The sequence below is a fragment of the Lissotriton vulgaris genome, chromosome 1_2, assembly GCF_964263255.1.
Source record: "Lissotriton vulgaris chromosome 1_2, aLisVul1.2, whole genome shotgun sequence".
NCBI lineage: Eukaryota > Metazoa > Chordata > Amphibia > Caudata > Salamandridae > Lissotriton > Lissotriton vulgaris.
The window spans coordinates 57,780,875-57,852,963 of NC_141686.1; positions in this window are offsets into that span (position 1 = coordinate 57,780,875).

Consider the following 72,089-nt stretch of genomic DNA (forward strand, 5'->3'; position numbering starts at 1 on the left):
AATGCAGCAGGGCACTTTACATGGTCAAAGACAAACATTTAGTCAGCAAGAGGAAAGGAAGCTGGGTTGTAGATGGGCAATGCATTGTGGTGTAGTGTTCTTTATACAGTCTTCAACTCTTTCCTAAACTTGAGCAGCGTTGGGGTAATCCTGATTGAAACGGGAATGTTGTTCCACATCCTGGGTGCATAGATGGAAAAGACCAGCTGTGTTGTTTTTTATTTTTTATGCTTCTTAGTCTGCAGTCTTATGTTGTCCTGGCTGTGGGTGTGTCGAGATCCAACAGAGACGATGAACTTGTTTGCAAGATAAGCTGCTAATGGTAACTTTGTAAATGATGCAGCTGGTTTTGACAATGGTATGGGCTGCCAAGGGTAGCCAGTGGAGTACCATCACATTTCTTCAGGTGCGGGATGAGATGTACTGCAGAGTATAGGATGCCCTTAGTGGTAGCCAATGTGGAGTCTGGGAGGCCATGGAGCAGGACAATTCCACCAGCCTGAGGCAAGAGTACGAGAGCTTGAACAGCACCTCTGAAGTCACTTTCTAGAAGAAATAGCTTGGCTTTCTTAGAAGATTGTACCTGGCCATCTTGGGTTTTTGGCAGTGTGTTCCTTGAGGGTGAGGTTGGTATCCAGGGTGGATCCAGCTGACTTGGCATTCGCGGAAAGTTAGGGCTTGAAGCTATCAAGGTTTAGGTCATTGAGCTAGATTTATACTATACTTTGCTTATTGTTCTTGAAAAATAACAGAAATTGTGTCTTGGTTGGGTTGAGCTTCAGTTAGGCACTGGAGATCCTGGTCTGGATGATGTGCAGGCAGTGTCTGAGGTGTTGGATGTCTGAAGCAGAGGGGTCTTTAAAGTAGAGTTCTTCATCACTGCCATATTGGTGAATCTTGATACTGCTGTTGATGAGTAGAGCACCAAGCAGCTCCATGTGGAGGTTGAATATGACAGGAGACAGTAAGGAGACCTCTGGAACTCCACAAGTGATAGGGATCTGTGGTGATCTAGAGGGGCAAATGTGAATGAACTGGTGAGGTTCAAAAGGTAAGATGAGTCCCACTGAAGGACATTGCTGGTGATTCACATTAGTACATCAGGGTGAATATGAGGAGGGTGCATGACGGTACAATGCATGCTTTTACCCGGCATGCCGTTACAACACAATGTTTTACCCCAACTTGCTAATGGGGTGCGCTGGAGTTTGGAATAGTAAAATGTACTATTCCAACTCCAGTCTGTGCATTAGTAAGGAAGGTGTTGGAGTTAAATCCAACACCTTATAACCCCTACAGCAAGCCATTTTCATTGTAATGCCATGCAGGGTAAAAGTATGTGTTGTAATGCATACGTTGTAATGGTTGTTTACCATATGAGGATGGAATGGTCAACTATATTGAAGGCAGCTGAGGGGTCCAGTAATTTCAGGAGGCAGGGAGCATCTTCATCTCTGTTCAGGAGAATATCGTCCATGATGTGGAAGGTTGCAATCTCCATACTGTAGCATAATCTGAGGCCAGATTGGAAGATGTGTGGGTAATGGTTAGAATTGTAGTATTGGAATTGACTACATTTTCAATAATCTTGCCGATGAACGGTTGGTGAGTGATGGGCCGGTAGTCGGTAAGGTAATCAGGGTCTAGTGTAGATTTCTTTCGGAGTGGGAGGGTCTGGCCTCTCTTCTTAAGACCTTGTGGAAAGATGTATTGAGTAAAGAAAGAATTGACAATGGTAATTGGAGGTAATAGACCTTTCCTCGAGAGATATTTTATGAAGGATGATGGTAAGACATGACATGAAAATCATAAGAAGTGTCTATATGGCAGCAAGAACAGGGCAAGATAGGGCTTCGGACGCTGCCTATTGTGGGATTCTACAGGAAGGGGTGGGTGTCAGAAGTGAGGCAGGCTTGTCGTCATTGATGTGCTGTTGAATCTTCTGTATTTTTTCAATGAAGAAGTGGTTGATGACATTACAGTTTTCTGTGGCCGAAGGAGTTGGTGCTTCAGATCCCTCAGAGGATTGGCGCAGTGCTTGATTCTCTTGAACAACATTCTGCTGATGTTGGTGATTTCATTGAAGATGTTGGTGTGGTGCTTTGGCTGAAGGGATGAGCTATCTCCGTGTTGAGTAGGGACTTCAGTATCTAGAGGCACTCAGAAGTTCTGTTTTTCATCCATTTTCTTTCCTGTCTGAGAATGGATTGTTTATTGTGTGGTCTTTCGTGTACCAGGGTGCTGAGGGCTTTGTCTTGCACTCGTGTTTTTTAGTTGGGGCATCAATGATCACAAAGCTTTCCAAAAATTGTTGAAGTTGATTATGAAGAGTGTTGGCCCCAGACGTGGAGCGGATAGGGTTAAAGATTAGATGAATCATTCGTTTCTCAATGGAGAAGCTTTTGAATTGTCTGAAGATTTGGTCTTCCCATTTGTACTGACCTTAGTTTGCGGTAGGATGCTAAGCATAGAAATAGGGATGGCAAAGTTGTCTGTCCAGTCCAGGAGTATGGGCGGATTACACTAGATTGTTAGTGATGTTGAGAAGACAAGGTGGAGGTTGTAGCCTTTGAAGTGTGTTAATTATGTGATATGCTGTACCACATGGAGTGAATAGATAAGGTTGAATAGGGTGTATCTTCTTTTGTTTGTTTTAGCTTGTGTTGTCTGAGGGGGTGTAGTCATCCAAGAGAGTGGTGTGGGTATGTTGGATGAATGAGGTGGTGAGGAAATGTGCTCAGGTGGCCTGTGACAAGATAGAAAGTGGCAGTGTGAATTGAAGACATGGGGAAATGACATGTCAGCAGCTGCATGGAGTTGAATGTTACTTGCTTGACTAGGGTGAAGGACCCTAAGAACATATGGATGACAGCGAGTTCATCACCTTTCTTATGTGTGCAGTCCACATGATGGAAGTGGTAGCCTGTGAGAAGGAGGATGTCTAGGATGTTAGAAGATGTGGGCGTGAACCATGTTTCTGTGATGCCGAGGATGTCAAGCTTGTGATAGGTAATGAGGCCAGTGATGTTTAGTGCATGGAGTAGTGCAGCATGAGTGTTTCTGTACATGAGTTGAAATGACAGTTGTGTAGTCTGAGGGTGTGCAATAGTTAGTGGTATATATACAAGGTTAGGTCTATGTTTTGTGCAACTGCTATACGAGTGTCTGGATGTGAGTTTGGAGATTAGCAGTATGGGATTCTGATTGATGCACATGATTGGAGCTTACCTTGTAGGTTTTAGTGCAACAGAGGTTTTGGCCTTTATCTGTGTTTACCATTTGCTGGGAATGCACGGGCTGTGTGACACCCTGAAGATTTGATTGAAGATGGGAGAAGGCAGGAATGCATGTCACTTTCTTTGCAGATGGAGGATGGGAAATGAAGTCCTTTTGTTTGGCGGCTTCTTCAGATCTTCTTCAGTTTTGACAGGAAACCAGTGATCTCAATTCCTGTGTAGATGGGTGATGAGAAACCAAGTGATGTCACTTCCTGTTCACATTTATCTAATGTCTGGTACAATATTTGTGCTCTTTTCTACTTTAATGTTGTTGTAAATTCCAAAGCTGAACATGTCACCACTTAGATAGCACCTACAAAACACTGTGTGCAAATTCCCAGAATGTTTACCTTGCATTGCCTAGACTGATTCCAGAAAAAAAGCCTTGAACTACATGTGTGCAAACTCTCCATGATTCATAGAAGGGCAACACACACACAATTTACTGGCAGTGTATGTGCTATGTTCCCAGTGTATGCTAAATATACATATATTAAATCCAAGTGTATGCTGAATATGCATGAAAAGGTAGTGGAGAGCCAGAGAGTGGTCGTAGATTAGCTGTACAAATGTGGTTTATATACACAGATCACTAACATTAAAAGTATTCACAAAGATTTAGAGACTCATTACCTAGCCCACAATTGCAAAGATGGGCATACAACCCAATCAAAATGCCCATTTTCCCAGGTAAGATAACGAGGACAGACCAGTAGGGGAAAGGCAAAAAAATTAAAATTCAAACCATTTACTTAAATCTACGCAGGTCAAAGAATGAGATGTAAGAGATTTGGTTGTAAACTCGACTCCGGCAGTCTTGAAATATGTCTAGGAAGAAGCGTTGGCAGAGCTAATGAGTGGCGATTTTAATAGTCATTCACAGGGCCATTGATTTTGCCAATGCTTCTTTATGTTAGCTTTGAGCATGGTCGATCACTGGGATGGTAAATGATAAACCATACAAAAAAGTTCCAAGATGGTCATCAGTGCACCAGCAGCAATCCTGAAATTCTTCTTGTGGTACTTTTGGAGAAAGAACATTCGAAGAGGACAGAAATACATTTTCAATAAATGAATAAAAGTATATGCTGGGTGCCATGCAAAGCGAGTGGCTTGGTAGCAGTGTGTTGTTGCTGGGCCATTTAAAAAAATAACAAATAATAACAAAGCAGGGGGCAGGAGAGCAGGAGAGCAGGATAGGGGCGGTGAGAATGGGAAGTGGGTGGAGAAGAACAGTGGCGACTCGCAGTGGGAGGCTGCAGGGCGGTGCGGCAGGGCGAGGGAGGGGCAGGGTGGGGAGTAGTGGATTTGGACGTACGACGTCCACGAGTAAAGTAAGTAAATAAATAAATAAACTATTTACCTTGCTCTCGCTGCATTTCCAACTCAGCAATGCAGCGAGCGCAAGGTAAATAGTTGTATTTATTTATTTACTTACTTTAATCGTGGACGTCGTATGTGCGACTCCACTACACCTCCAGCCTGCCCCCCCCCGCCCCGCCTCACCGCCCCGAAGCACTCCCACTGGAAGCCGCCACAGGAGAAGAACCTATGCGAGGAGGGCCAATGGAGAGCAGTGATATGTTCTCCCAGAGGGAGACAGGAGACAAAATATTCCCTCAAGTAGTAGAATTCAAGTGCTCTATAAATGGTAGAAGGGCACAGAAACAGGCGATAGGAGATGAGAGAGAGATAACGAGTCAGGTGGGGGCTAGTCCAAGTTGTGACTGACGATGGCTCAAGCCTATTGCTGAAAGTGGAAGGAGACAGAAAGCCAACGGTGTGAATTGGGCTGACTCAAAGCCTGATTTAAGTTTACTTTGAAGTATTAGATGCAGCAATGCTGTTCATAGGCGAGACCTAAAAAGAGAATTAACATTATATATATATATACTTTTCTTTATATATATTAGTGATTTATAGAGCGCGAACTTGACTCGTTAGGGTATCAGAGCGCTTTACAGAGTCAAAGAGTCATACAATTGGCAGGATATCACAAGAGTACTGCAAATTAGGGGGGAGGGGGTGCTGGATACAAGAGAGATGGGAGAATACAAGGATAACATTACAATTACAATTGCTGAGGAGAGACCCCCGGTTTCTTGGTGGGGCGAGGTCGCAGGATGAAGTAGTCTCTGAGGTGGTTGTGGAGCGGGTTTAGCCAAGGAATTTACCCATGAGAAAGGATTTAGCCTCCTTTTTGAAGCGTGCCAGAGAGGGGATTCTTCTGATGGCGGGTGGGAAGGAGTTCCATATTCTTGGTGCAGCCCCAACGAACGCCCGATTATAGTTTTTTTTCCGAAAGCATGCAGGCTGGAGTAGGAGGGCACTGGCCGATCGTGAATTTCTGGTACCTCCGGATATCACAAGTTTATGTGGAAGATACGCAGGGGAGTTTGATTGTAGGGCCTTGTGCGTGATGCATGCCAGCTTGAGATGAATCCTAGTCTCGAGAGGAAGCCAGTTCAACGCTTTCAGATGAAGAGTGATGTGATCAAATTTCCTTGTGCGGGTAAGTAGTCTGGCGGCTGCATTGATGCAGGCTTTTAAGGGTGCTAGGGAGATCTTAGGTAAACCAGAGAGGGTTGAGCAGCCATATTCCAGCCTAGAAATACCTAATGGTTGGACTGCAAGTTTTAGGTCAGGAGCGTCAAGAAAGGGTTTCAATTTCCATAGGTAGCTCAGGTGGAATCTGGCAGATTTGGCCATTGAGTTGATGTGGTCTTGCATGTTTAGGTTTTAATCCAAGGTAATTCCCAGAGATTTGGCCGAGTCCACAATGGTTGGGGGACTGTTTAAGGCTGTGATAGCTTTAATCCATGTCTGGATCTTAGAGTTGCTTTTGGGCGGGGAAATTAGGAGGAACTCAGTTTTCTTAGCATTGAGTTTGAGTTGGTTGGAGGAGAGCCATTGGACAGTCAGCTTCAGGGCCTCATTCAGGGTGAGGATTTCCTCAAGAGATGAGATTTTTATGTAGATCTGAGTGTCATCTGCATACATATGGTAGGAGATATTTGCAGTGCAAAGGACTTCGGCAAGGGGTTCTAAATAGAGGTTGAAAAGGGTGGGGGACAATGTTGATCCTTGAAGGACTCCCACCGTGACCAAGGAGGGAGCAGACAGGTTGCCGTTGATTAGGAATCTCTGAGATCGGTTTTGGAGATAGAAACTGAACCAGTCGAGGATTGTGCCATCTAATCCCATCCTAAGTTTGAGGCGTTCAAGTAGCATCTCGTGGTTGACAGTGTCGAAGGCCGAGGATAGATCTAGGAGGATTAGGAGACAGGTTTTGTCTTGGTCAAGGGCATGTAGGGCATTATTGACGATGTGGAGTATGGTGGTTTGAGTGCTGTGTCCAGGTCGAAAACCAGATTGGCAGTCATCGAGTAGATGGAAGTTGTTGATGTGGTGACTTAGCTGTAGTTACACACACTTCTCCAGCACTTTAGCCAAGAGAGAAATGTTGGAAATCGGTATGAAATTGTCTGGGGAGGCTGGATCCAGCGACAGCTTTTTCAGAATGGGGAGAACTTGGCCCGCTTTCAGAGAGTCCGGGATTGATCCATGCCTGAGAGAGGCATTGAATATCGCAGTCCAGCTAGGAATAATGGATTGGGCAGCGGTCGTAAGACAGTTTGAAGGGAGCGGGTCGTTGAAATGGTTGTTCGGGTTTAAGGTTGAAAGGACATAACACACCATGGCAATTGTGTCAGGGAGACTGGAGAGAAAGGCTCCTATACGCAGATGAACTGGAATGGTCAGGAGGTACTCACAGTGTGAAACTAGCTGTTCCAGTTGGTGGAATGGATATTAAAATGTGTTTTCTGTGACACCAATATATAAGACACGGCTGAATGAAGTATAGAATAAATAGAAGACCTTTCTAATGGCAGAGGTTGAGTAACCCAGAGACATTTACATTTTACATTTACATTTATTTTATTTATTTACATTGAAAGGCACAAATGGGTAAATAGGTAGTGAGATCCTGGAGATACTAGTCCATCTCACACTCTTTGAGAGTGTGACAGGTTTTGCAATCACAACAATGCTCAGGGTGCTTTTATTCAATTTTAATGTTTGTGATTTAGCGTTATTTGCTTGCTTCTAATCTTTAGCTGGGTGACCTAGGTGGTGTTTATTTTCCTTCTGTCATAAGTATAACCATCTGGGTTCGAACAAAAAACTTGCTCACCGACTTAGGGAGTTGAGGTCTCCTCTATGGTAAGCAGAGAAGACTGTACCCTGAGAAAGGATTTTAAAATGACATCATATGAGTCCCATCACTGACACCTTAGTGCACACAAACACACGTGAAGCTGGGTCAGATCCCTTACTTTTGGTTGACCTGCTTTATAGTATTAGCAAGCCAGTGCAAAATAGTGTTTAATTAGTTCCAGTTAACTTTCTCCCTCTCCGTGCCATCAATTCACACAATGACAGATTATAGGTTGTATGACGTGCCTGAGGCGACGACCCTCCTCCTGGCCCATGGTATGTGTGACTAGAGAAGATGGCCAGAATTTTTAAGCCAAAAACCGGGACATTTTCCAAAAATAGGAGGACTACAATTTTACAGCAACCCAGCGCATAGAGTGAGAGTGCTCCTCAGCGGAAAATTACAGAAGAAGCGATAAAAACATACATAAAATGCAATTTTTTTTAAAGACAGTAGCAAGCCTATTAATTAAATTACTTTCTTATAACAGCTGCTAACTATCCCTGCTTTGCAAAACATAAAAATATACCTCCCACCGTTTTCAGCAGACCCTCTCTAAAAACCAGGACATGAGCTTCATATCTTGAAATCTGCCCGGACACCTGGCGAAAAACCAGGGCTGTCTGGGCAAATCAGGGACACCTGGTCACCCTAGACTAGAGCACCTCCTTCCCTTCGGTTTCTGGCCTGAGAGTGCTACGGTCTCCTGGTGCATGCCCTGGTGGTTGGCTACTTAGTTCCTTCCCTCATCTCGTCCCATCCCGTCTGCCTCTGGTTGCCTGTCCACTGCTCCTCTTCCTTCGCGGTTGTCCCCTGGTACGATGCCTGGTTCTCCTTCCTTCACCTCGGTTGCTCCTTTACTTCAGTGTACTTCGGATCCTCTCCTCTCTCCTTTTCGGCTCATCTCCTCCATTTCCTTCTTGAGTCCCTCCTCTTGTGCTCCTCCTCCTTGTGCTACTTGCATGTTTTCTTTCAAAGGTTAGTGTGCATACTCCCAGTTCTCCTGGTTCTTTGTGGTGGCCATCTTGAAAATCTCAGAGTTTTCCTCCTGCTCCGTCAAAAAGAGATAGCAGAGGAAAGGCATTTTTTATTTTTAGGGTCTGGCCTGACAGCACAGCTGTTGCCTGCCAATTGTGTGATAATCACCAGGAAAGGGGTGTTGACTCCACCCACATGTTGGGAGTCAGAAGTACATGTTTAGATTGGGCACAAGTTGTGTGATTCCACAAAAACGTGTTTGGCTTCTATTATCATTTTCCTTATTTATCCAGCTGCTTGAGTTGAACGTTTAGGGGCACACACATGATATTGTAATGCTATTAAAGTATCTTAGCTAACTAGTTAATTAATGTTTATTTTTGCATCAGTACAGATAGAAGGAGGTCAGTCATTTACACTTCGCAGATTTTTAGGTCTGGCCTAACAGTACAACTCCTCACCGATCTTTTATCCTACATACTATTATTCTACAGTTATTTGGATCCAAACATATACGCATCTGTTTCCATGACATCTACACATAATGCTTCACATTACTATACAACATTGCTTTAACCCCTTCTATGCTGATGACGGCCCCCGGCCGTCATGCAACGCGGTGGGCGTGTGCTGATGACGGCTGGGGGCCGTCATGAACCCGCCCACTTCGAAAAACGCCACACAGGTGCAGAATCGCGGCCGCGCCCAAGGGGTTAAAGCTAGATCAATTGGCATTGACGATGGTGGTGCAGAGAATGTGGAGACATTCGCTACAAACAGTAAAATCCCTTGTTCTGGTTAACTCCCCACCCCATTAAAAAGGATGCTAAAGATGAAGCAAAGAGTACTGCTTTTGAAATAAAAAACAATAAGGTAGTTTGAAGATATTTTTCCAACCCTTTACATGCAGTATGTGGAGTTATGTAAATAGGCATACTTTTAATTAAGGCAAAATATCATACTACCGTATACATTTCAAACATTTTACAAAGACACATCTTGTGTAGAAAATTCAATCACATGAAGGGACCTTCAATGTCATCACAGAGTTGCGTCTTTGCCTCAACTTTAGCCCAACAGCAGCCTTTCCTGGGGCTGATGGGCTTGTGTGAAAGTGATTTGCAAAGGGTGAAACTCCGCAATGTGAGCATGGCTATTGCGGCTTCCTTCACTTTCTGTTTCATCTGCTGCCTTCATGAACTCTGAACCCTGGGGCAGCAAGGGAGGTGCCAGAGGGGGTACCGTAGGATTGGTAAGGGAAAGCATGTGCTCCATATTGATTTCCCTATTCGACATCCATAGATGAGTATCACAGAGACACCCACATCAGCACGAGAAAGACGCGTACACAGGGAATCCGCCAGTACTGTGGTAAGGGGACACCTTGACTGTGAGGGTGAGAAACACAGGGATAGTTGGGATAGTGATACTCTTAACACTTCCACTGAAGCAAAAGTGGAATGAATTCCCTTTACGGGGTCTAGGCGAAGGTTTACATGCATAGGGGGCTACACTGCCATTGGATAAGTCTGCATGTCAAGGACTAGAAGCCATTCGAAGCACAGGAGACGCTATTCACTTCACACTGGTCGCAGCAGAAGGTCACAAGGCCCAAAGCTGCAGTGTGAACCCTACAATCATAAGGCTAAGCATGCAGTCCAATAACTCAGAGACACTGACTCGCACACAGCAGTTGAATCTCAATGGCCATTCATTCAGGATAGGTGGGAGGTCACAAGATTGGATGGGAAAAAGGGGGCCCCTACAATGTACTCAGTTAGCTACTCGTAGGGAAGGTAAACTATGTAGAGAAAAAGTGTAGCAAACTCCAAGAGCATAGATAATCCCTAGATCAAAATCTAAACAAAGTGATAGACCCTCCACAACATTCAAATAAATGTGTGCTGAAACAGCGAGTTATACAAAAATTCTTCAATCTTTTTATTTTGATTATAGTATATTTTTTTTGTGTTATTTTTATCCTTTGTTTAAATTTCATTTACTTATTTATTTCATTTTTCACACTTAAAAAACATTTATATATAATACATAATGTTCAAACACAAGCAAGAAATTGGTTATTTACAACTAAAGACGTACAAAGACAATAAGTGAAAACAGAAAAATTACATAACCACAATTTCAAAAACAAATTAACCCAGTGATATACGAGATATTCAGTCGTTGGAATAATTGGTGAAGGCAATGCGGTTGAATGGAACTACGCGCGTTTCGGCCCAAGGCCTTCGTCAGGTGACCGTCATTCGTATATTTTATATAAATAGAGAAAGTGATATAACATAATAATTGTCAAGTTGTCGAATCAACACAGAGACTTCGCTTCCTATGATGACAGTTTTTATTTCATTAGTATCGAGTCTGATATGCTGATTTATTTCTGCAAAATGACTTTCAGCGCACTTAGTCACGTGTTGATTTTAGTGAGTCAGGTCAATTGACGATAAAAACGTGTCCTTAGGATCTTTATTCCAGTAGCCTGACTCTCAGATATCCGACGATTATTATTTGCAATCTTTCAGGGCAACATCCTATTTTTCTGATCGTATTCCCGCAAAAAATGTCAAATGTCGTGATCAGTTTCTTTGTAGTAAATATGCACTTGATGCAGTGACGCCGGCACATGTGCTGGATGGGAATATTTTATTATATAAACACTTAGCGTATTGATATCAGTGCATCCGCCAGATATAGGTTCACGTGGGGCAGGCTTCCCATAACCTTCGTCTTTGGACTTTCGTGCGCTCGGACGGGGGTTCTGATCGGTCGGTGCTTCTAATGTCCGCGACATTAGAAGCACCGACCGATCAGAACCCCTGTGAACCTATATCTGGCGGATGCACTGATATCAATACGCTAAAATATTCCCATCCAGCACATGTGCCGGCGTCACTGCATCAAGTGCATATTTACTACAAAGAAACTGATCACGACATTTGACATTTTTTGCGGGAATACGATCAGAAAAATAGGATGTTGCCCTGAAAGATTGCAAATAATAATCGTCGGATATCTGAGAGTCAGGCTACTGGAATAAAGATCCTAAGGACACGTTTTTATCGTCAATTGACCTGACTCACTGACTCACTAAAATCAACACGTGACTAAGTGCGCTGAAAGTCATTTTGCAGAAATAAATCAGCATATCAGACTCGATACTAATGAAATAAAAACTGTCATCATAGGAAGCGAAGTCTCTGTGTTGATTCGACAACTTGACAATTATTATGTTATATCACTTTCTCTATTTATATAAAATGTACGAATGACGGTCACCTGACGAAGGGCTTGGGCCGAAACGCGCGTAGTTCCATTCAACCGCATTGCCTTCACCAATTATTCCAACGACTGAATATCTCGTATATCACTGGGTTAATTTGTTTTTGAAATTGTGGTTATGTAATTTTTCTGTTTTCACTTATTGTCTTTGTACGTCTTTAGTTGTAAATAACCAATTTCTTGCTTGTGTTTGAACATTATGTATTATATATAAATGTTTTTTAAGTGTGAAAAATGAAATAAATAAGTAAATGAAATTTAAACAAAGGATAAAAATAACACAAAAAAATATACTATAATCAAAATAAAAAGATTGAAGAATTTTTGTATAACTCGCTGTTTCAGCACACATTTATTTGAATGTTGTGGAGGGTCTATCACTTTGTTTAGATTTTGATCTAGGGATTATCTATGCCCTTGGAGTTTGCTACACTTTTTCTCTACATAGGTCACAAGATTGGGCCAACCTTCTTTCCCCATTAGATCCCATGACATTGGAAAAGCCACAACCTGCAGATGACAGTCTGCAAAGACACATTCTAAGTGCACAAGGAGGCCAAAGTACTGGACAAAGCTGTATTATAGAACACATGTATTGCAATATATTAGAACACAGAATGCGTGAGTAGTTGAATAAACTGAAACACTCCCAAGACACACTCAATCTTTGCTGCCTTGTTTGTGGTCATCTGCATCTTAAGCAACCAAAGACGAATCACCATCCCTCCCTCACATTCACAAAACTAAATACATTAATTCCCTATACAGGTTTGCAAATAGTTTTCCTGCTGTTGGTATAAACCTATTTACCTGGGAGCCTGCCTCTTCGACTGAACTGCAGATTCCCACCCCCACACCTTGAGACCCTACCGGGTGATTAGTCGCGCTCTACCGGAAACCTGATTGATTGATTGATTAATTGAAGCTGTAAGCCAGTTATTAGTTTACAACATTGTGGTATTATTTTGTTTGTTTCACAAATGCAATAAATATATTGAGGTGGGTAAAATCTTTTGAAGAAATTCACGGCATCCACACATTTCAGCATTCCACAGGCAGGGGCGAATTTAATTTGTTTCAGCTCTTGAATTATTCTCTGCAGGCATTAATCCCTACCCTCTCTGAGAGGGTGAGTCGGAATATCCTACTCATACTTGAAATATAAAGCTGGTCTAGGAAGTCTGTTCTAATTTCAAGGGACGGAGACCAGAGGGCGCAATTTGGTGAGGGGTGCCTCGCACGCCACTGCCATTGGATGGATATTTGAGAGGACTCCTGGACCACAAAGTTGGTCAAGGAAAGTCAAGTTAGGTGGGTCATCAAACGCGTATGTAGCTACAAAGACATAAAGCAAGCACCTGTAGCCCCTGTGGTGCAGGGGGTCCCCAACTCTCCAGGGGGTCCCCAACCATTCAAGCAGGCCCCATTCAGCCCAAGGAATCTGGGAGGGGGGCTATTTACAATCTCCAGGGGGACCCCTCATTTTGCGTTACCACACTGTATTGCTGGGACCAATTGTTATTGGTTACAGGGTATTTAATTAAATTGAGTGAAACCACAGTGTGTTTCAGCAGCTGCGGTCGGCAGTAGGAGTTCCTGGAGGGCGGTGAGTGACGTGGGAAGGGGCAGGGTGGGGCGTAGTAATGTATGGATTACGGAGTTTAACAGGTAAGTAAACATATAAATAAATAAAACAAATTTTGTTGCATGCACTGCATCACCAAATGCGATGCAGTGCGCGCAACGAAATTCGTTTTATTTATTAATATGTTTACTTACCTGTTAAACTCCGTAATCCATACATTACTACCCCCCACCCTATCCCTCCCCCTTCCCCCGTCACCGCCCTGCAGTAACTCCTACTGCCGACCGCGGCTGTGTTTCAGCCAATGTTATTGATGGCTCTGCGACCAATCAGATTGCCACCTTTGTTCATATGGATAACTTCGCTTTCTGAAGCAGTTGAACACTGGATAGCTCCCATTCGCACTATCTTTAACGAACTGGAAACTGTACTGTTCAAAAGTACTAACTTGCAAAGTCACTTTTAACTATTAATAGGGCTATCAACCTCAAATTTGTAAAACAATGTTGTTTTTAATTTTTGTATCTCTCACAACTCGGCACGTGTTACCGATACGGCCCACTGCCCTGAGCCATAGTCCACCTTTAACAGGGTGTGCCAGGACAAGACCAAGTCAGTGCAAACTATCACAATGAGTAGGATGCCCCAAGCCAACACATGCCTACCCTGGGGTATAACGTTAGTGAACGGTGGACTGGCTGTTTCAAGCCACTGGTCCACCTTTCACCTTGCAAGAACTTGCAGGCACTGCCTCCAGTATTAATAAAGATTTCCAGCCGCAAACCACAGCTTCTTTGAACCCAACACCTCAAGAGAACTAGTAAGAATACAGTCTTCTATGTCCTCTAGCAGATGGCTACAGGGACACTGGGGAACAAAACAAGAATAGATACAGAAAAGGGATATATTCGCCCACAGCTGGATGCACCAACCCTGTAGAAGCTGTCAGTTGGTTAAAATCGATTTGTATTCAATACTACAGATATTGCATTGAAGAACATATTGATAACACACTTATCTACACCAGAGTCTGGGACTGCTGGTCGAAGAGGAGGCAGGGAGATTGGTTCAGTGAGCGAGTTCGCCAATCCTGCAGTAGGACCAAAGTTAAGAGATCCAGCAAATGACATGTACAATACAGGGGTGCTGAAAGGACAAACAAGAAACCAAAGGTGCAGCGAGGGAAAAGACTGGGTGCGAACTAACTCAAGAGTTAGAAATATCAATACGACACAATGTTTCACGATAGTGAGTGTTCGCATCTTGCTTTTTCTTATATTAGCCTCGTCTAGAATGACCCAGAAGAAAAAATTATGTCATGACCTGTAGTGACGGGTACCATCCTGAGTTGGGTACTAGTGTGGTAACTGTCAGGGACTCTGTATGTAAGCCCACCTTCTTGGAATGAGAACCGAATTGACCATGTGGCCCCAATCTCCACCTATGTCATGGTTATTACACCCTAGAATTTCCATGGTGTTTTACTCCTACTGGTAACCATCAGTAGGAGTAAGACATGTGACATAAGTAAGAATGAGCACTGTGGCATGGTACGAGATAAATATATATGCTAAGAGGGAAAGTGACCTTTAGATTCCTCTTGATCAGTAAGTCTTTGATGTATAGAGTGAATGTAGAATGAACCTAAAGCAACCCTGGCAAATTTTGTCAAACTAACTCCCATAAAGTGCATAGCAAGTGCAGCGAACGAGCCTGACCACTACAAATGGAGGTTTGGGGGAGGGTTCTTCCCCCGAAAAAAATTGGAGGACAATAGTGCATCCTACAACACATTTGTCATTAAATATTCAATTGTATTAACTTGTAAAGAATAGTGAGTGATGATCTAACTGTGCACCAGGATACGACAATCTTTGATGGGGTTCTTCAATGATTCCCTCACTATCACCCTCCAAGAGGGCCTCTCATCTCTCCATAGCCCCTCTCTCATGTGTACTTTATTCGTTTTATAGCACCTCTCATACCAGGTGTCAGATCACTTTACATCGCGCACATACAGAGACAATGTATCCTGTACATGTGTAAATCAATGTATAGATAATGGTAAATATGGCAAAGGGGACTACAAGGTGCAGGATTTACACGCCATTCATAATGATTGGCCCTTTTTAAGAGTGCTTGTTCTGTAGAATCACAAACTCAGAATTCAGAACAAACATAACACAGTAGTTAGGGTTGACTTTAATAATAAGAATGTATTTCTACCTAAACAAACCTTTTTTGGCAACATCAGGAAAGGCTCACCGTGTTAGATTGTGACTGTAACCTATGCAACAGGCATGTGCTAATTTTCGATGAGTTAAACTTAGATGAGTCAAAATTACCACTAGACAAAACTCTCATCTATCTCCAGCCTGTACATTAATCACCAGAGTTAACTTGACACTTTTATTGTTGCCTAAAAACTGCTAAATATACTAGGAACTTTGCGGTGGTTTTTAAAACTGTTGCACTTCTACAAAAAAAGTTTTATTGGGGCCTGTAACTTATTTACTGAACAGTTGCACCAGTGTTGATTATTGTCTTCAGGTGATCTTGCAGCTTCAAGTAATTTCGATGCTCCGACAAAGTAAGTTTGCCATATGGACACTCCCCCTCTCCTAACTCTAACGTCATTGTTGAGGCCATGTGACCGGATCGGCTTTGGTGTATGTAGCCTGTCATTTTGGGACGTGCTGATCTATATGTTTTTTTCTGGTTCAGTCGAACGCTACCTAGAAATGATTAAAGAATTTGTTTTTCTCCACATAGTCATGTAGTCTCTATGGGGCATATTATCAAGGGGGGGGCGATAGGCAATTTTCACCACTTTAGTGGCCGTTTTTGGATGCTAAGCGGCGATAATACTATTGCCCTATTAGCAAGCTGTCGCTAACAGCAGTTAGTGACAGCTTGTTGGCGATAGCGAGCAGTTTGGGGCCCGCTTTGCATGTCAGCGATATTTATTGTTAATGACATGCAAAGTGGGCGTACCCAACCTGTTAGCGACTGAAAGCAGTTGCTAACATCGCCATCGCCTATTAGCAAAACAGGCGTAGCGATGGAAATATTCGCGCTAAGCGCGAATATCTCCAAAAACTAACACCTGCTCAGACCAGTTCTTAGCCATTATATCCAATGGGAGGTGGATATAATGGCTAAGACCCTGTTAGCGATAATGCATGAATATCGCTGTATTCTCAGCGATATTCATGCATTTTGCCGCTATCGCCTGGAATTTTATCGCTTTTGAGATAAACGTTGCTAATAGCACGTTATCTCAGCAATAAAATCCCGTGATGCGCGGCGATAAAAAATTTGCCGCTAACCCTACTTAGCGATAAATATGGCTATTTGTTGATAATATGCCCCCATATGCTGTCAGGTCCTTGGTGAGGTAAGGCTGGTCGGAGCGATAGACATCATTTTAAATCCGTTTTACTTCGCAGTTGTTTTCTTATTTCTTTCACTCCTATTTCCAGCCCACTACAATTGTAGCGCGGAACACAATTCTTTGTTTTCTGCCATATTTTGTTTTTGGGAATGAGCCGCCCCTGCGTGAGAGGAGAGGGGCGTGCATCATTTCACAGCAAACTCTGAGGGGGTTCTGATAAGAGTTTGTTCAGTGACGTCATTAAAATGACTTCTAGACAATGGGCCCGATTCACAGAATGAATTTAAGACTCAATCCTAAACTTACTACTATTTTGGCATTCACAGAATGCACTTACTACTTTTGGCATTCACAGAATGAACTTACTACTTTTAGTATTCACAGAAGTTAGGAGTTTGTCTTAAGTTTGCCTTAAAACAAAACTTAAGACAGATTTAAGTTAGGATTTTGTCTTAAATCTGTTTTAAATCTGTCTTAACTCTGTCTTAAGTCTGTCTTAAGTTTGTCTTAAATCTGTCTTAAGTCTGTCTTAAGTTTGTCTTAAGACAAACCTAAAACAAAATCCTAACTTCTGTGAATACCAAAAGTAGAAAATTCATTCTGTAAATACCAAAATAGTAGCAAGTTTAGGATTGAAATCAAGTTCATTCTGTGAATCGGGCTCTATGAATACATTAAATATTAAACACTGTTTCCTCAAAACATGCACACACCGGAAAAGAAAAAGAATGTGTTTGAAGGAAATATGTATCCTTTTTAAGACTGGCTTGAGAATAACCTTCGCACTGCATCAGGCTTAAAACATTTGAAATATTTTGTCAGTCTGTTACTCTCTGTCTCCTCTTAATGTGACTTGGCAGGAATCTAACATTGTTTGATGATGTTTTACTTCCATTGGGTGAAAGTCTCTGGAAAAAGTCAGTGGGACTGACGTGCTGTGTGTGAGTTACTACAGGAAATGTTATTAGTTCTACTGGCAAGTTTACATACCTATAGTAAGAACATGTTATTGCACTCGTAGACACCAGGGGGCAGTATTCCACCAGTAATCGCAAGAAGAAAAAAAAAGTCTTCGTCTGAAAGTGCTGAACTGTTTACTTCTCTACCCAAGTTTAACTACGCTATCAACCTGAGAGTTGGTTGTGCAACACCTCAACATTTTTTGGTTGGAGTTAGCCAATATTTTCCCATAAAAACTGCCTTTTCCTGCATCTACCGAAGAGACCGCGCTACCATATTTGTAACAACTTTGTATTTGTCCGATAAATATTTAAAGGCGTGTCGTTTTTTTTTTATTCGGTTTTTTTTTTAGTTTTCAGTTACTTTTGGCCAGATCTACTAATTTCGACTTGTTTTAGACAAATAAGTGCAGTGTGTGTTTTGGACACGGCGCCAGTGTCTGTGGGATTAATCCGCACATTGCAGCACTAGACAGCAGAGCAGCATTGTTTGTACTTCTGGTTTATAAGAATGCTTGAGTATTTCTTCCAGAAATGCCAACAGTGTGCACCAGACCACAGCAGGGAGGTCAAACGGTGGGGGCGAGGGGGAGCAGTTTCTACCTGGCGTGCCCTTGGGTGTCCTTGACGCGGCCCTTGCTCTGCAGCACTCATTGTGGGTTCACAGAGCAGAGCAGTCCTGGTTTAAGGACAACAAACTTGTGTCCACAATATTTCTACTCTGCACCGTGTGCACTGGAGACAGCAGGGCGGTGAGGTCCACAACTTGGAAAACACCACTGCACTGGAGCACATGGTGGGGAGAAAAGGGGTGGGCGGGGTTGTGGGGGGGGGGCAAAAAAAGGCAAAGCCTAATCCTCATAAACTGGAACATGCATCCAAGGGGCAAGTATGGCTGACCCCACTTTTATTTTAAAACAATTAGCGAGTGGGCGAAAGGAAGTATTAAACACAATAGCAGTCTGTGCAAAATGGAACATTTGCACAGATATTCCGTACACAAATACTAGCATGTCACAGTGTTGAGTAATATTTCCAGATTCAGAGGTCTAGAATCGACATCACCCTACATCGGCTAGGCCAGTAAAGAATGCATCCTTCACCGGAATGAAATGCCTAAAAGCTGAATCCAGTCACAGTAAATTCCAGAAACTCTAGAAAACTGAACTTTTCGAACGTTCCTTCATCTGAGGTCGACATAGACTCAGGACCATGCTAAAGAATATCACACCTGGTTGGTTACTCAACCCGCTGAATGAGATTCAAAGGGCCGCAAGCATCCGACAGAAAGCGACAGATGTCCCTTGCACTCGGTTTAGAGTGTAAAGGGCCCCTATGCACTCTAGAGAAGCATCCGACAGAAAGCGACAGATGTCCCTTGCACTCGGTTTAGAGTGTAAAGGGCCCCTATGCACTCTAGTGAAGCATCCGACAGAAAGCGACAGATGTCCCTTGCACTTGGTTTAGAGTGTAAAGGGCCCCTATGCACTCTAGAGAAGCATCCGACAGAAAGCGACAGATGTCCCTTGCACTCGGTTTAGAGTGTAAAGGGCCCCTATGCACTCTAGAGAAGCATCCGACAGAAAGCGACAGATGTCCCTTGCACTCGGTTTAGAGTGTAAAGGGCCCCTATGCACTCTAGAGAAGCATCCGACAGAAAGCGACAGATGTCCCTTGCACTCGGTTTAGAGTGTAAAGGGCCCCTATGCACTCTAGAGAAGCATCCAACAGAAAGCGACAGATGTCCCTTGCACTCGGTTTAGAGTGTAAAGGGCCCCTATGCACTCTAGAGAAGCATCCAACAGAAAGCGACAGATGTCCCTTGCACTCGGTTTAGAGTGTAAAGGGCCCCTATGCACTCTAGAGAAGCATCCGACAGAAAGCGACAGATGTCCCTTGCACTCTGGTTAGAGTGTAAAGGGCCCCTATGCACTCTAGAGAAGCATCCGACAGAAAGCGACAGATGTCCCTTGCACTTGGTTTAGAGTGTAAAGGGCCCCTATGCACTCTAGAGAAGCATCCGACAGAAAGCGACAGACGTCCCTTGCACTTGGTTTAGAGTGTAAAGGGCCCCTATGCACTCTAGAGAAGCATCCAACAGAAAGCGACAGATGTCCCTTGCACTTGGTTTAGAGTGTAAAGGGCCCCTATGCACTCTAGAGAAGCATCCAACAGAAAGCGACAGATGTCCCTTGCACTTGGTTTAGAGTGTAAAGGGCCCCTATGCACTCTAGAGAAGCATCCGACAGAAAGCGACAGATGTCCCTTGCACTTGGTTTAGAGTGTAAAGGGCCCCTATGCACTCTAGAGAAGCATCCAACAGAAAGCGACAGATGTCCCTTGCACTCTGTTGAGTGTGTAAAGGGCCCCTACGCACTCTACATGGAGCAGACGGGTCATCTGATGCTTTTTGTCAGATGTCCTACATCTGCCAAAATCTAAACCCTTATCCAAACTCCCTCTCTGACAATCAAGGTTTATTTCCTTCTTCGCGGCACTACAAGTCTCCAAAGTAAGGCAAGAGCTCTTAACACATAACAAAAGCGGTTGGCAGATATTCACAAAACGATGATGCTGACCTTGATATTTCATATTTCCCGCCCATAAAAAGCTAGTCTATCTTGTATGAATATCCCCTTTATTTCTTCTACTGTCTTTGTTCTTCAGAAATTGCAGAGCTTAAAGGTGGTTATTCGGATATTTTTAGCCCCAAATGAACAATGGGATGAACTGGACCACAAGGCGCAGATTGTGAAGAAAAAAAAACGTGGGACTGGACGAGCTTCCCACAGATTGGCCTGTAAGAGTTGGCAGCTCTGCTATCCGAATAGCATGTTTATTATGCATGACCACAAGAAATGGGAGATAGCCCAGCCCTCTTGGGCGGAATTATAAAATCTGACACCCCAAAGCCCCGGGTCAGTTCCGCCATTTTCTTTCACGCACACCTGCGCTTTTCTTGTTTCCTTTTCAGATATTTTTGTGATTTAATTCATTTCTTTGTTTTATATGGTGGCCACCAGGACAGGGATGGGTGGTGGAGCGCTTTAGATACGTGAATAGTGACATCACCTGAGACCATGCAATATCCGGCGAGGGTGGCAGTAGGACAAGCAGACAGACATACGCCCTCCCATTCTAAGGCGTGACCTTGGCACTCACAGAACTGTTATGACCTTCCGCCTCAACTCTGTAAATATGTGCTATGCTTATGTGCACACCCTAATCGCTAATATATAATTTTTCGTGAATATGTAACTTCTAACTATGTAACTCTCACCATGAGTAACCGTAGTAGATATACATATAGTCACCTTCTACCATGCTACTCTGAATTTCTTATATAACTTTCTTCGCTCTATTGTAAAGCGCTCTGACACCTCTGGGTAAAGTAAGCGCTAAATACAAACGCATAAATAAATAAACTTCCTAAAATTTGCCCCTCTCCTTTTCATTCAGAAGGACTCCCACTTTCTGTGTTTGCCTTTCTCATGTTTGTGTGAAATGTAACTCTTTCACAAAGTCCACCAGATGGTAATGATTTTCAATTACCACTGACCTGGGATGGGTTTGAACCGGTGACCTTAAGGTGAAAGGCTCTCTCAACTGTGTGCCAAACCTTGGAGCCTGACAGCCCCAGGCAAGCTGTTAATGGAGGGGCGCGCCGAGATTATTCAGTAACTAGTTTCACTGGATTTGGAAAACACGTACAACCATCTTGTTTCCTTAACAGAAGATAAGACTTGCAAAGGGATGAAACAGTTGAAAGAGTGCATAGGCAAAGCTTGCCTCTTTCACACATTGCAGTTTGCATATAGCCAGGGCCTATGGAATTATGCGGCAGGGGAGCACCAAATTATACTACAGGGTTGACTAAATTATGCAGCAAATAAAAAGCAAATTATGAGACATAATGTGGCACATTTTCTGATAATATTCACTATTTTGTCATTTTTATTACACTTGGTAAAACTGTCTGGGTAAATATGTCCCCTCATTGTTGTTCGTTTACCAGCTAAATATAGAAATAAGTAAATGAAAGATGACCAGTCAACCTTTGCAAGGGGCCTTCCAGTACCACAAACATGTTGATGCGTGTTTAGCATATTTTGATCCAATTGAGCTAGAAACAAAAGTTTTTTGGTTAAAATCTGCAGATTATGCAGCAGATAATGGATTATGTGGCAAATGCGTCAAATGCGTAATTTTGTGGAAAAAAGCCACGCCCACAGAATTGCAGAATTCCAGTAGCCAAGCCTGTATCTCATCTTTTGACAGGCTGTGGCAAAGGGTGGGAAATGGGCAGTGTTGAAAAAACAAAAACAAGAAAATGGACAATGGCTCTTGTGTTCTATGCAGTTGACTGAATTGTTCCCTGTATACACCTAATTTATACTAAAGCATAGTTTGAGAATGCCTCCGCAGGCCCTCACGTGAATGCATTTCTACCCTAGTCGTAGCCATGTTGGTGTGACGCAGTCTTTCATTGACTGGCACAGTTTTGTATCTGCATTGAAGGATGTTGCATTGTGTTGTCCCCAGGACGGCTGACGACTTTCCAAAGGGTTGGAGGGGAAGCTTTTCATAAATTTAAAAAAAATTGCTTTGCGCATCAAGCGCAGTGCAGTTATGAAACTGGTGACTTCTTTCACCCAAAAATTGTTTTTTAAATTGAATTCATTAATGGGGCCAATCATAGACACTTTGGGGCCCATTAAGATGGCGGGCAGACTTCAGTCCGCCCGCCACCCTAGCATTGCTGGGACCTGGCGCCAGGGGTGCGGCAGTCCTGCACCACCAATTAGGATGCGACTGCCACCCTGGCGGACGCATCCTGCAACTTTATCATTGAGGCGGGTACTGCTGTAAGCAGCACGCGTAACAATGCTTTAGAGGCATGTTGTGCATTGCCAAGCACAACGTGACAGGCACCACACTGTGCCTGCCATCTTGTGCAATGAAGGGGGTATGGTATCCCCCAAGTGAGCCACCCACCCCCCCAGCCCCCAGGGGCCTGCAACAGCCCACAAAGCAATTCCCGAATGGCTTTCCATGGCTGCATCGCCGCCATGGAAAGGCCTGAAGCGCCAGCCATCATAACATATTGTGCACGAGTTCCGCCCGGCCAGCAATCGTGAGGATAGCCGACCGGCGGAAAGGCGGCAGACAGATTTTCCATCTGCTGCGGTATCCCCCACCATGGTAATATGGCGGGGGGTAAATGAGGTTGTGATGGTGGGCGGATCGCCACTACCGGCCGGGCCGTGGCGATCCGCCCACCATTATAATGGGGCTCATAGTGGGAGTACTCTTTTTTTAAATTGTATTGTTTTAACATCTTCGGTGCTCATGATGAGCTCAGCTCGTCATGAGACACAGTGGCGCTGTGCTCATGACAAGCTGAGCTCGTCATAACTGCCGCGGCACGCCCACGTGGGGATAATTCCCCTGCTGTGTTGGGCGTTCCATTAAACAGGCGTGGTCATGACGAGCTCAGCTCATCATGAGCACAGCGCCACCGTGCCACATGATGAGCCGAGCTTGTCACAAGCACCACTGCGCCGCGCGCAGCCCCCCTCCCGCCCCCGAGTCGCAGGGGAGTTAGCCCCGCGGCGAAGGGGTTAATAAAAAGGTAGTTTACTGAAGCATCTCCAAAATGCGAAGTGCTGTCCCAAAAAGAGACCAAGTCTTGACTGCCTATCTCCAGTTGAGCCTACAGGCACGGACTCTGCAGAATGGAAATGTGTGAGGCAAGGCGACTTCTCTCCTCCTTTTCTATTGTGCACTGTGCAGCCACTTGCACTATGCACATTGAGAAAGAGTATGACATCAATCGCAAGAGACAGACACATGACCAATGACTGCATGCCTTAAAGATAAAGTTGCACAGTGATTGGCCATGTTCTCCAATGCTCCCGCCCCCACGCTGACTTGTGACCAACTGAACAGACCATGACTGTGACCCAATACAGGCTCCCATGCTGTTTTATAAATAGTAGCAGCATTTATAATAGTGGCCTCAGTAAGCGACCTGTCCAATCCAACATGCACACATGGCACAGCGCTTATTAACTTATTAATTATGCAGCCTGCAAATCAATAGGATTGGTTCTGCCCCAGAAACCCGAACGATGTGGGGCGGTGGCACATGACATCTCAAGCACAGTGTAAGGGCAATGCTCCAACGCTCCCGTGGAGGAACCGCCACTGGTACTCCCTTAAAATATATAACCACTGAGACAATAACCCATTTCAGGATGATGTTTCTAATTCGGAAACGAATGAGGTCGATGGAGCTACAGTCAAAGCTCTCATGCCTCCCAGCAACGTCTGTGAGTAGCTTACCCAATCCAGGTGTTTTCTTTGCATCCTGATACTTGTAGTCCTGTTTATCCCATGATAATGTTAAGACTGCAGAGTAAATGCCAACATTTGGAAGCAGCAAAGATGTTTATTTAAAAAAAATAGAAGGAAATTATTTTCACCAGTGACTTTCATTGAAGTGGAGGAATTTTTAATCAGCACACTTAGTCTGTAGTAAGGTAAAATATTTGCTTTGCAAATCAGTAGGGTCCTGCATGATTTGGGTGTGTTGACAGATAAAACCTGGGCTGAATGACCTACTCGCATGTCAACTTGGGAAATGTGAGCTCTCTACATTTGCAGCCAGGATAAACCCTGCTTCTGCTTGCTCTGAAGGGTACTAGTGAGACAAGGCCCAACCACAGGTTGTGCATGTTGTTCCGTCATGCAAAATAGTGTAGACCCACTTGAACTCTGCAGATCTGACCCGGTAGCCAAAGGATGTATTTTCACCCACTATCATTTTCATACGAGGCTCTGTGCCTCTGAGGCTCTGGTTTCCCACTTTGAGGTCGCCTGAGTCTCCAGCACCCGCGTAACCAGATGTACCAACTTCCCTTTATGCACCACATTATTGCTATATGTATCAGCAATGACTGAGCATTGTGTGGCACACTGATAGCAAGGAATTCTGTGGCACAGTAACTAATCGCAGGGCAGGACTATGATTTAGGAGTGATCAAGGCACACAAATCATTCATTCTTGCAATTCACATTCCTGTTTTTTCGATCTTATCTATGTTTGATTTTGTAAACATGTTTATTAGTTTTACAGTTGTTGAAATATTTGTGATCATTTATCAATTAAATTAGAAGCTATGTGATATTGCCTCCCATGTGATCAAAGATAATGTGCTCCCAGCCCTGGGAAGTGGGTTTAAGATCAAGTGCTGTCCCTTAGTTTAAGTCTAGAATTGTGTTACATGACACTAGTGGCCCCTCTGTCATTGTAACTGGCAAATGCTTGCAGCTATCAAATGCATACATTCAGCATCTTTTTGTGACCCCTGTGGACTCTGTTATTCCATTTCTCACTTTGATATTTCCTCAATGAAGTCTCCCCACCCCTGAGTAGGATAAACTTGCATCGGTGTGTGCAAATCCAGTTTAATTGCAAATAGCATTTCTTAAAACAAACTCTGCTTAGCCCTGGTACTTCTCCATCTATCTGGTATTTGGTCATACTCCCTTAATCATAACTATAACTTCTCTTTTTATCAGAGGCATGTTAAAGAGACACATCCTAGCATCCCTTGACATCCCTCACAAAGTCACAATGAAATCCCTACAAACTCAGCCATAAGTTGATGTCCTCAAGGGTTTACATTGGGCCTTCCCTTATTCCTCTGCACACTTCTTGGGCACCATCATCTCGCTCTTTGGTTTCTCCTGGCTCCTACTGTTGATATTGAAATATTTTTCTCTCTCCTTTTTTTCTCTGATTATCAGTGGTCTATTGATCTCTGAATGCCTAAATGCCACGCAGCATTGGATGGCCCTGTGGACGTTGATTCACAAATCTTCTATCCCTGAGATCCTCAGCTTCCCGTCCATAAAAGCTTCCGGCTAGCCAATGAGAACCATTCTTTTGCCACCTTAGTTTCAGCCACAGATTTAGGCCTGCCCCTTGCCATAAATGATACTCCTAATGTTCATCTCCTCCACAGCATCAGAATCAAGACATAAACATTTAAAATCTCCAGAATGTTACCATTCCACACTGCCAAAACACTAATTATTGATGAGTCTTTAAGTTGATTTATGGCCCCTGCATCTCTTACCTGCACTGTATTTTGTAATGCTACCCTCTTTTCAGAGTTCTGCACTCTAGAAATGGAAATTGTGACTTGTATTTTATAATTAATAAAATTAGGTGTGACAAAACAAATGTTCTTATGTAAAGTGATCATCGCAAATGCATTATGTGGATATGTGTACAGCACTATTCTGCACTAAAATGTGGCGACAAAAGGAACTCTGAGCCTCTGAAATGTCAAAGGAACCCATTGATAAATGGTTATCGGTTGCTGAAGGCCTTAATCATGCATATCATTTTCTGATAATTTCAGTGTGGTATTACACATTCAGACGTATTGCTGTGTTAAATGTCCTTTATGTCTTTTTTTTAGCTCATATTTAATATAAGCTTCATGTTACCAAGGGCTGTCTTGTTACCTGTTATCAAAGCAAGACTGGAAACCTGTAAAAATGCTCAAACCAGTGCCACACTGCAAGAGGTTGTAACTAAAATGGGATCATATATGAATGGTTCAGTCTTAGCAGCCCACCCCGCTATGTAAGCCCCCACCTAGCCTGCAGTCCACCAGAAAATGGCTGAATGGCCAATCCAGTCTTGCCTGTTATTATCAGATGTGTGTGTACATTCAAATATTCCCCTAGGATATGTCTGATGATACAGGATGGAGTTTCAATAACATCATCTAAGGTGCCAAGAACAAGTGACGGATGCCTCAATAATGTATCTGTGAAAGGATCACTGAATTATTACAAACCCAGGATTTCCCTGATTAGCTTCCTGGAAGAGAACTGCAGGCAGGTGTTTGCCTCCTGGGAATCGTATGCAAAGCTTTTCAAAACGTTCAACTGATTATTCCGGTTAACTAGTAATCTCTGTTGGATCTCCCAGAAGCTTTTCATGACCCAACATAATTATTAGTATAAAACCAACTTTCATTGTATCCTTTTCCCGAGAATCTGCTATTGACCTAAAGCTAAATCAGTAGACACACACACTTAAGGGTACATGGTCTCTGTTTTTCAGTTGAATAATCACAAGACTACAATTTTACAGTTTCTACATCGCATAGTGAGTCCAGTGTAAATGGAGGTGGACTTAAGAATAGTGAGTATATACTATAGCCTTATAGCCCGCCATAGCGGTCTATACCGGTTATTAAAGGCCCGAGCATAAAGCGAGGGCCTTTAAAAAGGGAGTAGGACTTTAATAGCCAGTATAGCCCAACTACGAAGGGCTATAAGGCTATTAGAATATTCTGCCACTAGAGGACAGAATATTCTAACAAATAAAACAAATGCCTCTCGAAGCCCGAGGGGATTTTATATCCCCTCTAACTCTGAGAGACCTATGTAAAACATTGGAATGTTGCTCTGCGGGCCTTTACCGGCCCGTAGAAGCAGGGAGCACTCCATTGTCTTCAATGGAGCTCCCAATATTCCAATGCTCTAATTACTCTGTAAAGTAGTGAAAGGCGAACTCATGGATGTCAAATTATTGTAAGTCTATATTGTCAATCTTAATGTAGCAACTTGTAATCACTCTAAGGTATTTGTGCAATAATTAATTGGCTTTATTGCTTACTTGGTGTGTGCTGGTTTACTGCATTGTCCAGAACTTTTCTTTTATATCAATATCTTTCCAATGTCCCACAGAACCTCTTCAAACATCGAGCCAAAAGCTGTAAGACAGCCCAGTGCGCTGTCAGTTGTCAATTAGTGTGCCATGCTGAGTCACACCACAACTAGCTCATGGTAAGTCATACTTTGAGGGGTGAAGGAGTTGTAAAATAAAACTCCAGCTTTCCTCTTTCAACCCTAAGTTTTTAGAGTTTTTAACCAAATCCACCAACAAGATGGAAAGAGGCTCTGAATAGTCTACCGAAACATGTCTCTCACTTTGAAAGTGTTCTTCAGCATTGCTTTCTCCACAGTGCCATTCCTCTTTCTGTTAGTTTTAACCTTGGTGCCACTGATATTCCACTTGATTGTCTTAAAAGCTCCTCAAGGCATAGGCTTGAGTTGCACGTTCAACAACAAGTGGGGAGGGTCTAAGGGCAGGTTTACCGACCAACCAGGTATAGGCCCCTAAACTCAATATACCACAACAAATAATACCTGGGGGTCAAAAGAAAGAGGAAAGTTTGACAGTAAGAGCCACTACACCCAATGCACACAGGACAGTATCAGTGGGAAGTAATAGTTAGTAGATGGTCAAGTCGAGACTCATGAGTACAAGGAGAAAAATATATTGTTCCCATCAGAAGCCACACTGTACCGCCCTTGTTGTCATCATATGGGATCTCCTTACCCAGGAGACAAGACGGCCGGTAAGCATTACCGTGACCGAAATGTAATAAGAGAGCAGAACAGCAGAATATAGTGGTGGCTACTGAAAAAAGCAGTGTATAGTGTTTGGAGTGAAAAAGTGAAGGGTACTAAAATTAGGTGAATGGGTGGAAAAAGAAAGTTTATTAATATCCCCCAAACCCTAAGGTTAAAAGGCAGGTGTGGGTGCAGGTTTTAAAAAATAACCGCACTTATTAGTGGTCGACATGTTTCAGCATATCAAAGATTTTCTTAATGCATTCTTCAGGACCTATATATAATACACTACTGCTTTTAGAATAATAAATAAATTATGAAGATATCACCTGGACATCCAGGCGTGCTCAACCGAATACTGTCAGTGCAATGGTAGTAGATCCAACATGTAAAACAAACAAACAAACACACATGTAGAACACATAAAGTTATTCACATTGTTAATGTTTGTATTCATAGTGGCATTGCAATATGTTCAATCATACCTCATAATGTGGGTATGCACTCACCCTTACGTGTAGGTTGAGTAGCTTCACCCCACCTGGCTGCAGCGCAGGTAAAAGGAGCACCGCTCTGTGAGAAATCACATAATTTTTACAGAGTTGCTAGTGATATGACACTAACCAAATTCATAAAATAAATGAAAATGAATGAAAGTATACTTCGAGAGAAGAGGTTGTATGAGCCTCTGATAACCAGGCTGGGCTGAACGCCGCGATCCGTCATGGCTCAGAAACGTTGACAACATGGATGATGGGTCCAAACTGCCCTCCACAAATGGGCCCGCCCTTCTACCCTCCACAGATGCAACAAGGCCCAGGATCGTTTCCTTTTTTAGGTTTTGGCCAGAGACGAGGCCGAGGCAGGAGGAGACAAGGAGCAGTGCAACAACAGGTGCATTGGAACACGGACACGAACATCCCGCGACAATCGAGGATGGATCTACGCAGCGGGAAGAAAGTCCCCCAAGACGCTGCGGGAACAAGCAACCAGCAGGCATCGTGATAAACCTAAGTTCACACACTTTGTCTACTAACGAGGAACTCCTCCTAAATAAAGGTTTAGGATTCGTGGCCACTCAGAAAGGTGATCCTTTTTTGGCACAAATTGAACTCTCCAAGCTATTTAGGAAAATAAGGTTACATTATTTTTTTGCAAAACCCACTGCTTTGGAAACCATCACCATTGATAACAACACAGGTTTGAAGAAACCTTCTTCTTTCAATCCACCCAGTGCCACATTACCACCCAAAGTGCTGACCTTTGAAACGGCTGTTGAAAAGGATGTTACAGATCTATATAAAAGAGATATTAAACCATTTATGAATCTCTCCAGAGATGAACAGCAAGCCCTGCGCTCACTCACTTCCAATGAAAACATCACCATTAAGCCGGCCGACAAAGGCGGAGCAACCGTGATTTTGGACACCACGACGTACAGAAATGAATGTCTGCGGCAACTCAGTGATCGCAACTCCTATCTACCACTGAGATCGGATCCTACTGAAGGTCTACAGACCAGAATCAATGCCTTAGTAGAAGAAGCCACGAGTGAGGGATGGATAACCTCTCAGGAAGGCCAATATTTGGTCACGAAACACCCTACAATCCCATACTTTTACTGTTTGCCCAAAGTCCACAAGCCAACAAGGCCACCACCCGGCAGGCCTATCATTTCTGGCATCGGGTCAGTATTAGAACCCCTTTCAACTTTTGTGGATCACTTTCTTAACCCAATGGTCAAAGCAATGCCCACTTTTCTCCAAGACACCAAGGATGTCCTAAGACTCCTTCCTACGATACAGTACAACACCGAAACTGACATCCTAGTATCGTTCGATGTTGAATCGCTATACACATCGATCCCACAAACTGAGACCCTAGAAGTAGTGGGGGCACTTTTGGAGCAGAGTAACCACCAATCTATCACACCAATACCCTTCATAATGCAACTAGCGGAAATGGCCATGAAGGAGAACTACTTCCGCTTTGAAGACACCCTGTACCTGCAAACGTCCGGGACCAGCATGGGCAGTGTTTTCGCGCCGAGCCTGGCGAACCTGTATGTTCACCACTTTGAACAACAGAGCGTACTAACCGTCACCAACCCATACCTATCATCAATATATATGTGGAAACGCTATATCGATGACATTTTGGTGGTATGGCGTGGCACTGAAGAAGAACTAACATCATTTCATAGCTGGTTGAACAGTAAGAACCAATACTTAAAGTTCACCATTGAGCACAGTAGAACATCATTGGCTTTCCTCGATTTGCAACTGCATGCGACTTCTACAGGCATCGAGTCTGAGCTATATCGCAAACCCATGGCCAGGAACGCTTTGTTGCGATACGATAGCTGCCATCCACGGGCCCTGAGGGACAATTTACCTTTTGGCCAGTTCCTCAGGGTACAAAGAAACTGCTCTAAGAAGGAATCTTTTGAAGCACACGCCAGAAACTTGGAGGAACAACTGAAGGAGAAACAATATCCTAAGAAAATCATTCGTAGATCTAAAAAGAGGGCCTCAAACAACCATAGGGATGCCCTACTTGCAATCAACCCTCCAAAAGAAAAAACAGATCGGATTGCATTTGTTAACACCTTCAACAACCGATCCAACCAGCTACAGAAAATCATAAAGAAACACTGGTCCATCCTTAAGACCGGAGGTGATGACATCCCTCAGCCCCTGTTCGCATACAAAAGAGGACCGAACCTGAAGGACCAATTGGTCCATACACGTCCACGCAGTAAAGACGGGAGACAAGTGGGTACCCTTTGGGACTTACCAGCTGTGGTCGGACACCACCCATGTGGAAATTGCACCGTCTGTCCTCAGACTAACAAATCTACTGAAGTTGACATTGGCACCAATCGTCCATGGACACAAAACAAGTTTACGAATTGTAATAGTAGTAACTTGATATATATGATCAAATGTCCTTGCGAACTACGGTATGTCGGCATGACAACCAGAAAGGTCCGCACACGTATCCAGGAACATAAGAGCACAGTGCGGTGCCGTAAGCAAGCCACCAGACTGACCGCACATTTCTTGGAGAAGGGCCACGGTCCAGAAGATTTTTATTGGACAGTCCTGGAACAGCCGCACATTCCTGACTCATGTGCAGATACAAGCCGTTTTTTGTTCAAGATAGAACAGAAATGGGTATACCGCCTTAACAGCGACAAGGAAGGCCTCAATGAGCCCATACCCTGGATGTCCCTCTGAGGTGTCAGAAACATTATGTCCCTTTAAACTACCTATATGATATGATATTAACATTTACTGGCTAGTCATCACATACTAGTAAACATACACTATACATTTGGGGTCTTTGGTATGCTGTTTAATGACTTGAGTAATACATCACACAATCAAGCCCCCTATCCATTGGTTAGTGTATCAAAATTCTCCGTATGTTGTTCCTTCTAATGGGCACAGTGACACAGAATATTAATATTAATAATAAAAACAACGAATAAATATTCGTTTACTTTCATCTGCACGTCTCTAATTGATCAGACCACTATGCCTTTTGACCAAGGACTTGTACAATATATACACCACGGTACAGCCAGGAAAATAAACCTCCTTCGTTTAGGTGCACTGGGGATAGAACTACAATTCCCATAATTCCTGCCGTCACGTGACCGTTTTCGTCACGGCTGGCTTGCCAAGCATAAAACACTATCTCATTCGGCAGCCGGCGCCCCCCCGAGCAGTACTGAAGACTGCCTGGAGACGCCGACGGCCAGGTGAGTGCACGCATTACGCGTGCTTTTGTGTTGTCCAACTCTGTCTTACTCTGCACGCAAACGCCGCTAGAGACAAGCGCACTATCTTGATAACGAAGCGTGTTTCGGTGCGCGTTTCCAAATTCTGTACTACCAGACACTAGAAGTTATCTTGCCACCATTTATACGAAGCCATGAACTGCACGCAGCATATCTTGAAAACGAAGCGTGTTTTCGGTGCGCGTTTCCAAATTCTGCACTACCAGCTACTAGAAGTTATCTTGCCACCATTTATACGAAGCCATTAATTGCACGCAGCATATTTCGTGTGCCCTTTGTGTTTACACTCCGTTGGAGGCCACGTAGCTATTTCAAAATTACTGACACGGCTCGCCTTTCATGCATTAAGCGTCCCTATTTGGTTGTCAACGTTTCTGAGCCATGACGGATCGCGGCGTTCAGCCCAGCCTGGTTATCAGAGGCTCATACAACCTCTTCTCTCGAAGTATACTTTCATTCATTTTCATTTATTTTATGAATTTGGTTAGTGTCATATCACTAGCAGCTCTGTAAAAATTATGTGATTTCTCACAGAGCGGTGCTCCTTTTACCTGCGCTGCAGCCAGGTGGGGTGAAGCTACTCAACCTACACGTAAGGGTGAGTGCATACCCACATTATGAGGTATGATTGAACATATTGCAATGCCACTATGAATACAAACATTAACAATGTGAATAACTTTATGTGTTCTACATGTGTGTTTGTTTGTTTGTTTTACATGTTGGATCTACTACCATTGCACTGACAGTGTTCGGTTGAGCACGCCTGGATGTCCAGGTGATATCTTCATAATTTATTTATTATTCTAAAAGCAGTAGTGTATTATATATAGGTCCTGAAGAATGCATTAAGAAAATCTTTGATATGCTGAAACATGTCGACCACTAATAAGTGCGGTTATTTTTTAAAACCTGCACCCACACCTGCCTTTTAACCTTAGGGTTTGGGGGATATTAATAAACTTTCTTTTTCCACCCATTCACCTAATTTTAGTACCCTTCACTTTTTCACTCCAAACACTATACACTGCTTTTTTCAGTAGCCACCACTATATTCTGCTGTTCTGCTCTCTTATTACATTTCGGTCACGGTAATGCTTACCGGCCGTCTTGTCTCCTGGGTAAGGAGATCCCATATGATGACAACAAGGGCGGTACAGTGTGGCTTCTGATGGGAACAATATATTTTTCTCCTTGTACTCATGAGTCTCGACTTGACCATCTACTAACTATTACTTCCCACTGATACTGTCCTGTGTGCATTGGGTGTAGTGGCTCTTACTGTCAAACTTTCCTCTTTCTTTTGACCCCCAGGTATTATTTGTTGTGGTATAGGCTTGAGTTGACCATAATAAAATCAGGCAAACGCAGGTCTACCATCCACCGGGTAATCTGGCCACAACCATAGCCCTATTTCAAACTTTCTTGATATTTATGGTTAAAGTCACCAATTTATTAGTAAAATAAATTGAACATTCGGTCTGTATCGAGTCATGTTACTGGAATAGTGGCCTGTCAGGATATGTTGAAGGAGAGAATTTAGGAAAACAATGATGTTCTTCAGTGTCTTACCACCATGGTCATGAACATCCAACACTAAGCAATGCATGAACATTACTTATATTTATTTTCACATTCTAGAAGATGAAGTGATGAAAATTCTAAAAATATTAATCATAGGTTATCACAAGGAGGTGCTAAAAACCTTCCTCTCCTTTACATTGGATGTTGAGTGTCTCTTAGAATATTAACAAAGAATTTGGATGCAAAGAGGGCAGGCAGCTTTTTCCATAGAATGTTGACACACACACAGAATAGACAGAAATTCAGATCTGATTTGTTGCCTTCCGTTGTTTTTAAAGTCTGATCGCTCCAAGGAGAGCAGGAAGAAGGCTAGAGTTTCTGCATGTCCAATCGTAGCATTAGAACTTGTCACCACTAAGGACCCACTGAACCTTTAACATACAAGGAGACATACATGTAATCTTACTTCCAAGTCCATCAACGCAACAAACCCAGTCTGTTGATTCTTATCTGCTTTTACCTCACACTTGTCCATGTGTGGATGACAGTGCTGTCCCGTGTTAACAGGTGCACATGCAAGGCCTGTCATTGTTATTTCCAGAATTGTCACCCTGCTTTTACACCCCCCACAGCTGTGCAAGCATCTTACAGGCGCTCCTGCCATGCTTCCTTTCCTCAGCAATTATAATTATGTACAAGACATTTGTGACGTTAGAACAGCCACAGTTTATTCACACATAAGTTGGTACACACTTGTCATGATGGCATTGGTCACAGTGGCGGCTCGCATAGGGCGTGCTGCTGGGCGGGGTGGGTGAGGAGCAGGGTGGAGGGTAGTGAACTCGGACATACGATGGAAAAGAGGAACGTAATACGTTCCTCCATTCCGTCGTATGTCCAAGTTTACTACCCCCCACCCTGCCCTTTCCCGCCCCACCCCACTACCCGACAGCACGCCCATGCGAGCTGCCACTGATTGGTCATCAACATGCCTTTTTCTGGCTTATATTGGATTTCCCCGTAAGGCATTTCAAAGCAGGTTATACAGTGTACATCTTATACTCTATTGCGTATTAAAACAAACTTAACTTGCCTAATCCTTTGATGAACCAACCTTACAGCCATGATGTCTTTTCAGGTTGTCATAAATCGCTTCCAATTGCTGTGACAGCTCTACCTCTCTCAGGGGCATATTATCTAGGGTTGGCGATAATTATCGCCGAGCATGCATAGCGCGCTTTTCTTTATCGCTGGCTATCGATGGAATATCTCACCAAGCTAGCGCTGTATTACCAACGCTCAGCGCTATGGCGATAAATATTCCAGAGATAGCGGGCATATGGTCAAACATCGCCTAAAAAACAGTGATGCCCTCCCAAAACGGCGATGATCTTGGGGATAAAGCCTTGTGGCCTTAACCCCATAATCCACCTCCCATGTTAGGTATGCCTAACACAGGAATTTAGCAGACGTTAAATTACTGCGTTAGGCCAGGAGTAGCGTGGTTATTATCATCGCTACCCCTCCTTGCTAATATCACAAAGCTGCCTTCGTGATATTTTTCCATGTTGTTTCTGTCAGCCTCTTTGCATCTCATTATCGATGCGTAGCGAGTGGTGACAGAAATGGGAGATAAATCAAAGATACACGCGCTACGTGTCCTTGTTAATAATGCGATAGAATTATTGCCGCTTTTCAGCTGAAAACGTCCGCTAACGCGGCAATAATTCTCTTGATAATATGGTACAGCGGGTTGCTTCTTGGAGGCTTCAACTTGCTACCAAATGTGTGGCGTTCGTGGCCCTGTGTGCATACCTGGGCTGCAAGTGCTTTGTCCAGGACTTTCTTGCCTGCCCTTAAGTATCTCTCATGTGAGGCATCTCACAGACCTTGTCAGGGCACTTGTCTCAAGAGTCCCTGCCGTAAGGCATCCCAAGGAACTTGTTTGGGCAATTGCACTTGTCTCAAGAGTCTATGCCGTCAAGGCATCTCAAGGACCTTGTATGGGCAATTCTCCTTTTACGTCCTTCTGTGAAGATCTTTATTGGTAAACCTTGTGAATCCCCATCAACCTCGTCTCATTGTGAAGATCTTTATTGGTAAACCTTGTGAATCCCCACCAACCTCGTCTCATTGTGAAGATCTTTATTGGTAAACCTTGTGAATCCCCACCAACCTCGTCTCATTGTGAAGATCTTTATTGGTAAACCTTGTGAATACCCACCAACCTCGTCTCATTGTGAAGATCTTTATTGGTAAACCTTGTGAATCCCCACCAACCTCGTCTCATTGTGAAGATCTTTATTGGTAAACCTTGTGAATCCCCACCAACCTCGTCTCATTGTGGATGTGACAACCACATTCTCTGGTGTGGGTGGGTGGGATCAATTTTCTTTTAGCAACAAAGCTGGGGACTGCTTTTCCTGGTCACCTTTATGGCCATGCTTACAACCACACCCCTCCTCTTTTGTTTTCTTTTTAATGTGGAAATCTAATGACAGGGCTGATAGGAAAATAATTTACCTCATAACTGTATCATCATGGCAATATTTCTCTTGATTTTTGTTAAGTCTTTGGGGTGTCTTTGTCTGAGCTTTATACATTATTCATGAATGTACAAATCCCCCATCTAGTCTACACTTTTTCTGTGCCTAGTTGTGTCCCTTCTGTCCTTGCCATTGTATGCTAGCAACCAATGCATACATTTATCACCTTTGATCCCTACACACATTATAATTCCTGGATGAAGGTACTCAGCTGGGGCACCACAAAGATCTACCTATACAAACTATCCTGACTAACGGTCCACTGTGCAAAGCACAATTCATCCAGAATGTATGTCACTGCTCTGTATTTGTGAATTTGCTTAACCCTTCAGCTTTGATTTTTGGAAGATAATTGTTAAATCTTCTACTCCCATCTACAATGGTTTCACTTTCACATAGACGCCACCATTGTTAATGAACATATGCAGGGTGTGATTGCAGTTTTCTTCAGGTCACATAGGTGCCTTCGTCTACTTAGACCGTATGGTTGCAGACGCGTTGAGAACCAAGTGGGATGCAAAAATTGAGATGCTTCCAAACCTTGATATTACAGAGAATGTTAATTCTGCAAGATCTCATCATTTTACCAGCAATTGTGTAGAAAAGGATGTGTTAAAAGCTGTGATTGGTTAATCGTGGAATCTAACACATTTAATGTAAATGTGTCCACTGTATGAAATAATATTAAATATAGTTACCTAATTTGTTTTTTTAATAATTACGCAAAAACAAACAAATTATATTATGAACAATGCTATAGGCTTTGGGTCGCATGCATATCAGGGAGACCATACAAAGAAGGTGTATTCAGAATAAAAAGAGTCAGATTTTAATGTAAAAATGTAATGTTAATTTCATGATCAGATTTTACGGGTTATATATATAGGACTCTTTCCTGAGTTAAAAATCTGATTTCATTCTTACAAATGTATAGCTTTCTTGGTTCCCATTGTGGTTCTATATCTATTTTTGTAATATGTTTAGACCTGTCAAAGCAGTCAAAAATGAGAACTAAACTCCTGTTTCAACAGCATGAAATATTGAAGAAACATGTGTTTCACCTCCATTTCTTTTGGAATTCAGATATTGACAATGTTGTTTTTCCAAGCCATTTATTTATGCAAACAAAATTCATAGCCAGGGCCTCCCCCCATTGTTAAAAGGTCTCAAGTACACAAATGGCGACATGCTGGACCTTCGCTATCCTCACATCAACGTAGCAAATCAAAAATAAAATCCTTCCTGTCGTTTTCACTTCTCTCATATGTCAAAAAGATCGCATCTTTGCAAAATAAAGCACAACCTTCACCTTTCCCAAAATACATTACTTCAATGTATACAAAACCTTACTATCAAAACCATGACACCTCATTACTCCTTGAGGACTTACTTGGAGGTCACTGACTCAACATATATATAACCCCTATGCGAGTCGCCAAGTACAACATTCTGTTATTGTATGTTTTCTAAGCTTTGAACGAGGAATGGAGTGGTTAGATATTTATTCATTTATGTATTTATTTATTTATCACGTTTTGTATAGGGAGAACTAGACCCAAAGGCATCAGAGCACTTCACAGAATTAGATTTTATAGGGCGATTTGTTCCCTTATCGAGGGATAGCATTCCTTGCACCTCTTACCCAGCACCACGGCTGGCTTTGTGTTTTGGATTCCCCCACCACAGTGGATTAGATGTCTTGCCAATTATACCATACCGCAATTTGATGCGGACTACCCATCCCCGGGAGCTGTGATCAGGGCTGGGAAACAACAGGTGCACAAAGTACGCTGCCTCCCACACCTTTCCTTGTCCTGATGAAGACCCACAAACGGAGGTTCTAAATTACCCTCTACGCACTGAATCGGGTCGAAACATCAACATATATCCCCAACTGTGGGCCTTTACCGTATTTTACCACTACCACATCCAACAAACAGATGATGTTTCTCTGTAATCTTTAAAAATGTATGACAAAAAGATGTATTATAGACAGGCCATAACATTAATTCCTCATATAACCAGTATAGATAGTAAAATTGTTGTAATTACCTCCATTCAATTATCTTCAATCTGTAATCTTTTCTTTTTCCATCTACTGCACACACGAGCACTACTACCTTTTACACCCCTTCTTTTCGCGCAACCTTTTGACTGGTATACATTTGGTAATGTTTTTACCTTTTCGATTAATTTATGAATAAAGATATAAATCTCTCTATGAATAGCAGGTGCCTTCTCCTTTTCCAAGTGCTTATTTGAAAATGTTATATTTTTTCATGTATTAATTACCACCTGCTGATTCTATTCATGCAATGAATTATCCTTGAATCCTAAACGTCTTTAACTTGATGCATGATAAATGAGTCTAGGACTATCTGTTATTTATACTATACGACACCCCGCCCCCTCCGTCCGCAGGCTCCAGAATCTTGATGCTCTAAACCTCTCCCTCGTCCTATCCGACTCGGTGAAGTCACAAGGCATTACCCTAGATAAGAACCTGTCAATGAAAACCTACATCAAGAACTCTGCAAAAGGTGTGCTTTACTCTCTGAAACACCTCAAGAAAACTAAACCTTTCATTCCCCAGGATGATCTCAAGACAATTGTATAATCCCTAGTCCTTTCTAAACTGGACTACGGGGACGCCATCCTAACAGGTTCACCAAAAGCTCACCTATCCCCACTAAGGTCAGTCCTTAACATGGCAGCTCGACTCATATCTGGTGAAAAACATTTGAACACATCACACCTACCCTCAACTCACTCAACTGGCTTCCCATGGAATGTAGATGTATTTTCAAACTGGCCTGCATCACACACAAGGACCTTCACGCCCAATCCCCCAACTACGTAAACAGCAAATTGGTAAAAGCAGGAAAATCCAGAACTCTGAGAAGCACCAACTAATTTCTTCTCATCCCCTGAAACTGAAAAGGAAAACGACCCAATGCCGATCTTTCTCTGGTAACGTTCCCAGGATGTGGAACGCGCACCCTATTGACCTCAGATGCAACCCCTCCTTTTCTTGCTTCAAATAGGACCTGAAACCCCTACTCCTCAACCAATACTTTACTGACCAATTCAACCAAGATAGGCATCAATAACCTCTGACCTTCAAGGAGGGTGGTTATCTGACTGTTCCAACCCCCTGGGTTTTCTCCCCTTCACTGTATTCATAAGTATGATGTATTTTCTTATATCTTTATGCATCCTCATGTCCTAGGATGTAGTGCATTTTTTTCCTTTCCTTTGTGTATGTAAAGCGCTCTGATGCCCACGGGTCTAGCTAGCGCCATATAAAACTTTATAAATAAAAAAATAAAAAATAAAAATAAAAGACAGTGATTGGATTACCCCATTAGTCTATAATGGAACTTTAACAGTTATGTATGCCAAAAGAAGTCCTTCATGAAAGGTTGGCCATATTTATGTGCAGGGGTGTCGAGGGCCTGGGGCTTCCCATGCAGCTGGTATCCCCACACCAAAATTCAGCCACTGCATATTTTAGCCCCAAAATAGGGGACAACTATGTGGCCCAGAAGTAGTGGGTAAAAATATACACGTTTTAATTGATTCAGTTGACTATTTTACTGATGTATACAACCTACTGCGATCAGGTAGGAAATGTCCTAAGAAATTGGGTCGTGGGTTCTTCGGAATGGAGAGAGGGAGAGATGTGACTCCGGAGCCCGGGGCTCACCGTTCGACTGCTGGTGGCTGCTCAGCTCTGCATCATGTGACTCTGGGCAATAGCTCACTTTGGGCCAGATGTAGGGCGCCCAATACCGGTCGGTAACGGCCGCAATTACCGAATTTCAGCCGTTACTGACCAGTATTGGGCTTTCCAGATGTAGGTGGCATTTTTTAAGGATTCGGTATTTTACCGAATCGGTAATTTAAGGATTCGGTAGAATACTGAATTCTTAACATACCGGTTCGGTAAAATACTGAATCCAGGATGTAGGAGGCACTCAAGTTAGTGCATTCCTCAGTTAAGGATTCGTTATTTACCACAAGTTAGTGCATTCCTCAGTTAAGGATTCGTTATTTACCACCAACTAGAAGTTGGTGGTAAATAATGAAAACCCTTGAAAAAGCATTTTTTTGCTTTTCCACAGAGCCATGTTGCAGACATACATGCCCCTAGGGCATGTATGTCTGCAACATGTGCACCCATACACAATTGAGGGGTGCAACAGGGTGTCAAAGTGACACCCTGCCACCCTTCAATGTTTCCCCCAATTACCGAATCGGTATTTACAATCGGTATTTACCGATTCGGTAATTGCCATTCATACCTATGGGCCAGGCCCATAGGAATGAATGGTAATTACCGAATCGGTAAATACTGATTCGGTAATTACCCAAATTTACTGATTCGGTAATTTTTGGGGAAAAATTAACTACATCTTATGTGCCTGTTCTTAAATACCGAATCGGTATGATTCGATATTTAAGAATCAGTAATCTGGGATTACCTACATCTGGCCCTTAATCTCCCCGACTGCCCCCAGCGCCTTGAAACCTTAAGGGGTGATGTGTTCGTACTTTACAAATGTTGATTATTATTATTATTATTATTATAGTTGTTAAGGATGTCTGAGGTGAGGGTACAGTGTGACCTTTAAAGGGGGGGGGGGGGTGTTGTCTGTTCGCCCAGAATGCATCTGTGCTCACAGCCCCTACTCTTCATCTGCTGTTTTACCCTATGCGCAACTGCACCCAGCAATTGTGGCTCACTGTCCAGTATGTTCTGGTCCAGAAACACCAAACGACTTCTGATTGGCTTGGGTAGTGTTGCCGCCCTTCCCCCTCTCCTCCATTCTCCCGTGCATTCACAAACTCGCAAAGAGCGCCTTCCGGTTCATCCTGTTGTTTTGCAGCACACTTAGGCGCATATATTTTCGTGCAGCCGGGCCACATTCTAAAGTAGGGGACAATGTTTCCTACGGAGCAAACAGTCATAAAACCGCGTGCGGCAAACACAGGCCTGAGCTGCTCTTTGTCAGGCTGCTTTTATGGCACTTTCATTTGGAACAAGTAAGCGCACACTTTCATTAGCCCGAGGTTTAGGGCGCTATCTCCAAGGCTGTTTTCCTTTTTTTCTCTCTTTTTTTTCTCCTGAACAATGCTTTTAGATTTTATCAAGCGGTTGTCAACAGAAAACGCGGCCCTAATTGCTTTGCTGTTTGTTTTCACTGCTGGGACAATTTATCTCAGGTCTCGGGGTCAGAATGAACGTATCAAACCGTTACAGTAAAGAAAGTTTAGCATGTGGCCAGCGGAGCCAGCACGCTGTATTGATTTTTCTGCCTCTTGGCCTCAATCTGCACAGCTTCTCGGCTGTTATGGTATTTTTAAGCATTTTTGACGCTTATCTTCTGTTTTGCGTTAGCTGGGGGAGGAGGACGCCAAGAAATTGCAGAAAGGCTGTAAATCACGCTGCTTTCTGCATTCTCACATATTTCAGTCGCTCTGTGGTCTAGGTTTATAGGGGAGTGGAGCACCGTAACGGCGCTACAGTAGCTGGTCGATTTTATTTGTTTTGTGTGTGTATTGCACACTCAGCTGAGTCAGAGTATACCAAAGTTCAGCTGGGTTGTCACACTTGTGATGCACATCCAACGTGCTTTCTTTCTGTGAATGTGTCCCTTTTATAGCAAGTATATTGAATTTAACTTCTTGTGCATGGTTCTCCAAAATCGGTCTCGGATGGCCGGCTCCATGCCAGATTTTTAGCATATCCCCATTTAGATAAATGTAGTTATTATAAAAATCTGGCATGGATTCGGTCCTCCAGAACCGACGTTGGAGGACCCTGTTCTTGAGGATGGATTGTTTTTAAAGAATCAGTTATTTTAAAAGAATTTTTTTTGCTTTGCTTTGTAAAAGAATATTGTTGTTTTTATTGAGGGACTTCTGTTTTTATCAATTTCCACTAAGTGAACTCGTTTTTTATACACATTTTATTCATTGTTGCCATTTTGCTAGGACACACTGGTGTCCAAAAATGGAGAGCTATGGATTCTGCACATTTTTCTCCATGATCCTCCGAGTTCACTTTTGAGAGAATTACATTAACCCAGGTCTCATTAAATGGTAAAAATGGGTTGACCACGGAACAAGGATATTGTTTTGTAGTGTCTGTTGCTTGTTGTCTGTACTTATTTTGTAGTATCTTTTGCTTGCTTTCTGTACTTATTTTGAGGAACACACATACTTGCCAACATTTTAAAACTAGGAAGAGGTAGATTTTGAAACAAAAATCGTGAGACTTAATTTTCCTTATTGACATACATTGCAGCAAAGTTAATTTGGGGTGGGAGACAGCTAAAATAAAGCCATTTTTGGCATAAACCATCAAGAGTTTCCTGCCTGACTCAGGTCTGTTGGCATGTATGACCACATGGGACAGGATTTGGCGTACCGGCCAGAGCTGCCACCTGTGGAACTGGGGAAACAGGTTTGAGTCTCGATGCCTGCTCAACATCCTGTGATTCTGGGCATTCACTTACTCTCCCCTTTCTTACCAAAATTGTGCTTGTGTAATGTAACTGGTGCTCATGTAAAGTGCTTCTATACCTTTGGGTCGAGTTTGTGCTATATAAAACAGCAACAAAACAATTCAAAGACACCCCTGGGACATACTAGAGTTCTTGCATTTTTGTAAAGCCTGCAAGTCACTGGTTCGATTCATGCTAGGCCAGACAGGGTGTTTTCTTCTTGCAGATGGATCACGTCGGAATAAAGTCTGGAAAATATTTAAATATGGTAAATAACACTGTTCGCAAACCAATGCATTCAAAGAATTTAGGATCAATATTGTCCACGCCTTGCTTCTGCTTTAGAGCACAATTACGACTGCCGCACTCTTAAAGAAACTGTAATACAAAGTTTCTCTTGCAAAATGCTTCTCTTGCAACTGCTGTGCATAGCAAAACTTCAATTCTATTACTGCATCAATGTTGTGATGCAGGGATGTATATGAGTGAGTATGGCTGGGATAAGTAGAATGACGTCAGCTGATACCTTGTGCTACCCTAAGGTGCTTATTGAGACTTTCTTGTTTTGTTAACCAGGCATAGAATTTGGACCACTCTCCCAAAGAAAATCAATAAAAAATCTTTATGCACTGAACTTCATTTAATATCCAAGATGTCAACTACTGATGGGCGTATTACCTGTCTCTCTACTGTATGATCATGTAGATCACAGTCTGGTGTCTCAGTGGACTAATGCACCCTCTGCAGAGATTTGTTAGACCTCATGGTCACAGGTTTGAATTGGTGGGTCTACTCGGCCATTGAAGCTTCTGAGGTTACCATTAATTAGGGTAACAGTAAACATCTGTTATTTCAGTATCAAGATACTTTTCTGGGTGACTCTGCGCTTTACAAAGAGTTATGTGTTTGTGTTCAGTTTGTTCAAGTTACAATCTGAGCCAGTTTAAATGACTGTAGAATGTATAATAAGCTCTTTCGCTTCTTTAGTATGTTATTTCCCAAAAAAATGTTATGTAAAATACTCACATGACAAAGTATCACAACAATCAACTTACGTTTGATCCCTGAATTTGGTATTACTTGAATGCCACATACTGAGGAAAAAGATTCACCATACCACATCAAGTAATGCTGATTTACTTGTACGCCACAATAAAGTACCCATAACTTTGTTGTCTACCTAGTGCTGTATTATACTCACCTTCAATGCTTAGGTGTTTAATTTACACTCTTTGTTTCTGCCAAGGATGTTTTTGAGAGTCTACACAAATTTAACATGCATATTTCTACCTTATACTTAGTTATCAGTTCTCCGTCCTTAGTGAAACCTATGTATTTCACCTACAGATGCATTTATGATTTTGTATGCTTGCCTCTCACAGCAAAGTCTTGTGAGAAAATGTGTGAATTGTGTGCTTCTCCTGTTTGTGATACAGTACTCATGCTTGTCATTACTACTCCATGCCCCTCCTAGAAATCCATTTTCCTTTTACATAAGAAGCTGTCTCTTCTCATAACCATTCTACTGCATACTCTGTGACCTTACCTCCTAAGTAGAACCTCCCCAGATTCTTAAAACACACTTTATTCTACACATATGCCTTGCCTACTGCAGTTCATGCCTCCTAATTCAAACCCAGCAAAACGCTACCCAATAAAATTAAAATCAAAGACCCTGGCTGCAGTATTCATGTTCTATCCACCTCACATCTCAAAACGTTGAAACGAAATTCCTCCTCACCCTTACTCTGACCTCAAATTCAGATTTGTTTTGCTTACAAATACTACGCCAACAACACTAATCAAATCAAAACTATTCTCATTTCTGTTCAGCAAATGCGCAACAGGTAAAAACGTATTATCTTTAACCTTTTGCGCATTCTTTGACACATAAAAACACAAGATCCCGTATGGCACTAAAATATTTGTATCAGTCTAACAAAACCCTATGTCTGATATCCATGTTGGCAGTTTCAACAATGGAAAATCTTGATCCCATGTTCTTGACAATTTTATACTTGAGTAAATAAATATACGATCCTGATAAAACCTGCTTCACACCATAATCTCACTATACTTTTTTGCACACCACAGCATAAATGAACACCTCTTATAAATCCACCAATTAAAGACTGCACATAAATTCGCTTCATCTTCACTCCCACCTTCTCCTTCATGACACTCTCTAATGAAAGTGTAGCCGACAAACTTGACTCAGTATGCAGAAAATTGCTCTACCGTTGATCCTAATTATCGTACATAGTCTTATAGCGCGGCACTAGCCACCAAACACTTCACAGGTAACTGGGGGGTTCAGTAAGTAGGTGGTAGAGTAACTCACTGCAGTAAAACAATGGAGGGAGTGTCCTGTGGGACTAGTCTTTCCCATAGGATCCCGCTGGTAAGCCTTCAAGCTTGTCCTGAAACATCGAAGGTTTTCTCAACTCTTATATCCTCTGACCGGTTATTTCATGGTACTGGAGCCAATTGAGAGAAGGCTTGTTTGAGCATTTTGGATTTCTTACTGTAGCAATCTCAATCAATGGATTAAGATTTATTTCTGGTACTTCTGTTCCTTTTGGTGATCATACAATTGATTTTCAAATAAGAGGATGGGTAGGTGTACAGCAATGTGGGTAATTTATGCCAATCTGATGTGAATTCTAGCCTCTAAGCAGAGTCAGTATACATTTTGCTTATTCATCTATACTGCAACTTAAGTTTACCTTTATTGAGCATGTCTCACTTCTTTTCTTGGATAACTAAACTGTATATCTTTTCTCTCCTCAAATTGTGAATTAATTTTGTCATCTACCATAACCTAACCAATTTTTTCTCTTCATGTGATTTGCGTGCTATTATATAACTGTCTTTGTACCTATTCTTATATTCCATCTTTTTTGTATAGCACTACACTGTTTTTTGTTTTATCTTTAATTCATGCTGTGCAGTTCTTTGATGCTTCTCTGGGCCTTGTATGTGTCATGAACATGATGTGACTGAACAACATTTCGTGTTGTGAGAGAAACTAGTGAATTTGGAGGCATATTACCAAGGACATATGATGATTATTGCAAATAGTGCTTAGCGCGATTTACATTATCGCGTCTATCGCCGGATTCCTGTGCCAGGCTAGCGGCGTATTATCAACACCTTTCACTGAGGGGATGTGAAATTCAGTGATAGAGGGTGTGAACCTGCATTAACGTGTGAAAAGCAGCGATAATTATCCTGCGATCACAAAATCCTTGCTAATAGGCAGATGTGGATCTAGCCTTTCAATCCACCTCCCATGTCACAGATAGCTAAGTAGAGTAAAAATCCAGCGTTAAGGGGCATTAGCACAACTTTTATCGTTGCTTCGCGATTCTGGGGCATCCTTGTAAATATCGCCATGCTGTGTGAGCGAGGTTTTACGAGGATATTATGTGAGGAACGCTACTTTGCCTCGAATTAGCGATGCGAGGCGTTTGGAAGACGGCAGCCAGCATGCCCTAATGCATGTTAGTGCCGCCTTGATATTGATATTAAAATCGCTGCTTTTTCAGCGATATGTGTCTTGATAATATGCCCGAGGTGTAACATTGTTTAGCACTTCTTGTAAGGGGCATTCATTGGTCAGTTTAACATTTACTGAAGGTGAGATTATCCCTGGACCCTTAGGATATAAGGCTTCCTCGTGCTGTGCTGCTTACTGGAAACCAATCTCTGCTGGAATTCTTGCATTTTTCTAATGTCCTTTCTAATTTAGCTCTGGTCCCATTCCAACACTCCCATGCACTGAGCATCTGTCACTCACTCAGTCCTCAGTCCTCCACATTTCTTTTCTTGAGATGACTGCCAAAGTTATTGCAACATCCACAAACTGCCTTCCCAAGAGATGCTAATTATCAGCCTGCGCAAGGCCTGGGAGACCAGGGGCCGTATTACAGATCACTGCGCCGGCGCTAATTGTCGCTGTGCGCCAGTGTATGTTTGTGTTTATGTGCGTTTGCGTCTGTGCGTTAATAAAATATGCACACAAATGCAAACACACAGAGTTCAAAGTCTGTGCCAACATCACGGCGCATTGCAGATCCATCCTCTGTAATGCCATCAGGCGCATACTTTGGCACACAGCGACAATTAGCGCGGGCGCAGTGATCTGTAGCATGGCCCCAGGAGAGCACGTGACCCACCGATTGAAAGCTGATTAAAGGTGGTTGATTAAATGTGGGGGTCATTGACTTCCCAACTTATAGGGATGTTGTACTCTGGATGAAAAGAAGAAAACAATACATTTATAAATGTGTCCCATAATATCAGAAACCCTCTGAAAATATGCCATCCTTAATAACATTTTCTAACATTCACATTCCAAACTGAAGAAGAACCTAAAATGAACAATGGCTCCATTACAGCAATCTCTTTGAAATCAAAAGTTGTTATTTTTTCGAAAATACTGAATAACTAAACCTAATGTTGCGATCACAGTGAATGGCCACTTAGTTTATTCATGGCAGGATGTGACGGACAGTCACACATTATAGCATTCACCTGCTAGTTTAGTGATCGGGCTGACGGGACCTGCACCGTGCACCGGTACCCCACTACTGCGACACCCACAGAGGTCTCACATTGTCTTCATGCTGCTACGCAGCCACAGACCCATCATGATAGTTTGTACCGCGCACCTCAGTCCTGACTGCCTTCATGCTGCTACGTAGCCACAGACCCATCATGATAGTTTGCACCGCGCACCTTAGTTCTGACTGCCTTCATGCTGCTACGTAGCCACAGACCCATCATGATAGTTTGCACCGCGCACCTTAGTTCTGTCTGCCTTCATGCTGCTACGCAGCCACAGACCCATCATGATAGTTTGCACCGCGCACCTCAGTCCTGACTGCCTTCATGCTGCTACGTAGCCACAGACCCATCATGATAGTTTGCACAGCGCACCTTAGTTCTGACTGCCTTCATGCTGCTACGTAGCCACAGACCCATCATGATAGTTTGCACCGCGCACCTTAGTTCTGACTGCCTTCATGCTGCTACGCAGCCACAGACCCATCATGATAGTTTGCACCGCGCACCTCAGTCCTGACTGCCTTCATGCTGCTACGTAGCCGCAGACCCATCATGATAGTTTGCACCGCGCACCTTAGTTCTGACTGCCTTCATGCTGCTACGCAGCAACAGACCCATCATGATAGTTTGCACCGCGCACCTTAGTTCTGACTGCCTTCATGCTGCTACGCAGCCACAGACCCATCATGATAGTGTGCACCGCGCACCTCAGTCCTGACTGCCTTCATGCAGTAGGGTACCGGAACTGGTGATTGCATAGTGCTGACACAGTACACCTCCCCAGTGTGTATCATGTACTGTTCCTAAGTCCTGAGTCATCTAAGGAGTACTTAAGTAGCACAACTATCCCAGCTCACAGTGTTGCCTTTGTACCCGGTGCTGAGACATACATGCAGCTCTCTCAGGACACCGCAACCATTTTAGTGCAAGAGTACTGAGATATCCTTTTAAAATGCACCTTTATTTCTGCCTCTAGTCCTAGTTATCTTGTGCACTGGTTTATCAGCACTAAGACATATGCAGAGTTTTTACACTGCACCTTCACGCTGATTTGAAGTACATAATAATATAAACATACTGACACATTCCCACAGTGTGGGTTATATATACAGACATACACACACACTCATGCACTCGCACAGACACACACACACTCAAAATAACCCCCACATATATAACATGATCTCTGTGACATGAAATGCCCTGCTCAGATCACTTCTCCAAGATCAATGATCATTGACCCCCCCACTCCCCTCCCCTTTTCCCTCCTACCCACACCGTATCCCCTCTACCCCTCTAACCCCCCACCACCCGGGTTTCATGCCTTTGCGCTTTCTTCAGAATATCCCCCGGGACCTCATAAATGCAGATCAACGTGAGACAGTGGGATAATAAGGAGTTTGGGACACAACATGAGGAACCACAGCAAGAAAAAGAAAAAACAAGATGCAAGTTAAATGATAAAACAATACACAGAAACATGTCCACCTCCCTTCAAGCCATCTCCTAGGCACGTAACCATTGTTCTAACCATAAACGACTGAAACCCGTCATCTCAGAAATATCCAGCATTAAATATTCTTAGAAGTCAAAGGCTTGTTACAATGTACAATCTTTTCCAGACGTTCAATGCTAAAGGTAAGGGTAGCTGTTGTCTAGCCTTCTTTCCTCTTTCTTTTTGATCCCTGACTGGTTAGGTCCCGCCTCGCGATGCAGCGCATAGCGCTGCTCGCTAAGCCAGTTTTATTGTCACTGTGTAGGCTGCGAAGATGGACAGTAGATGTGCACGAGCTTAAAAACCAATTTTTAAACATTTTTTTGTGTATCTTCTTATATAGCGCTCGATCACCGGGGAGGTATCTCGGCACTTGCCTTGGGAACCCGTCCTGGCTTTTTCCTGTGAGATAGCCCCTACAGGGCATCCCCAAGGTGAAAGCCAGGCATCCCGCCGCGGGGGGGCCGTTGTGGAGATTAAGCAAGCTTAATGCCCAGAGTTGCAGAGTGTGAACCCATGATTAGGTCAGGCACCGAAGCGAGAATTATCGAGTCCATGGACATTTGAGCTCAAGACCCTGCCGCGTCGGGAATTGAACCTTGGTCCCGGGTCTGACCTCTGCTTCAGGGTCTGCCTGCTCTAAGCAGTGAGCCACACTTCTCCACAGAGAATGGGTGTGAACGCGCGCTTTAGCAGACATGGGCAGTAAACGCGCACGTCTGTTCTCGCGCTCTCCCACACTTTCACTTTCGCGAGGGAGTGCGCGAGCCGCAGACCACACCGGTATGGTAGAGGTTAGTTAGCTCACTGTTTGCTACTTAACTCGCTGTTTTTTCTCTGCACGTTTTCACGAAACCTTCATGCTATCACAGGCAGCACACGGCAGCAACATTCTTTTTTCAGTCGCAGCCTCGCCCCTTGCTCCTCGCGCGTCAATATTTATTGTGCAGCAGAAAAAAGACGGAAGCAGCAGAGTTTAGGGACCTCTGACGGGCTTGTTTAAAAACAGCACCGTACCCGCTCACTGCTCCTGCTTCCCCAGTGCCACACGTCTTATCGGCTTCACCAGTCTGCTCTGTAGCCTTGCACTGTATATCTGTGCATACCCGGCTCTGATGCCTGTAACCCTGAACCCCCCACCGTGCACACACTCACAGACGCACGCACTAGGCTTTGCGTCCATAGTTTCAATCACTTTACTCCCTCCACCCACTCGGCTTTGTTGTTCCAGCCTCTTACCTTCCTTGCATCCAAGGCTCCGCGGCTGCTTCCAATCATAACCCGTTTCCTCCCTCTGGACACCTGGCTCCTAGCCAACCCACCCTAACAGTACACTACCCTCTCTACTCTACCCGTCCCAACCGTGTTCTGTGCCAGTACTTTTTTTTGTTAGGTCTGGTTTTATTTAAGCAGCCGCCTCAGATGAGATAATGGCGGACAAACTTTTCTTTTGTTTATTGTTTTTAATCTTCGACAGCGGGTCAGGCCTGCTTTCACTTTAATAATAGCGTGCACACCATGCTAAATATGGAAAGTGGTGGCCGCACTTTTGTTTTCTTATGCGCACATCATCAAAAAGAACTTACAAACATTGACTCACATGACACCCCTGACCCGCCCCCAGTACTCGGCAGCAGAAGCCAGAAGTAGAGGTGCCACAGTAAGGTATAAGGAAACAATGTATTGTTTGTGGCAAAACGAGGTCACTGTGAAGAGGCTGTGTAACTACAACTAGGGACAGAATTGTTTTTTTGTTCATTGAGCCAGTTTAGGTGGAGTCAAAGTGTGAGTTTGCGATTGGCTGTGAGAACAAGCATAGTCGTTCACTGCATGATAGTTTTAGAGACAGTTGTGCCACTGGTCAGGAGTTTGTAGTACTTCCCAGTCTTCCATTGGAGCGTCAAGAGGTAATCAAAAGCTGTGCAGCGACGCTGCTTCACCAGACGTCGACTCTGCCCGAAAAAGAGTTTGTAGTATCATCCGTTTTCAACACCTAGAGTGCATCTAAAGCAGCATCGATTTATTTCTTCCCACCCTGCGTACTGTAGTTCAGCACACAGACTGCACCCACCACAAAAGATATGACTGACATGCAGAACTGCACCTACAAGCCTCTAGTAGCGATTTATCGTTTCTTTTTTCCAAGAGTACAATACATTTGTACTTTCACTTTTTTTCAACTTTATGTGCGCAGCTACCATTCTGCAAATGAATCTGTCTGGTTGAAACGCAACTGATGCTCATATAAAGTGCTTCAATACCTTTGGGTCTAGTTCGTACTATATAAAATTTCATAAACAAAACAAGCATTTGGAATGCAATAGGTCTCGCATTACCAAGAATTTAACCTATTGGCATTGTAAATAACAATGCCTTAGACTTAGGCTCTAAAAACCAAAACATAAATAAAAGGCATTGTCATTTACAATGCCAATAGCTCAAACTCATGTAACTCCGAAACCTATTGCATTGCAAATGCTTGTTTTTAAAAGATCTGTTATATAAAGCTGTTTGATTGCTAAATTATGACTTGGGTTCAAAGATCACGGGTACTTGAGGAATGAAGACATCACCACAATGGCTAAAAAGAAGTCTGATAAAGGTTCTATTTCAACCTGATGATTCTCATACGCGGCCCTTGTGTGACTCACTAGTCTTCATGCCATACTGTGCAGGCATGTCTACACACTTGCCCCAATTGCAAGAAATGCACAAAACTCAATAAAAAAAAATCTGGGAAGCAGGCTTGTATAGCATACTGCAGAAGGCAACACAATAGTCACAGTGGCATTTATTTGCTTTATATATATATATAGTTTTTTTTATGGACAATAGTTAGGATGCTTTGCACAAGGACAAGGTAGAGAGAGGACCCTGCTGGGTTTGTGATGGTAAATTGGACATGTGGCCAGATAAGCTATTTCATGTGCTTAGTAAATGGTGGGACAGTATTTAAAAGGATATACTGGTAAATTGGGCTTTTCCGGCCCTCCCAATTATTTGACTGTAATATTGTATTGTATGGTATTGTAATTGCATTTATAAAGTACTTACTACCCCTGACAAGGCGTTGAAGCGCTTTTTCGGCGAGTAGCACGTTACTCCAGAACGAAAGTTATTTGAGTGGTGGATAGGTTAGTCAGTTATTTGGATTCAGAAGGATAGCGGAGGGATAGACGAGGGAAAAAGGTTTGCATTTATATAGCGCTTGTTACCCCTCATGGGGTGTTGAAGTGCTTTTTTGACTAGTAGTACGCTACTCCGGAACCCATTAAAGGATTAGTATTGAATTAGTATAGTGACATATGAAAGTAATTTGAGTGGTGGATGATATGTTAGTCAGTTACTTGGATTTAGAAGGGTAGCAGAGGGATAGTAGAGTTTGCATATATATATATATATATATATATATATATATATATATATATATATATATATATATATATATATATATATATATATTGAGCCCTTGATACCTTTGATGGGGTGTTGAAGTGCTTTTTCAGCGAGTAGCACACTACTCCTGAACCCCTAAAGGATTAGTGGTGAATTAGTAAATATGATTTGAGTGGTGGATATTAGTCAGTTATTTGGATTGAGAAGGATAGCGGAGGGATAGAAGAGGGAAAAAAAATTGCTTTTATTTAGTGCTTGCTGCTCTTAATAAGGTGTTTAAGCACTTTTTTCGATGAGTAGCACGCTACTCAGAACCCATAAATGATTAGTGGTGAATTAGTAATATGATGTTTCCATGCATATGATGCTTGATATACAAAGCCAAAGCCTGAATTTACTATTAGATATTGTTTTACATCTCACCACCGATACCAAGTACATCATCCAAGCGGTGCCAGAATACCTCTTATGGAGGTTTCCCTGCTAACGAAACAACTGGAACTAGCAATACAGCGATCACTCAGAATGGCCTTGTCAACTTGCTCCAGGATGTCCCAGTTCCCTAGAGAGATTTTTGTGGCTGCAACCGAGAAAAAAAAATTTGGTGGCAACTGATCCTTCTTCTGTAGGAACTATAATTGAGATTTAGATGATGAATGGTGAAGGCTCCCTGGCGATGGTCGACAAGAGGATCATGTTCAGGCTCCTCACCCACGCACACAAGTCTCCCCACGACCTGGGCCCCAAGTACCTCAACGACCGCCTGACCTTCTACATGCCCACCCGCCAGCTACGGTCCGCTAGCCTCGCCCTCGCAACCGTACCACGCATCCGAAGAGCCACCGCCGGAGGCAGATCCTTCTCCTACCTGGCGGCTAAGACATGGAACTCCCTCCCCATCCACCTCCGGCTGACCCAGGACCACCTCGCCTTCAGGAGACAACTCAAGACCTGGCTGTTCGAGCAGTAGCGGACCCCTTCCCCCAAGCGCCTTGAGACCCTTCCGGGTGAGTAGCGCGCTATACAAATGCTATGATTGATTGATTGATTGATGCAGCTTAGTTATTGACATTTGATGGACTGCGTGACATGAGGGGTTGAGCATAAAGATTTGTACCACAACACTGCAGATCAACCCGACTCTAGCTACTGTTGAGTGTAACAGATACTACTGCCCCATACGCTTTCCGTTATTGCCTCTAACTTCCTTCATGGATTCTACTCGGCCCAACCGTGGTAACAGTGCACTTAAAAATCAATGTAGACCAAAGTACAATTTGAATGCAAATGCAAATGTGGAATCGATATGGATGCCAGTGACCTGCATTCACGTTTGGTTATTGAATATGGCACAGTACTCCCACCTGTAACTTTATGACCAGAGACAGAGAGTTGAGGAAAAAGCTATTAAAACTGACAGTTAAAAAAGATAAAAGCATGTGGGAAAAATTTGAAGGACTGTTAATACTAAACCCAGAGAAAGTTGAATAAATTCAGAAAAGTGATTTCCTGCTAGCAGAGTACTTGTGGTCCTCTGGCTTCACGTGAGTTGAAGTGAGACAGCAACACCTGGACCTTGAAGCAGGCTCTCAGATGCTTCCTGCAGGATAATGAGCCACAAGAACAGGATAAAACTCCTATATCTTCCAATGAATTCTACACAAGTTGTGGCACCAGCTCCACAGAACAGCTATTCTAAAAGGGTGCCACACTTTGCAAAGAGTCAATGGGAAGAGTGGAAAACCAGAGCTGGTCAGCAAACTTCTCACAGTTACTTGTCTTGGCAACTCTCCTGTTAGTGCTTCTCTTGTTCTCCTGGCCCCACAAAATCTTTAGAGTCAGACATCTGCCGGGTCGGACTGGGGCAGAAAATAGGCCCATGTCCTACATTAAAACTGGTCCTTATTACTGAACTACTTATCTCAAAAAGTGGCTCATCTTTGCAAATTGGTGCAGTTTTTAACCTGCAAAGATATTTTTTATAGGGGTTCACAAGTTGTGGAGGAATGGATTGATTTGCTGCTTCAGTGCTACTTTTTATCCCTGAGTGAGTTACTCTCCTGCAAGTCCTCAAAGTAGTGTTCTTGGTGGCACACCTGGAAGGCCACGATTGCGCAGACCACACTGCTGTCCCGCCACTGTGTGGGACACCGACAGATCGACTGGATGCATGCCGCTTGGTGCCAAGGTGTGGGCATCGGGAAGACACAAAGGAAGGACACAAGTCTTCCTGGATTACGGAAAGTCAGAAGCCTGTGTACTCCACACACCATGGGGCAAATTTACAAGCCCCACGCGCAACCAGTACGTCACTTTTCGTGACGTACTGTGGCACAGGGGACTCCTCCATATATACAAGGACAGGTAAAGCCACCATGTGTGACTTTTCCTCTCCTTTTAAATACGGCCCCTTCACGCGCCACATTTTGCATTGAAGGGGCGTTCCATGGGTGTTGCTGTGGTTGTTCCCACGCAACACCCATGGAATAAGACACATCTCCAGATTTACGAGAAATCGTAAATCTGGAGATGCGTCTGAATTTTCCTCTTTCAGTGTGTGCTGCTTTCTACTGTATGCATTAAAAGAGGAAATGCATGTCGTTTTTGTTTTTGTGCATGAAGGTGCCCCTTCCTGCACAAAAACAATCTCCCCACGACAATGGTGCAAGATTGCCTTCGTCAGTGCATGGCTGCAGTTTGTGGGCCATCGCAGGGGGAAGCACAGAGCTGCAAAATATTCTTGTAAATATGTCGTATCCCTGTGCTTCGGAAGTGCCGCAGCGTGGCGCGGCCAAAGGGCTTGCGGTGCCACGCTGCGGCACTTCCTTGTAGATCTGCCCCATAGTCTTCTGTTCGGAAATTAACCACTATGTTGTTCTGGAAAAATAAAGAAGTACTGTTGCTGTTTTGAATTTTTGTTATTTCCTGTTTGAACAAGGCGCTTTCCTACTTTCACAAACCCTCTGGAGGGGAGGTTCTAGCAATACTAGCTGCATATATAAACAGACGATTATATACGACCTTAAATAACCAATGTTTGTCCTCCAACCTTCCTTAGCTCGCCGTCTTCATCTCCGTGTCCCATTTAGCACTTCTGCAAATACGAAACATAGTAAGTGCATGCATGGGCACTACGTAAGTAACAGTATATTTCCATTACATATCAATTTTGAATAGAATACGTATCCCTGCAAGGGTGCAGTGCAGTTTTAAACCAAATAAACCGTGCAAAACGGTGTTTTTTCACCAGAAAGTTGGCGCAGTTGTCATGGCACTGTTCTTGGGGTTCAAATTCTAGAGTAATCTGATCTCAGTCGGGTAGAACTCGCTAGTTGTTTTCTTGTAGTGCAGAGAACAGTAGTTGCCGTTTTCCTGTGGTGCAGAGGCAGAAATCGAAAGGCCCCGAATTCTCGCCCAGGGCACCCGGCAAAACCAGCCTCTGTGCTGACTCAGCGCGCCGTGGGTGGCCCGCGAGCCGAAATAAAAAGTTAATGGTCTGTTGAGGGAGGGGCGCTGCGTCAACTCACAACAGGTAACTTAGCTATTAACACCTCCGCGGTGTTTAACCCTTGCCTGGGTTCTGTTCACATTATTATAACCGCTATATGAAAACGCATAAATAAATGAATAAATAAATCCGTAGGTCGACACACTAAGGGGCAGATTTACAATAACTTTCGCATCCCCAGGGATGCAGCAGTTATTGTGTGCCACAGCTCCGCCTCCCATGGTGCGCCGCATTTACAATGCAGCGCACCATGGGGCAAAAACGGCACAGATGAGTGACGCATCTGTGCCGTAAAGGCGGCGCATTGCTGGAGTTGCGTCGCAAGCGCGACGCAGCTCCAGCAATGCTCAGGGGGACCATATCTGTCCAATGCTGCGTCAAGCCATACGCCTGCTTCAAGCAGGCGCAGGGTTTTGACGCAGCATTGGCCTAAAAGTGCCTGCGTGAAATCTTGTAGATTTCACGCAGGCACTTTTGCGAGGCGCACGTGCCCCGGAACGCCCACCCTGCGCCAGAACGCCCACATGGGGCGCAGGGCTTTACAACGTGACACATCTGCCTAGATGCGTCACGTTGTAAATGGGTCGCAGGGATGCGCCACGTGGACGCCTTTGTTGAGTGACGCAACGGCGGCTTAAACGTGGCTCAAGTCCGACATAAATCTGCCCCAAAGAATTTCATCTGTAGAGAGCCGGCACGGGCAGAAGGATTCTGTAACGGTTTCACCACCATTATTGGCTTATAAATTTAACACTATTGAGAAATAAATCAGAACAGCACTTCATTTCTGCAAATTACGTAAACTGGCATATTCGATCAGTCAAAATATTTTGTGCGTTGGCCTCTGGCAATTTGGCATATGACTTGCAAAAGACTGCGAGTGTTGATACAAGCATGACCATTATGCATTGTACACCTATCTTTAAACAAGCATTGGCAAAGCCAATTTAATGTGCTAACGTATTTGTTCTAGAGTAAGCAGATTAACGCTAGACAAGAAACTATAGGTGGATTGTATTGGAGGCTCCCTTACCTTCGATACAGTCCATAGAGTGCACCTATAAAGGTGAAAGGAACAGGAAGGAAAGGAGAAGAGAGAGAGTGAAACGCATGGTAGGGAGCCAGCCGGAGGGGACAGAGAGAGATATAGTTGTAAAGTAATGCCTCATGCTGTTCAAAGCAAACCCTCCAGTAGAGGCAAAGGATGCATCCAAAGAGCCCGTGGTTATTGATGACAGATTAGTACTTCACTGAGTCACGCTGAGACATGATTGACAAAGTCCCAGTCCAATGGCTGAGAAACAAGCTGGTCGTGAAAAAGCTAATGGTTGAAGAGAGGCCTGAAGCCCACTTTATGTACACACTAAGCAACAGGTCTAGTTGATAGCCACGCAGTCAAAAACCAAAGTAAAAAAAATACCTTTGGAGTTGTTTTAAAAAGTCGAAGATGTACACATGTGCATGCTTGGTGACGCGTGTCACCATGCGTGTACAAGCATGATTCATAATGAGGGGGCCATTTTCTTTTTGTTTACGTTCCAAAATGGCAGATGCCTATCTTGAAATGGTCAATTTAAAAACATGTATGTTTGCCTAGTCACCTTTTTTATCTTAGAAAGGGGAGGCCGGTCCGCTAACTCCAGGTGGTGGGCCATCCCAAAAATATAGATGACTGGTGGAGCAACTGTGGAGGGCGGGGTTTGCAAAGATAACATTGACTAGCAGTGGGAGTAATGGAAGAGCCGAGTGGGTTGTATGTTTAAGCGAAACAAGAGATGAAGACACATGTCATGGGGTGTCGTGGAAGAAGCAACGGATGGTGTTGGGAGGAGCACCTACATAGAGAATGCAGAGGCCATAGATGTGAAATGGAAAGCACACATAAGAGGGAGAGCTGGGAAATGCATGTACTACCAAGGGTGTTGAAAGCTAAAGAAAACAATAGTTCCCTGATGTGGAGCCATGGAAGGATACAAGTCAGTCAAGTAAAAAGTGCTATGCTCAAAGGGATGGACAAATAGAAGAAAATGAAGGAAAGCCATTGAATGTGATTCAAGCACGTTGGATTAACAAGAAAGCCACTCAGTGGAAAGGAATGGACTGACCCAAAGCCTATTGTAAGAACTGATACTGTCCACAGCAGGTCTTCAATTATCTGTACTCGAAACCTAAAAACCATTGATTTCTAATGCAAACTGGTTAGGATTCAAAAGTAGCAGGCAATAAACTAAGACACATTATATGTTCAATAGTACACTGCATTACACTATAATGTTTTGTCAGTGGAATTGTGCACCATACTGACCACAACTCTGGTACATCTACTGTGCCTTTAAGTGACCCAACGGCAATATGAATCATTTTGTAAAGTTATGCATTAAATATCTCAATATGCCGAAAGTAAGACTGAATCTCAAAGAGCTGAATGTGGCAGAGCACCAAAATTTGAAATCTTGAATCAGGAAGCACTTGGTAACTTAAATGAGTCAAATCGAGGAAGGCCAGATAAGTGTCAGAGACCATGCTGCAACTGTGCAGGGGAACTTCTGATATTTATGTCAATTGAGCAACTATATGGATCCCATTGTATATGAGTTGTACAATTAAGGATTACTGGAACATTAAGTACCAGTTGAGATGGTGAAATCTCGCAAACCCACAAGCACCTATCAAAGTACTTTGCCTCATACCAAGCACAAACATCTTGCACCATAAATGGCTACTGGTTCACAAACGTGGCCACATCCTGCATCAAAACAGAACTACAACAGCCAAGAGCTGCACTTCGGAAAAATGAATTGGCATGTGCAAATAGAGAGACACTTCATGCAAATGCAAATTCATCAGGATTGGAGGTAAAGCCAATAGACCTGGATTTTTGTAAGGAGAAATGTTTGGTAATTGTGCTACTTTACACATTATTGGCATTGCACGAATATGCAGTCTTTATTATTAATCTTCTCCATACGTTCAAATTCATTCATCCATAAATTCTCAAAAGGTACAGCCAGCCAAAACATGTCTGGGGACTGGTCACTTCATCAAGGCAGTAACCAAATAAAAACATACATCATAAAGACAACTTCTTTTTTAAAAAAAATCAATGTGGGGGCGTGGCTGGCAGCCGAACATGGCGGCAGCATAGAGGACTAGCTCCGGCGGGGAAGCGACCTCTCCATCTATCCGCACGATAATCCGTGACTATTTGTTACCTCCAACGGCGGCACCGAACGCCCGGGACCGGGCGGGACTGGCGGCAGGTCTCCAGACGATAATCGAACATTGAATGCCGGAGTTATCGTCGAAAGTTGAATCGACCGGAGCCTAGGCCCACCTCCGGGCCCTCAAGTGCTAGCTGAGTCCGACCGGAAGTGCAGCCTGCCTGGCAGCCGCAGACAGGAAGTGGTCGGTGCAGGAGCCCCACGCCCAGTAACGGTCCTGTCCTGCGTCACTCGACTCGTCCTCTCCAGCGACGTCTCATTGGAAGGGTGGCCGCAAACTACCGAAGCCACCGACCATACTTTGCCCGACACACCGTGCAGGAGTTTAACTCTCAACGACGGAGGTCCTTCCATCCGGCACCGGGAGCAGCGCGGCAACTGCCCGTCTACCTGGCACCCCACCGGACCGACGAACTGTATTCCCTCCGTGACCGAACGATGGCCGGGAAAGGTGTGAAAGGCGGCACAACCCAGACTCGTATTGACCGCTTCACCAACGACAGGACCGCTTCCCCTCCGGCGGAAGGAAAAACTCCCCCTGTGAAACCAGGCGAGTCCGGGGGGCCGAAGAAGGCGACACTGGACGATATCATGAAGGCTCTCACACAGGTCCAGGCAACGGTGGGCTGCATCTCAACAGAAATCACCCTAATCCGCGCTGACTTTCATAAAATGGCGGAAAAGGTAGGCTCTCTGGAGCTCGTCACGAAGTCACTGGTGGAGGATGTCTCGGAACTGCAGACGGCCATGGAAGCGGTCATGGCCGAAAACAAGCACCTTAAGGACAAGCTCGACGACCAGGAGGGCCGCTCCAGGCGAAACAACGTACGCATTCTTGGCGTTCCGGAGTCAGAAGGTGTGAGGGCTACGGATCTCTATGTGGAGGAACTCATTAAGACCCATCCTCAACCCAAGGGCCTGTCGGCCTTCTTTTCTGTGGAGCGAGCCCATAGAGTCCCGGGTGGTCAACCGAAACCGGGGGTCACGCCGCGGCCTATCCTAGCGAGACTTTTTAACTTCCGTGACCGGGACGTCATCCTGCAGGCGGCACGTGTCTCGCCGCCGGTGAAAATTCTTAACTCAACGGTGGCTTTCTTCCCGGATTACACGGCGGAAGTGGCCAGGCGGCGAAAGACATTCTTGGACATTAAAAGAGAACTTAGGAAACGGGAACTCCCATATTCTATGATCTTCCCAGCCAGGCTTCGGGTGGTGGCGGAAAACAGGACATGGTTTTTTGATGACCCAAGCACTGCGCGAGACTGGCTGGACGGCTGGCGTCCGGCTTCTCACTCTCGTCGCCCTGGACGGACTAAGACCGGCTCGCCTCACTCTGATTCCGCCGCTGCAGGGGCCGAGGGTACGAACAGTGGCAGAAGCTCTCCGATACGCGATGAAACTGCTTTGAGTCTGGAGGTGGACCCTTGACCACGTGTGTGCACTGTAAAAAGTTTGGTACTGTGGCTGGAACCGTCATGGACACTGGGCCGAGGGCCTCCGTGGAGGGAATGAGGGGCCGCTGATTCCGGAGCGCTCCTCACCCCCAACGGGCAAGTAACTGTGTGTTTTCTTTGGGGCGGGTTGAAGCACTCTGCTAGGTTGGGGTGGCGGGCAGTTTGGAGTCCGTGTAGCAGGGAAGCAGGGAGGGTGGGGTTGTTGGGAATGGGGGGGTTGTGTTGGTTATTTAGTTTGAAATGTTTGGCTCAACTTCTTGTCTTGGAACTGCTGGTGTTCACGCTTGACCGTACTCCTTACACCGGGTATATTGCCTCTGCTCCTCGATCACTGTATCGGTACACTCACACGCTTAGTTACAATGGCTTGGGGTTTTCCCTATCTGTTATGCCTCCGCCCCGCCCTCTAGGGCACTCAACTGTACGATTGACCAAAATATGGCGGATCCCCCGCGACCTGCTGTAGTAACGCATGACACTGGGGTGGGGGCGGTACCACCGCTTCGGGTTGTGTCCTGGAATGTGCGGGGGTTGGGTGATAAAGTGAAGAGAGGGCTGGTCCTACAATGTATTAAGAGACTGAACTGCGATATCGCCCTCCTCCAAGAGACACATTTAGTGGGGGTTGCCTCCAAAGCCCTGGATAGGCGAGGATACCGCATGCTGATACACTCAGACTTTACTTCGGGATCCCGGGGAACGGGGATATGGGTAAAAAGAACGTCACGTTTCATTCACCACTCCACAAAAACAGATCAACATGGCCGCTTCGCGGCGGTATGTGGACAATGGGAGGGCGTGCCCGTCAACGTGGTGTCTGCGTACATCCCGCCGGCGCTACATTCATCGGCACTTCCGGCCCTGGGTAAATTTCTTTTGGAACTCCCGGAAGGGGATTTGTTAGTGGGCGGAGATTTCAATGCATTGGCTGATTCTGATATGGACAGGTTCCCGGCTCGCCCCCTTCCTACTGGCCCAACGAAACTCAGGGACTTCTTAGAGGCACAGGGTCTGGTAGACATTTGGAGGCAGCTTCACCCTACTGATCGCCACTATTCATACTATTCCTCCACTCATGCTTGCCTGTCGCGCATAGACTATTTCCTCACACTGGGGGGCGGTAAACTCACTTTTGACAATGTACACATCGCACCACGGGGTATTTCAGATCACTCTCCCCTGCTCGCTACACTGTCCTGCTCTACCACGGCCCGCATGCGTCTCTTTCCCATCTACCCTAGCTATCTTAAAACTCCCCCGATCCGAAAATCCCTTAAAACTGCCACTAAACTTTACTTCCAGGAGAACTCCGGGTCGGTGTCCTCGCCGACGGTTCTCTGGGAAGCATACAAGACGGTACTCAGGGGCCAGGCCATTTCGACCATAACCGAGCATAAACGCAAACAAAAACTGGAAATGGTCGAACTGGAACTGCAATTGGAACAAGCAAATGCGACTCACATGGCCACACCGTCAGAGGCCACCAGGCACGCGCTGACTCTCTGCCAGCTAAAACACGACGACTTTCTCCGCCGAAGGGTGTTAGAGCGGATCGAATCAACGGCATGCAGAGTTTATGATGTAGGCGACAAAGCCAACAAGTTGCTGGCTTGGTTGGACAAAAAACGGGATGGAGGCAGGCAAATCCTACAATTGCAAGACCACGCGGGGACGCTTCACACGCACCCTCCCAAGATAGTTGACCTCCTGGCAGACCACTTTCAATCAGTTTACACCCCAGAAGTGGTGGTCACGCCGGAACAGGCAGAACTGGCGCTCCAAGAGATTGAGGTGGAGGGGCTAACGCCGGAGGCGCAAACCGAGCTGGAAGCGGATCTCACAGTGGAGGAACTCCGTATGGCGATAGGCGCACTGCATACGGGCAGAGCGCTGGGCCCAAACGGGATCCCAATCGAATGGTTCCAAACGATGTCCGACACACTGGGCCCACCGCTACTGGCCATGTTCGAGAACTGTCGTGAGTCAGGAACGCTGCCATTGGATCAGCGCCTGGCAACGATAGTAGCTATCCCAAAACCTGAGAAACCTCCAGAATGTTGTGCATCCTACCGCCCGATCTCGCTACTCAATGCAGAGGCGAAGATCCTGGCGAAGGTGATCGCTAATCGACTGACCCCACACCTTGGCCAACTGATCCACCCGGACCAAGCCGGCTTTATGCCCCACAGGAGTACAGCATTAAATCTCCGTAGAGTACACGGCGCGTTGGCGCGTGCACACTCCTTGACAGAGCCAGCAGCCATCTTGTCGCTGGACGCCAGGATGGCCTTCGACATGGTGGAGTGGCAGTACCTGTTCGCAGTCCTGCACCGGATGGGCTTCGGTCCGAAGTTCCTATCCTGGATCCGACTACTCTACACAGGCCCAGTAGCTCACGTAGCGGCCAATGGCCATATCTCTCGTGCGATCTCTTTGGCGCGTGGAACCCGCCAGGGCTGCCCCCTCTCCCCATTGCTGTTCGCGTTGGTCCTTGAACCCCTCGCGATCGTCCTCAGAACGACACCACTGTTGAAGGGCATCAGGTGGACGGAGACCTGGGAAGATAGGATATCATTATATGCGGATGATATGCTGGTGTACGTATCAGCACCCGAACTGAGTGTCCCGATTTTATTGGCGCTTTGTGACAAACACGGTGCGGCCTCTGGTTACACAATTAACTGGACGAAGTCGGTCCTTTATGTACTGAAGGGCCCTCGACCAGTCCTCCCGGAACATTGTCCGTTGGTGGTGACAGATGTTTCTTTCAAATATTTGGGTATCCATGTCACTAACGATGTGACCGTCTTCACCAATCGAAATCTAGCGCCCCCCCTCCTCCGTTTGAAGGCAGACGTGCGGCACTGGTCGTCCCTGCCGCTCACACTTTTAGGCCGCGCTGCGCTGTTCAAAATGATGGCGCTCCCGCGCCTCCTATATGTCTTTGAGAATGCGCCTGTCGTGATTCCGCCCTCCTACTTCCAGAAGATTACCGCGATGGTTACCACTCTACTTTGGGGTGGGCGTCCCCCGAGGATAGCGCACCTCAAACTGAACCGCGGCTGGTACGATGGTGGCATTGCGCTACCGAACGTACAGCTTTATTATTGGGCATCCCAACTTAAGGTACTTAACCAATGGATCCATGCACCACACACTGACCCGGCGTACATGGCGGACAGGGCCCAACTCGGGACACAGAGTCTTCTGGCCCCCCTCTATAACCACAGTCTACTCAAGAACCTGATTGGCCCCACTAAACACACGATCACCCTATGGTACAGGGCACTCACCAAGCTACAGTGGAAGGGAGTCATTACGAAGCTTACCCCGCTTTGGGACACTAAAAAGCTGGGCTGCCTGAGGACCAGCAAAGGGTTCACCCAATGGGACAACATAGGCATTTCTACAGTGGGGGACCTCTGGACGTCCACTGGGGTGATACCATTCGAGCAACTTCAACAACAATATGAGCTGGGCCCCACGGAAACATATAGGTACGTCCAAATCAGGCACGCTCTCCTGGCGGTGTTGGAGCCGGGAACCACAATCCCGGAATCCTCGCCCCTAGAAGACCGGCTCCTCACGGAATACATGCAAACGAAAGCCACCTCACTCACCTACCGTAAATTGCTGAACAATCTCTCTGACCCCCTACAGACCCTGCGAGAAAAATGGGAGGATGAGTTGGGCGCTATGGATGAGACGGACTGGAACGCTGCTGTGGCATCCCCGAGAGAGGCTGGGGTTTCCGCAAGGTTCAGACTCATACAATTGAAAATACTGCACAGAACGTATTACACGAGGACCACCCTACACAAAATGCACAGGGCTGACTCCCCTCGTTGTCTTAGAGGATGTGGGGAGGATGGCACACTACTGCACACGTTGTGGGGCTGCCCTCTCATTGCCCGATACTGGCAACAGGTCATGCGCACGATTTCCCAGGCCCTTGACACCTCCCTCACACCCGAACCGCGCCTCTGTCTTTTGAATGTTTGGGAGGGCACTGATCTTAACCTCAGACAACAGCAGTGGGTTACAATTGGAACAATGATGGCTAAGCGTGATATGGCACAGAGGTGGGGGGTGGCTGAGTTACCTACCTTGTCGCTATGGTGTCAGAATATGGACAAACTGATGTTAACTGAACGAACTGTCTACAAAGTGAGAGCGAACCCAAGGAAATGGAACAGGGTGTGGGAGGCCTGGAATAGATATAGAGGGGACCTGTGCGACCCGCTTCAGGAGGCTGAAGACGAAGACTCGGAAGATGAGGAGGAGATGATTGGCTAACCTGTGGGCTGCCACGGGGCAAGACTAATACTGTACTCATATCATGGGAACTCCTGCTCACGTTCTGCGGGGGGTGGAGGGGTTAGGCCTGGGTGGGGGGTCGGTGTGTTCTACTAGCGTCTTTGTTCTATATTGCTTCGCATCTAAGCACTATTATTGAGCCACTTTGTTTGGTTTGTTTTTCAATGTTTTATACATGAACAGTTAACAAAAATGCTATTTAAAAAAAAAAAAAAAAAAGTAAAACTTCATGACTCCGATGCTTCTCTCCTAATGGTCTGCCGTATCATCCTCATCCTTTGCTGCCGGACCGGAGGGTTGTCGGCTAAATAGCTGTGTATTACTACGGGACATCCTGTTCCTTTCTCCTGTCATGATTACTGTGTAATTGTCTTGTTGTAAAATGGATGATGAACATCAATAAAAGTTTTTACACCAAAAAAAAAAAAAAAAAAAAAAATCAATGTACTAAAATCCTATCACATCATCGTATACGAGTTTCTCCCTCCAAGAGAGAGAACCAAATTCACTCCGCTTTGAATTATAATAATTTACAAACACATAATAGCCCGGCATACTCTGTATGAACATATGAGAGATTATCAATTTGAATATTCTGTATTAATATTTCAAGCCCTGAAGAAGTCCCTGGATGGGACGAAACGCGTAGGCGGTTTCAAAAGTGGCGGTTTCAAAAGTTTTTAAGACTGAAAAATAAAGAATGAACTGAAATCGAACATCGACTCGTCTTTGGAACAATTTCCTTTGAACTGATTTTGAATTTGTAATATTTTGTATACAGAGTGTGCCGGGCTATTATGTGTTTGTATATTGAGGACTGGTAGGTTCTTAGAATCAGCTTCTGAATTACAGAGGTATAGGGAATTGTGCTTCCAGCCCGTACTTGCACCTTTGGCTCTCTAATACTGATAGGGATTTTAAAACTGGTGCAGGCAATTATGCTTTGATTCCCGTTTTCTGTATATTTTGAATTATAATAATTTGCTTATTGTAATTTAATGTTGATTAGGAGTACCCACAACTCTCTGACATGTTTATATCTATCTATAGAGTGATACATATCCTACCTACAAAGTGCCAAAAATTAAATTCTAAATACAGATTGCGTACCTCCCATTCTTCATTATGATCCTCCTTCATTCTGACTCACTATAAACAAAAATAGATTAGATTTATTGTTTATTGTTTTTCGTTAATAAAATCCATCACAATACAAATACAGATTAAATACATTTTAAAGGATGTTACTCCATCCAATCCTAAATATGTGAACCATTGCCAAATACTTTTGGAAAAGAACCCCCTTCCAAATTACTTAAATGCAGTTTCCTCTACAAATTCGATACCTAAAATATTCATAATACCCCAATATGAGCCAATTAATACAATATTAACTCATTCAATTCCATCAATATCAAACAGAAAAGTGGCTATGTATCGTCAGATACAATGCTTCATAATTATTCAAGAACCTTTTTTATCCTTACAAGAAAATTCTCTCATATCCACTGAAATTTGAGTCAGCTCTTTTTGCCATCTACACATTTACATGCAAAACACTGAGTGAGAATGCCTTAATTCCAGAGCTGCAGACTGTGTTAATGGCCACTGCACAATCGTAAATATCAGGCTCTCCAGGGCGGGCGGGCGTGCTTTCAGGTACCTCGCACCCAAATTATGGAATTCCCTTCCCGTACATATCCGCACCATCGACTGTCTGTCTGCTTTTAGGAAAGCCATCAAGACCTTCCTGTTTCCGTCACCTTAGTCCCTTTTAGCTTCTCTCCTTCTTCTCAGTCTGGTCCACATTTCTGTGCCTCTTTCTTGGCTAGCGCCGGGACACCCCTTTGCTGGGGCAGCTGTGAGCTCTATAAAACGATTAACATAACATAACATAACATAACATTTGAAACACCAGTCATTAATTTGCAATTGTCCCCCGAGCCACCCAAGTCTGTGTCCCATTCCCTTGTTGTGTGAGCACCAGTAATATGAGAAAACAATCTAATGCTACTGGTAGTTGATGAGAAAACGTGCTTTTAGTTACAATCACATAAAATGACACAAATTACAGGGATTCCAGTGGCCATGACTGGAGTCAAATGTTGTCTCCTAAACTCGTGGACTTCTGTGAACACTGCCTGTTCTAAGACACCAGGCACTGGACATTGCGCCGATACTGAAGTAAGTATTCACTGAATTGTATCGAGTGAGAAATGCAAAGCCAGTATTAGCGAGCACCATTGGAAAACGTTGTCTATAAACTTAAAGGTATGGAAAGATCTATAGCTTAGGACATTCAAGTTCTGATCTTTTTCTAGGAAGGGACTAAAAAGCTCAGTTTTTCGGTGTTGATCTTAATCTTGTGTGCAGTACTTAATTTTTTGTACATTAAAGTACTTTTTGTTGCAAAATAAAGCAGTGTCTAGGTTGCTGTATTGTGTTTTAAGAGTCTACGCTGCACCACTTTCTTTGATTAAGCCTAGAGCTGCACTGCCTCACTAGCCCGAAAGTCAAGTGCTAAAGGGCAGCATTGATAATTCAGTTTGGAGCTTAATAGTACGGTGGCCACAGTACATTCTTCAAAAATGAATGTAGTCGTCATAGATCAAGCCCAGTAACCTGTAATTGCTTTAGGGCCACCCGAAAAGGGTCACACATCAAACTAGTGGAGACTTGAGTTATAATTAGGGCATCCCGGTATTATGGTGTCTATTTTTATTATATTTTTTTGACATTTCGTCTGTATTTATACATATTTCTTTTTTGCTAATTTTATCTGTTTTTATCCATATTTATTTGGGGTTTTCTGGAAAAATGAAGCTGAAATTAGTATATTTCCACATTTATTTAACTCATGCTTGACTGCCTACCCGTTTTCAATGCTGTAAACACCCACAGAAGATAAAACAGTACGCTTATAAGAAAATATGCAAATTTCAGTATCAACCTTGTGCATATCGACTGCTGTTAAAGCCTCTACTAAAATTCCTTTCATTTTTACCCCCCTTACCTATAATACAGACAGCTATTGGCCTGGCAGTCATGGCCGACAATACTTAGAATTACTCAAAAAGCACATAATTTCCGTTTTTATTCACATTTAATAATAAATACAGACAAGAAAATAAATGCTTTCTATCTGTATTTATCTGTAAAAATCAGTAAAATCGGAAAACAGGGAGCCTTAGTTATAATTCCACTTTCTCGAATTGAGCATATCAGAATCATCTTGTCACATCACTATACCCCAATTATATTTCAATTCTGATACCTGTAAGTCATGGACAGATGTAAACAAACTAAACTCCCGTATTTTGCAGCATTTAATAAGCAAGAATGATCCTATGCACTTAGCCATTGCATTGGACAATTGACATGACTGTACAGCCTCACCCACCCGCAGTCCTATTTGTTTATTTATTTATTTTTTGGGAGTGTCAGGCAGCGAATACTTGCTCCTGGTCCCACTGCTTTCTAAATAAAAGCACTATTGCACTATTTCATTTTCATATTTTTTTATTTACACCAATCCTTCTTGGACTGGTAAAAAAATAAAACGGTATAGTGTCACCCATTCCTGCGCATACAAATTACATAGCTGCCCTTTTTTTCCATCTAGTTAGGAATGTCGGAGATACTATCAAAATTATTAGAAAAGATATATTTCAAGTCTCCAGCTGAACTCTGTCAGCAGTTGTGCATGGCATGTCAAAGCATAGCATGTTTTTACAGAATCTTAAAGCCATTAAGGGTGATGTGCGCTATGATATTAGTTGGGAGTTTCAAGTAAAGATTTGTTCCAATCAAACCAGTATGTTATTGACGGCCAGTATTTCCTCCGGGTCCACACACCAGTGATAACTTTCTACTTTTACTACTACCCTCTGGTAATAATAGATGATGGAGCTAGGTTGATACAGAGTGATCTAATGTGGTATTAGAACATTGGAATGTTGAGCGCTGCATTGAAGACAATGGAGTGCTCTGGGCTTCTAATGGCTGGTAGAAGCCTGGAGCATCAACATTCCAAAGTTTGTTTACAGCAACAGCTGTGAACAAAGGCCTCACGGAGCCCGAAGGGACATAAATCTGGACATCCAGACATCTAGACGTGGGTAGGTCCCATGCTTCGGAGCTCCTCGTACCGATTTGTTCTCCCCCCGCCAGTGTGCGAGGATCTTGGACATCAAGGTTGAGGTCTTCCCCTTCCCCTTTTAGATCTTTGCCAGAAGGTAGACTTTTTTTTTACATACACTCCCACTTGCACCTTGGATCACAACACGAGTCCATATCATAGGGGACGGAATCTCTTAGTACACCTTTTGACCGTCCTCGTTAGAGTAGATGAGGATCCTCCGGTCCTGAAGAAATGCCATAAATCCTACTGAATATCTCGGGCATGAAACATGTCGACCATTTCCACCATTCACACATCACTTTGAGCTGCAGCAGGTATAATTTTCTTTGCCAGCCACGACTTTCATTGTCGGTTGTTTTTAACCATAGCATCCGTACCCAACTAATAAAGCTGTTTTTGGAATCCCATAGCTATTTTTAGCCGCATCATTTAACTCCCACCTCTACTCATCTCACACATGCCCCCACACCCTCTTTTTTTGGCTTCATGTTGGTCAACCAGAGAAGACCTCCAGCAAAGAGCCCCCCTGCCCATTGGGCATTGCAGCACCGGCCCAACGAGGAGCTGCCCTATGATAAAGCATGGCACCTTTCGGGGTGTGTGAGGGCTTCCGCTCCTTATAGGAACTATTCCACTCCCTGTTCACTTTCCACACCTGGAACACCCATCTTCCTCGCCCCCCCTTCCCCATCCCTTTCCCTGCCCTTCCCAGGAACTGCACATTACTTGTTTCACCATTACACGTTCATGCCCGACAATACTCGTTCATAACCCCACTATAAACTGGAATTTGTAGTAACAGCTTGTCTGCCGCTTTCTAGGTGTTTCATCTATAAAATGCCCCACACTCAACTTACTTTTACCACTGGCTTTTTGTTTACTTCCCTTTTCTGGGTCGAGCCTACCAGACAGCACAAACTGCCCGGTTGCAAAAAACATATTGTGTGCTTACCATAACCACAGAGAGGTTTGCAGTCTGCCCATTGCTTCCCACTGGTTGGATCGACTGTCACATTTGTTTGCTTGCTTACAATTGGATGGCTTTACTTGTTTCAGACTGCCATCTTGCGCCTTCCCTGGAGCATAGCTTATTTACCATCTCTTTAATTAGTTGGATTTTCGGGAACAAGATTTTTTGTTTTGTTTATGCAAGTGCATCTATTTTCCATCCGTCTCCCTCTTTTCTCCCCTGACCATATTTCTCTCTTTCGCCCATTAGTTTTTCTTCCCCTACCCACATGTTCCATGTGCATTACCCTCTGTGCTCCACGTTGCTGCTTTTTAAGTTTCGCCTGGCCGTAGCACTGCGAAGCAGTGCTCCGCCCAAGCGAAAACTTTTGTTTACAGTATGGGGGACTTGAATCCGCCCCTTCTTCCATTGGCTAGCTCCATAAATGGAGGCTAGCAAATGGAAGAGAGTGGCTGTCAATCATTCTTTCCCCGTCGGAACGCGATTCGGGGGCGTTTCTCGGTCTTTTTTTAAGTCCCGCCCTCTCCTCTTCCCATTGGCTGGAATTTTACCTTCCAGCCAATGGGAAGGGGAGAGGGCGAAAAACACGCCCACAAGGAGTTATTGTGCCGTTGTTCCGCCCCTCGTAATTCACGCCACATCCTCCTCTTCCACCTCCAATTTATGGGTTCCCATCCAAGCACATTTTCTTTCCAATTCCAGCGCTCTTTGTATATATGAAACAGAATACAGATTGACTGACGAAGGCTTGTAGGGTCGCAGAAAGCAGGGCATGGGAGGGTTGAACATCACTTGCTAAACTAACCTGTGCAGTAAATATTGCGTGCGTGTGCACGGGAGTCAGTATATTGCAAGTGGAAAAAAAATCAGAGTTAACGAATTAACAGAACACAGCAAGAACTGGAACATGCTGTTCTACTAATGCGGGACATACATCCTAAAACACTACCCAATTATAGGTTTACTTTCACACATTTTGCATAGTAATTTGGCCGAAGCACTGTGCTTTGTGTAAATATATATTGCACCTAGAATCCCAAATGTTTTAAACTTTCACGGATTATATAGTGCTATTCGATCACAGGTTTATGGAATTGTGACATTGGATTAGTACATGCCACGTCATGATTTTGTAGACGTGCCCCTTGACTGAGAAGAACACCCGTTCTACGAGTTCAGCGAGCACAAGCCCAGGGCTCTCATTGTGTACATCGAAGCAGGTCAGCGCGTGTCCTCTGCGCGTAAGGACCAATCACGTTACTAGATTACCATACCACATGATCAAACTGAGCAGCTGACGAATTTCGACGTCCAATCAAAGCGCTGCCTCCACCACCACCCCCGGAAAACATGTTTTCAACCTTCCAGCAATACGTATGGCGGCTGTTAGGCTCGTACTTCACCGGTGCTGTGCAGCAGCTGGCTCCCGAAATCTCTCCGTCCTCGGTGTCGTACAGAGGAGACATGTCGCCCACTTTACCTTCCAGCCCGATTCCCGAGCCCATCGAGCACGGTGAGCAGTAGAGGCGTGAGAAGGAGACTAATGATCAGTGAAACCTCAGCCCTAGTTTTTTTTTTAAAACATTCCGAGGACAGAGCCCCTCCCGCTCTCTGCAGGTGAGGATTTAACGCCTCATTAACCGAGTCCATCATGGAGACCTTCCTTTCGGGCCCAGCCCAGCGCCAACTCCGGATTGTAACCTCATATTACGTGAGGGGGAAGAGGAGCCGGGGGGGGGGGCTTGCGCCTACCTTCCCTAAAATTAGAACATCTCTGCTGAAGCTCAGCTAAATCTACACAGGGCTCGGATGGCTGTCAATGCATTTTATTGACCAGGCATAAAATACTATGACCGTCGTCATCTGGTGCAACACAAATACAAATTTTGTCATTTACAATGCCAATAGCTCTAACTTTTCCAAAGGCGAAACCGTTGCATTGTAAATGCTTGTTTGCATGTGTTCTCTCCTGCGTGTTGCTTATCCCCGGCCCATCGTATTGCTTCTCACCAAAAACCCACTCTTCCAATTGTATATTTTTGTAAATTCTAAAAAGTGCTGTCGCACAATATTTTAAAAGAATGCTTTCATGATACTTTTCTTTTTTACTGATCCATCTCTGATTTGTACATTTAACCGCTTCGCCGCGGCGGCTTTTCCCGCTGTGCGCGGCAATTTCAAATTTACCGCGTTACGTGACGAGCTGGCCTTGTCATCCGCGCAGGACAGGTAAGCGCGATGACGAGCCCAGCTCGTCAATAGCCCCGAAGGGGTTAAAACACTGTCCTTTTGTAATCACATGTTATGAGCGCATGCCTACAAAAGCGCATAGCAATCATCTATTTTCATATTTTTTGTATTAGCCATGCTGCAAAGTTGTCGCATAACTGCACAGCATGGATTAAAAAAAAATCAAAGCCAATAGATCTAATAGGCGAAACCTCATCCCTGTGCCTCCTTTGCTTCTTTAACAATATTGCA